Genomic DNA, 72,089 nt, shown 5'->3' with positions numbered 1-72,089 from the left:
CACCAGTCAGTTCAGATTGGCAAAAATATCTCTTCCACAATCTCCATCAGCACAGGTGCACCACAGGGATGTCTGCTTAGCCCCTTGCTCCACTCGCTTTATGTGTGGCTAGGTACAGCTCCAACACCATATTGTCGTGGGTCACATCAGAGGTGATGATGAATCAGTATACAGAAGGGAAATTGGAAATTAGGCTGAGTGCTGTCATAACAATAACCTCTCACTCATTGTCAGTAAGACCAAGGAACTGATTGTAGACTTCAGGAGAGGGAAACCAGAGATCCAAGAGCCAGTCATCTACAGAGGATCAGAAGTGGAGAGAGTCAGTCACTCTAAGTTCCTGAGTGCTACTGTCTCAGAGGACCTGTCCTGGACTCATCATAAAAAGGTACAATAATTGCAAAGAAAGCACGACAGTGCCTTTACTTCCTTAAGAGTCTACAGAGGTTCGGCATGACATCAAAACCTTTCACAGACTTCTATAGATGTGTGGTGGAGAGTATATTGACTGGCTGCATCACAGCCTGGTATGGAAGCACCAATGCCTTTGAATGGTAATGGATTTGGCCCAGTACGTTGCGGTTAAAGCCCTCCAAGCCATTGAGCACATCTACATGAAACACCATCATAGGAAACCAGCATCCATCATCAAGGGTCTTCACCACTCAGGCCATGCTCTTTTCTCACTGCTATTATCAGGTAGAAGGTACAAGTGCCTCAGGACTCACACCACCAGGATCAAGAACAGTTATCACTCCTCAGACATCAGGCTCTTGAACAAAAGAGGGTAGCTACACTCAACTATACATTAAGATGTTTCCACAACAAATTATCTCACTTGGAAGACTCTTAATCTTGTTATTTATTGCTATTTATTTATATTTGTATTTGCTCAGCTTGCTGTCTTCTACGCTCTACTTGTTTTGTCATTGATCCTGTTTTCAATTTGCCCACAGGAAAATAAATCTCAGGGGTGTATGTGATGAAATATATGTCCTCTGATAATAAAATTTACTTTGAACTTTCAACTTGGAACTTTGAATTTTACAACCCTGAGATTTCTTTTCTTGTGGGCAGTTGGAGTAAATACAAGAAGCACAATAAAATCAATGAAAGACCTCACCCATAAGGGCAGACAACAACCAATGCGCAAAAAGAAAGAAAAAAATAACGATAATAATAAATATCGAGAATATGAGACGAGGAGTCCATGAAAGTCAGTCCAGTTCAGTGATGGGATGAGTGAAGTTATCCCCTCTGGTTCAAAAGCCTGATGGTTAAGCTTCCTGAACCTGGTGGTACAGTTCCTGAGGCTCCTGTACCTTCTTCCTGATGACAGTAGAGAGAAGAGAGCATGGCCTGGATAGTGGGGGCCCCTGATGATGGATGCAGATTTTTTGCAACTGCACTCCATGAAAATGTGCTCACTAGTGGGGAGGTCTTTACCATGACGGACTGATCACATCAGCGTCTTTTTGTAGAATTTTCTGTACTAGGGCATTGGTGTTTCCATACCAGGCCCTGATGCAAACAGTCAACATACACTTCATTACACATCTAAATATAAGTTTGTCAAAGTTTTAGATGACATGCCGAATCTTCACAAGCTTATCAAAAAGTAAAGGTGGTGATGTACTTTCTTCATAATGGCACTTAGGTGCTAGACTCAGGACAAATCCTCAGAAATAATAACACAAAGGAATTTAAAGTTCAATGGGAATTAGAGGATAGGTAAAATAGTGATGGCTTTGCCAATGATCTCCCCAGAAAAGAGAGGGAGGAGCTTTTGTGCTGCCTGTCAACATCACCATCCTAGGAAAGGGCTGTATGCTTCACTATGAATTGAAATTCAATCTTACAGCAGGTACTGTAATAGCATTACGCTAACCGTTAGTCTACCATGTTTCCTAGTGTCCACCCTATTTAAGCCCCTCATTATTTTGAATGCTTCTGTTCGGCTCCCCCAGTGAATTTACTCTGCACTTTCTTTGCTGTAATCATTTTTTTTCTTCATTGGGGTGAATGTGCACAGTTCATCTGTGGCTCACCATAATTTATGAAGTTGCACCATGACCTCCTTTCACTTATTCTAAGCCCTGACTCTTGAAGGTTAGTATCTTTCGTGCTTCCTCGCTGGTTTCAGAGGACAGTTTTTATTAACACCGTGGGCGGATATATCGGCACATGTCCATAATGTCACCTTCCTGTTTCACTGATGATTATAGTAGTGTACCAGTGCCCCTGCCTGTCCATTGGCAACTGGTTTTAGCATTCTGATGCAGCAAAGAGGTTTCCATTTGACATTAAGACTTTGTGAGGACACAAGCTGATGGTTTGAACGTATTGTAGTGGATAAGCAAGCCTGCTAGGCCCACGTGGTTGGAAACCACAGGTAGCTGTGCATGCTGGGACACCAGCCGACATGGTTGAAGGAAGCCCCAGAAAATATTCTGACTGGTAGAAACATTGGTCCTTTTCTTCTTTGTCCTCAGGTCTTTTGATTGTGCCAAGATTGCGCTAACATCGGAACATCCATTCAGGAGCAGCAAAGACCTGTCAGAATGTCCACCTAACCTTCCTTTCACAGGACATGAACGGCACCGTTCAGCCATCATTTTCAAGCTAACTCTGAGGGAAAGGTCATCAACTCACCATTTGTATTTATTGATTGAGTGATGCACCCAGTGGCCACTTTATTACACCTGCTTGTTGTCGGCTGGTGGTGCAGTGACATCAGCAGCGGACTCCTGAATGGAGGTTCCCGGGTTCAAATCCAGTCGGGCTGTTCCCGAGCATGCTTTCCATCCTTGCCGGATTGAGTGTTGAATTCACAACTCGACCTCGTAAAATAAGGAAAAATACTGTGAAATGTCTGTGTGAGGAGTGGCGTGCCACACAGTCTTTCGTTCCGCACCTTGTAAGGCATGAAAATGCCCGACGTTAGCCTCTCAGGCCTGAGTTGACATCATCATCATTATTACACTGTACACCCACTCGTTAATCCAAATATCTGACCAGCCAATCATGGGCCAGCAACTCAATGCATAAAAGCATGCAGATGTGGTGGTGGGGTTCAGCTGTTGTTCAGACCAAACATGCAAATGAGGAAGAAGTGTGACGTAAGTGATTTTGACCATGGAATAATTGTTGGTGCCTGATTCGGTTTATGTGTATCTCAGGAACGCTTGATCTCCTGGAGTTTACAGAGAATAGTGTGAAAAACAAAAAAAAAATCCAGTGAGTGGCAGTTCTGTAGGTAAAATCACCTTGTTAATGAGTGAGGTCTGAAGAGAATGGCCAGACTGGTTCACGTTTACAGGAAAGTGGCAGTAACCCAAATAACCACGCTTTACAACAATGATATGCAGAAGAGCAACTCCAAAAATATAACATGCCTTACATCCCTTACAGTGAATGGGCTAGCGCAGCAGAAGTCCACAGCAGGTTCTAGTCCTGGACCTAATAAAGCAGCCACTGTGTGTACAATACGGTAACAGACCAACTAACCCGCACCACTCAATTACACACGATTGACCTACTAAACTGTACATCTTTGGAATGTGGAAGGAAACCTGAGCAGCAGAAGAAAGCCACGGTCACAGGGAATGAGTACAAACTCCTTACAGACAGCAGTGGAAATGAACCTGGGTCGTGGATGATGTAAAAGTGTTACACTAATTGCTATGATAACCAGTGGAAACGTATTTGTGACAATAATAAATCAATTCCAAAATCAATTCTCCAATTAGCTCTTGAAGCAATCTACTCCAAATCATAATATCCCAACCTGCCAAATAATTGCTCCACGTTTCCCTATTTGATCCTGTTCCTATTACTTTATTTCTGTGTGCTCTGGTTACTGATCTTTCTGCCAAGTGGAATTTTCACCTCTGGCAACATCATCATTATATGGCATGTTGTATGACATGGACAATCATCGTCTTCCTCCTTTGCCAGAAGCTTCATTAAAAATGAATGAAAACCTGGCATCCATCACTAGATCTATGGACTCAACTGGACCAATGGTTACCCCTCCATGATCACCCACTACCCCCCAAATTTCCTGTAGACACTGCACCCAAACAATGGAAAAAGCAGTAAGATATACACACCAACCACTTTATCCTGCCTCCCACCAATACAGCCTCAACTAATTCTGAGCAAACTATTCAACTACAGAAAACATTACAAGGACTCCGGGTCTTGGACTCATACAACAGCCAAAACTTCAAGGCAGATTTCAAATTGGCAGCATACATATCATGGTAAGGATTTGGGGTAAAGCTATCACACTCTGGCCCAGGATAACTGCACTCAATTTCTGCCCAACTAATCTCAACTAAATTAGCCCAGGCTGGGATTATAAACATCAATTCAGTATGGCACTTGTTGCTCTGCTTCCTCCCAGCACAGGTAGTGCTGATATCAGTGTTCCAGAGATACAGCCATTCCAACCAACACTCAGATTTGAAGTGTTCCAGTCACAGATTCTAAATGGAACAGTTAAACTGCCAGTTGTCCAGGACTGAACATCAAAACATTGGTAGGTTACCTCAGCTAATATTTGATATTATTGACTATGTTATTGATAGTCATTTGCAACCATTTTCATTTCATCAATAACTCTCTACCACCATTACATCCACATCTGACAGTCCTTTCCACAGCCCCGCAGTACTCTTTACCACCCCTGTGCACTGCCACTTTACACTTACACTCCACACCTCATACCTACGTCGATGTAGTCACTGTTCTACCCTGTTTCCATAAGCTCTGCTGCTACCTAGAAGAGTTTCTCTAGTCAAGAGTCACTTTGCCACTTTGTTATTTCCTAAACACAAAGTACACTGCAGATGCTGTGGTCAAATCAACACGTACAAACAAGCTGGATGAACTCAGCAGGTCGGGCAGCATCCGTTGAAAAGGAGCAGTCAACGTTTCCAGCCGAGACCCTTCGTCAGGACTTTGTTGAGTCCTGACGAAGGGTCTCGGTCCGAAACATTGACTGTTCCTTTCAACGGATGCTGAACGACCTGCTGAGTTCATCCAGCTTGTTTGTACGTGTTGATTATCATTTCCTGTTATGTTCAGATACTCCTGCACTTTGCACCATCAGTCTATGCATATAAGCTTACCATGTAAATATCAGTCACACCCAACAGTTACTTGTACAAGAGTTTTAATATTTAAAGTCGGCCCTCCCTATCCGCGAGTTCCGCATGCGCAAATTCAACCAACCGTGAATCGAGAAAACCCGTTAGTGCTCTTCCAGCACTCGTTGTTCGATCCTTCGATGGAACAAAACCTCCGTGTCATCCGAGGGATAACAACGTGCTTACAACCACTGTGAGATTTGTTTGATGAAGCAAAGAAAAAGAAGAGACAGCTTCCTATAACAATGTTTCTAACTAAGGAAACTGCAATTCTGAAGTCTCGAAGTTCAACGTTCAATTCTTGAAGATCCTCAGCCCTCAACCTCCACAGTTCCTGACTTTAGTATTACTGAGCCTCCTCCAAAGTGTCTTTATTCCCTAAACAAGACAGTGTAACAACTATTTACATAGCACTTCCATTGTATTAGTTGTTCTAAGTTCGGTAATCTAGAGATGATTAAAAGTTTTACATTGTTTGATTATTGTTCGCCTCGCATCTCGTTCATTCGCTGCTTGTGTTGTGAGCGAGAGGAACATGTAGTTTTTTTTTCTTGTCAATATTCCCTAAACATTACAGTATAGCAACATACTGTATAGCATTTACATAGCATTTACATTGTATTAGGCATCATAAGTAATCTAGAGATGATTTAAAGTATGCGAGAGGATGTGCGTAGGTTATATGCGAATACTATGCCATTTTATATAAGGGACTTGAGCATCCGCATTTTTTTGGTATCCGCGGGGGATCCCAGAACCAATCCCTCGTGGATAAGGAAGGCTGACTGTATTGTAGAATATGTACACAACGCTGGAAGAACTCAGCAGGTCAGGCAGCATCCGTGAGAAAAGAATAGCCAACGTTTTGGGCCGAGACCCTTCATCAGGATTGGGGGGGAAGAGAGGGCCGAAGCCCTGTAATAGAGATAGGGGAGGGGGTAGGGCCTAGAGGCGCCAGGTGGAAAACCAATCAGAGGAAAGATAAAGGGGGGAGAGGGAGGGGATAAGCATGAAAGAACTGTAGAGATAAAGAAGCAGAAAGTTGAAAGGGGAGAGAGGCAGAGAGGGACCTGGGATAGGGGAAGGGGGAGGGGGAGGGAATTACCGGAAATTGGAGAATTCAATGTTCATACCACCAGGCTGGAGGCTACCCAGACGGTAGATGAGGTGTTGCTCCTCCAACCTGAGTTTGGCCTCATCATGGCAGTAGAGGAGGCCATGTATGGACATATCTAGATGGGAATGAGAGGCAGAGTTGAAGTGGGTGGCAACCGGGAGGTCCTGTCTATTGTGACGGATGGAGCATAGGTGCTCGACGAAGCGGTCCCCCAATCTGTGTCGGGTCTCACCGATGTAGAGGAGGCCACACTGGGAGCACCGGATGCAATAGACGACTCCAGCAGACTCGCAGGTGAAGTGTTGCCTCACCTGGAAGGACTGTCTGGGGCCCGGAATGGTGGTAAGGGGGGAGGTGTGGGGACAGGTGTAGCATTTGCGCTTGCAGGGATAAGTGCCAGGTGGGAGATCTGTGGGGAGGGACGTGTGGACCAGGTAGTCACGGAGGGAACGATCCCTGCGAAAAGCTGAGAGGGGTAGGGAGGGAAAGGTGTGCTTGGTGGTGGGGTCCTGTTGAAGGTGGCAGAAGTTGCGGAGGATAATACGTTGGATCCGGAGGCTGGTGGGGTGGTAGGTGAGGACAAGGGGAACCCTGTCCCTGTTGTGGTGACGGGAGGATGGGTTAAGGGCTGAAGTGCGGGAAGTGGAGGAGATGCGGGTGAGGGCATCTTTGATGACGCCAGAAGGGAGACCACGATCCTGAAAGAAAGAGGACATTTGAGAAGTCCTGGAACAGAAAGCGTCATCCTGGGAGCGGATGCAGAGGAGACGGAGGAACTGGGAGAGGGCTTTGGCCTTCTCTTCCCCCCCATTCCTGATGAAGGGTCTTGGCCTGAAAAATTGGTTACTCTTTACTCACGGATGCTGCCTGACCTGCTGAGTTCTTCCAGCGTTGTGTACATATCTTTCATCCACAGCATCTGCAGTTGTATTTTTCTTGACTGTATTGTGTTTTTTATGCTGCACTGACTTCAGAGAAACAATCATTTTGTTTTCCTTTACATTTGTGCACTGAAGAATGATAATAAACAATGTTGAAACAACCAGAATCAGTTTTATTATAACTGCGTTATATGACATAAAATTTGTTGTTTTTCTGCAGCCGTGCAGTACAAAATGTTACTATAAATTACAAAATAAACAAATAGTGCACAAACAAGGAATAATGAAGTTCTGTTCATGGGTTCATGGACTGTTTAGAAATACAATGGTGAATGGGAAGAAGCTGTTCCTGAATCATTGAGTGTGGATCTTCAGGCTCCTGCACCTTCTCTCTGTGAGGAGTAATGAGAAGAGCGTGTCCTTCAAGATGAATGCCATCCTCTTGAGTTGCAACAACTTGAAGACATATCAATGATTGAGACAATTCTGCCCATGATGGACCAGGCTGTGTCTACAATCCTCTGTATCCTCTTGCAATCCTGTGCATTGGTGCCTCCATACCAGACTGTAATGTAACTGGTTAGAATGCTCTCCACCGTACATTCCTAGAAACTTGCAATAGTCTTTGGTGGCATGAAAAGGTTTAGCTCAAACACCTAACAAAGTAGAGCTGTTTGCATGCCTTCTTCATGATTGTATCAATGTGTTAGGCCCAAGATAGATTCTCCTAAACATTGACACCCATTAACTTCAAACTGCATACCCTTTCAACAACAGACCCCCTCAATGAGTATTGGTTGTGCTCTTGTCTCCCCTCCCTGAAATCCACATCAATTCTTTGTTCTTGTAGATGTTAAGTTGAAGGCTTTTGTTGCAACTCCACTCAGTCAGCTGGTCTATCTCACCCCTATATGCCCTCTTTTCACTGCCTGAGATTTTAGCAGCAACAGTAGTGCTTAGTACAGAGATGAGGAGGAATTTATTTACCCAGGGATAGTGAAGCTGAGGAGGCCAACTCATTGGGTATATTTAAATCAGAGGTTGATATGTTCATGATTAGACAGAGGATCAAAGGTTACAGGAGAAGGCAGGAGAAAGGGGTTCAAAGGGTTAGAAAACCTACAGCGTAACATAGGCCCTTTGGCCCACAATGCTATGCCGAACATGTACTTACTTTAGAAATAGCCTAGGGTTACACATAGCCCTCTATTTTTCTAAGCTCCATGTACCTATCCAGGAGCTTCATAAAAGACCCTATCATATCTGCCTCCACCACTCTCTGCATAAAAATACTTACCCCTGGTATCTCCCCTGTACCTACTTCCAAGAACCTTAAAGCTGTGCCCTCTTGTGTTCGCCATTTCAGCCCTGGGAAAAAGCCTCTGACTATCCACACAATTAATTTCTCTCATCATGTTATACACCTACCCACACGATCAATGCCTCTCATCACTTTTTACACCTATATCAAGTCACCTCTCATCCTCTGTCGCTCCAGGGAGAAAAGGTGAAGTTCATTCAAACTATTCTCATAAGGCATGCTCCCCAATCCAGGCAACATCATTGAAAATCTCCTCTACACCCTGTCTATGGCTTCCACACCCTTCTTGTCATGAGGTGACCAGGACTGAGCACAGTACTCCGAGTGGGGTCTGACCAGGGTCCTATATAGGCTGCAAAATTACCTCTCGACTCCTACATTCAATTCCACGAATGATAAAGAACAATACACCATACGCCTTCTTAACTATAGAGTCAACCTGCGTAGCTACTTTGAGCGTCCTATGGTCTCAGACCCCAAGATCCCTCTGATCCTCCACACTGCCAAGAGTCTTTACCATTAATACTATATTCTGCCATTATATTTGACCTACCAAAATGAACCATCTCAAACTTATCTGGATTGAATGCCAGCTGCCACTTCTCAGCCCAGTTTTGCATCCTATCAATGTCCCACTCTAACCTCTGACAGCCCTCCACATTATCCACAACACCCCCAACCTTTGTGTCATCAGCAAATTTAATAACTCATCCCTCCACTTCCTCATCCAGGTCATTTATAAAAATCACAAAAAGGGTCCCAGAACAGATCTCTGAGACACTCCACTGGTGACCAACCTCCATGCAGAATATGACCTGTCTACAACCACTCTTTGCCTTCTGTGAGCAAGCCAATTCTGCGTCCACAAAGCAAGGTCCCCTTGGATCCCATGCCTCCTTACTTTCTCAATAAGCTTTGCATGGGGTATCTTATCAAATGGCTTGCTGAAATCCATATACACTACATCTACTGCTCTACTTTCATCAATGTGTTTAGTCACATCCTCAAAAAATTCAATCAGGCTCGTAAGGCACGACCTGCCTTTGATGAAGCAATGTTGACTATTCCTAATCATATTATGCCTCTCCAAATGTTCATAAATCCTGCCTCTCAAGATCTTTTCCATCAACTTACCAACCACTGAAGTAAGACTTACTGGTCTATTATTTCCTGGGCTATATCTACTTCCTTTCTTGAATATGGGAACAACAAATCAGCTGCAATTAAATGTTGGAGCAGACTCGATAGGATGAATGACCTAATTCGATTCCTGTGTCTTATGGTCTTAGTTTGGCTAATCTACCGTAGATTCCGGACTACAGAGCGCACCTGATTAAAAGCCGCTGGCTCTAATTTTAGAAAGAAAATCAATTTTTTACTTGTACAGGCCGCACCGGATTTTAGGCCGCACCGGATTTTTGGCCGCACCGGATTTTCGGCCGCACCGGATTTTCGGCCGCAGGTGTCCCACGTTGTAATATGAGATATTTACACAGAAAGATATTGCACGTGAGGATTTTTTAACTTTTAACTTAATCCATATGGTAACATAAACAAATACATATTGCAAATGCTTTTTTTCGAACCGTGCCTGTAACGCGGCTACTTTTAAATATACGTTGCGTATACTTTTTTACTGAACAACATTCCAATATCTCCTAACGACTGGTAAAAAATATATATACTGCAGCCTACCAGGAAAAGTTATTGATCGCCTTTAACTTAAAAGCAGTGTTCGCTCAGATCCAATGCCGCTCGTGTAATGCCGCTCGCCCCCCACCTTCCCGTTTATCGCAAACTGGCATTTTTCCCACAAGACGCGGCGAAACCGGGTGTGACGTCATAGCATCCCGCGATGTAGTACAGAAAACAAATATAGTTAAAACACTTCTAACTTTAACTAGAAAATGAATTACTAAGCAAAAATATTATAAACTAAATAACTGCCATAAAGGCAGCACAATGCTTTTCTTCGAGTGTTTTCCATGTTGATGAGGGTGAGTACAAATGACTGATTTACAATAATTTAATTGTGAAAGTGCGCTTGATTTATCGTACAATTTCATTGGACCTCTGTGAACTACTCATCAATTTTATTGGTCTACTGTTACGAGGCAAAATGTTTTTGGCGGCATGAAAAAAAATCATGCATTAGCTGCACGGTATTAAAGGCCGCAGTGTTCAAAGCTGTTCAAAATGTGGGAAAAAAGTAGTGGCTTATAATCCGACATCTACGGTAATTAGATATTGAATGGTGGCCATGATTTTGGTTTACCAGGTGAGTTTGTTCACTGAAATAACGATCCAGAGATCCAGACCAAAGCAGGTTAAAAATAAAGTTTTTAATCTCAGGTTAAAATTCTAGAATCTCATAGTGAAGATAGATCTTGGTCTAATTATCCCAAAGATCAAATTGGTTTTTTGTAGCTTTCTGGAGAGGAAGTGAAACATATTTCAAATCACTAAAATGACAGTAAATGTGGCAATTCAGTTGTGGGTAAGTTGCCAACATCACTTTGTTCTTAGAAGTCAGAATCAGGATTTATTATCTGAAATATGTCATGAAGTTCATTTTGTGGCAGCAGTACAGTGCAATACACAAAAAGTTACTTCAAATTGCACGCAAAATTAAATTACTAAATAGTGCAGAAGAGGAATAGCAAGGTGATCTTCATTGGTTCAGGAGCCGTTTAGAAATCTGATGGCAAAGGGGAAGAAGCTGCTCCTGAAACATTGAGCAGTAATGAGAAGAGGGCATATCCATGGTGATGTGGGTCCTTAATGATGAATGTTGCCTTCTTGAAAATGTCCTTGATGGTGAGAGGTTTGTGCCCATGATGGAGCTGACAGAGTCTACAACCCTCTGCAGCCTCTTTTGATCCTGTGCTTTGGAGCCGCCATACCGGTCAATGATGCAACCAGTCAGAATGCTCTCCACAGTACATCCGTAGAAACTTGCTGGAATCGCCTTTCATTGCAAGTACTCTAGACCCGATATTGTTGAACTAAAGTTGGACGCTTTCCTACATGTTGCAGAGCCTGCAAGAGTCACTATGCTGTCCAGGAGCAGATCTGGATCCAGTAGTTGGTTGGGGAAGGGGTGGGGGAGAAGAAGGGCTGTTTCTTAGCAATGCCAGGAGTGGGAAAAAGGGTAGTGGAGGAGGGTGGCAATCAGAAGATCAGGCCAAGAAAGCAAGTATAAAGGGTCTGTGCATCCATTTTGGAAATCTGGAAATGAAAGGATTTGAATGTCAGAGGACGAAGTGATTGGGGATGATAGGGAACTCTTTCTGTAGTCCTGGCTATCAGGGTATCAGGAGATCAGGGCTGAAAGTAGTCGAGGAATGAAGGGTTTGATACTGTGGTGGAAAATTGTCTTCAAGGTAAGTATTTTACCTCATGGTAGCCTCAATACAGAGCTGGGCACAACCTGACTGCCCCAGGAGTCACTAATAGTCGTCTCTCCCAGAAATGTGGAAAGTTGCACAGGAGATTGATAACTTAAAGTGCTTCTGGTGCTAATATTACATGATTCACACATTAATGGCTCATAATTTCCATGGAAGAAAGAAAAAAGGGGGGAGCACCACAGGGAGGTGATGAGCAGGTAAGGAGATAAGTTGGGAGATGGAAATGGGAATCGGGAATGGTGCTCCTCCTCCTTTACATTCTTCCATGGCCTTCTGTCCTCTCCTATGAGATTCTCCCTTCTCCAACCCTGTACCCCTTTCACCAATCAGTTTCCCAGCTCTTTATTTCACCTTTCCCCCTCCCATTTCACTTATTATCTTGTGTTTCTTCCTCCCGTCCTCTCACCTACTTACTCTGACTCCTCAGCTTTTTTTCTCCAGTCCTGAGGAAGGGTCTCGGCCTGAAACACTGACTGCATCCTTTTCTATAAATGCTGCCTGGCCTGCTGAGTTCCTCCAGCATTGTGTGAATGTCACTGATATTTTCTTGTTCACGACGTTAACTGGTCAGATCAACAGAATGACAAAAAAAGGAGTTGGAAATGGTCAATATTCTGTTTCACTCTGACCAAAATGTACCAGATTTTGAATAGTGCTGCAGAGACAAATTTCTAGACCCTTATCCCATCCTGATTTGGCCCCTATATGACTCCAGTCCTTCATGAATGCGACTGATTCTTAAGTACCTTCTGACATGGAGAGCGAGCAATCTAAGCGGGAAATAACTGCAACATTAACATTTAGAAGTGCAGCAGAAGATGATTTCCAGATCAAGGGCACCTACAAAATGGGTCTCTGATCCTGACCATACAAACCCATAGGTTATTGTAAATGGAGACCAAGAAGACTTTACTGCCTGGCCTTCATTCCTATCCTAACACCTATCATGGACATATCAACACTCTAATGAATGTAGGCAACCATCCCTTGCCTTAGTTCAACAGGAAGTTTTGTTATGGGGGAAAAAGCCAATGTCAAATTCATTGTTGCAATTAAAATGCATTTACCTATATGCAACAAGATATTTGCATGAGGAGATCAGTGAGATGATTATCAGCCATGAGACAAAAGGAATTGATGTTGTGGGTTGAAACACTGCATTTCATAATCTCATGTGTTCTTTGCAACTAGTGAAATTCTTTTGATGTGTAGTCATCTGTCATGGTTGCATCACAAAGTGGAAAATTTGGTGCTATTGCTTCACTCAACTATTTTTGCCTTAGGCTAACTTCAGTTTAATTTGAAAACATCAACTGATATACAGTTCACAACGGCTGGCTTACGTGATCAACATTTTCATTCCTTCCCACTGAACACCCTTGACTAATCTATTCACTGACATTGCCCTGTAGCATTTTTCAAAGGTCAAACATTCCAAGACAACTTATTGCTCAACATAAAGGTTTATACTATAAAGTATATAAACCTCATAAACATTTATGTATAGAATTGATGACTTTGTGGCTAAGTTTGTGTTTGATACAAAGATATATGGAGTCTGCAGAAGGATTAGGAGAGTGGACAAAGATGTGCAAATGAAATAGAGTGCTGTGAGGTGTATATTCATGTATTTAATGGAATGAATAAAGGCACAGATTTTTTTTCCAAAAAATCAGAATCTAGGGCCAAAGGGCACAGCCTCAGGATACAAGAACATTCCTTTGAAACAGAGATGAGAAGAAATTTCTTTAGCCAAAGGTGTTAAAATTATCAAATTCATAGCCACAAATGGCTATGAAGGCCAAGTCATTGAGTATACTTAAAGTGGAGATTTATAGGTTCTTAATTAGTAAGAGTGTCAAAGGTTACATGGAGAAGGCAGGAGAATGGTGTTGAGGGGGATAATAAATCAGCCATGATGGAATAGCAGAGCAGACTCAATGGGCAGAATGGCTTAATTCTGCTCCTATGTGGTGGCCTTATGGTCTTACACAGGATGCCAGAAAAGACCAGCTTTTTAATATAGGAAGAGTTTAGAGGATAATGGGGTTAAAAATTTCAATATAACTTATGTTAACACACAAGTTTATAACCTATGGATTCCCTGCTCTGAAGTCCATTGTAATTAGGAGCCATCAGGGATAGCTGTTGCTAGAATATGGCAGGTAAGGCATTCTAATGTAGGAAATCTTGACCATCCCCTTGCCTCCGAAGGTGCTGAGTTCCACCAGCAAAATGAAGACAAGAGAGATTGACGATGTGGAATTGTGATGAAGTACTCAACAGGTGCTGGAGGAACTCAGAGAGTCAGGCAGCATCTCTGGACAGAAATAGACATTCAGCGTTTCAGGTTGAGAATGAAAAGCAAAACAGGAAGATAGTTTGTATAAGAGGGATGGAGCAAGAACTGGCAGAAAATAGAACAGTGTAGCACAGGAACAGACGTCACAACCCACAGTTTTATATCAAACTCTGTGCCTTTCAATATCCTCCACATATCAGATGTGGTCTTGCCCAAAGGTAGCTATTCCCGGTTAACTCTCCCTAGTTCCTGCCTAATACTCTTTTCTGTTAACAACACACACAAAATGCTGGTGGAACACAGCAGACCAGACAGCATCTATAAGGAGAAGCACTGTCGACGTTTTGGGCTGAGACCCTTCATCAGGACTCGCATTAGGGTCAGGGTCCCTAATTAGGACTGATGAAGGGTCTCGGCCCGAAACGTTGTTAGTGCTTCTCCCTATAGATGCTGCCTGGCCTGCTGTGCTCCACCAGCATTTTGTGTGTGTTGTTTGAATTTCCAGCATCTGCAGATTTCCTCATGTTTGCTCTTCTCTGTTACCCTGCTCCAACGTAATACTCTCCTACAAGGTCCATACTTATCCTTATTATAGCCATCTTAAAACTTAAGGAATTGTGGTCACTGTCCTTCTACTGAAGGATCACTCACCTTTACCTTCAGTAAACTCAGCACTAGGTCCAGCATGATCCCTCCTCTTGGAATATCCAGAAGTTGACTTATTGTATTGTTACATGCACTCTTCTGGACGCACGTAACAATACTACCCCATCTAAACTTCTTAACTAAGGAGGTCACTGGGAAGTTGTCATACACTTCAACAATATTTTGTTGTTTTTACACCATTCCTAATCTGCCAGCATATCTGTCGCTCAATTTTTAAATTCATCACACAGCAACACACACAAAATGCTGGAAGAACTAAGCTGGTCAGGCAGTATCTGTGGAAATGAATAAACGATTGATATATCAGGCCCTTGTTCAAGACAGGAAAAGAAGGGGGAAGAATAAAAGGATGGGGGAGGGGGTAAACTAGCTAGAAGGTGATGTGTTAAGCTAGGTGGGTGGGAAAAGTAAAGGTAAAGGGCTGGATGCAAAGGAATATGATAGGAGAGGAGAGTAGACTATGGGAGAAAGGGAAGAAAGAAGGGCAGCATAACCATTAGACTATAAGATATAGGAGCAGAATTAGGCCATTCAGCCCATTCCATCACGGCTGATTCCAGATCCCACTCAACTCCACACACCTGCCTTTTCGCCATATCATTTGATGTCCTGACCAATCAGGAAATGATCAACTTCTGCCTTAAATATACTCAGAGACTTGGCCTTGCCTGCAGTCTGTGGCAAAGCATTCCATAGATTTACTCTACTCTCTGGCTAAAAAAAAAATCCTCCTTACCTCTGTTCTAAAGGGTTGCCCCTCAATTTTGAGGCTGTGCCTCTAGTTCTGGATACCTCCACCATAGAAAACATCCTCTCCACATCCACCCTATATAGTCCTTCCAATATTCGGTAGGTTTCAATGAGATTCCCATGCATTCTTCTAAATTCCAGTGAGTACAGGCCCAAAGCTGCCAAATGCTTCTCATATGTTAACCATTTCATTCCCAGAATCATCCACGTGAACCTCTTCTGGACTCTCTCCAATGACAAACACATCCTTTCTGAGACGTGGAGACCAAAACTATTGACAATACTCCAAGTGCGGCCTGACTAGTGTCTTATAAAACCTCAGCGTTATCTCCTTGCTTTTATATTCTATTCCCCTTGAAATTATTTGAAATAAATGTCAACATTGCATTTTCCTTCTTTACCACAGACTCAACCTGTGTATTAACTTTCTGGGAGCCTTGCATGACGACTCCTACTGCACCTCTTATATTTGAACTTTCTGCCTATTTAGATAATAGTCCACACTATTGTTCCTTTTATCAAAATGTTTTATTAAACATTTCCTAACACTGTATTCCATCTGCCATGTTTTTGCCCATTCTTCTAATTTGTCTAGATCCTGCTGCAATCACATTGCTTCCTCAGCACTACCTACCCCTCCACCTATCTTCATATCATCCACAAACTTTACCACAAAGCCATCAATTCCATTATCCAAATCACGGACAAGCAATGTGAAAAGTAGCAGTCTCGATACTCCCTGAGGAACACCACTAGTCACTAGCAGCCAACTAGAAAAAGCCCCTTTTATTCCCACCCGCTGCTTCCTCTCCATCAGCCATTCCACTATCCACGCCAGTATCTTTCCTATAACGGCATGGGATTTTATCTTGTTAAAAAGCCTCATGTGAGGCACCTTATCAAATGCCTTCGGAAAATCCAAATAAACAACATCCACTGCCTCCTCTTTGTCCACCCTGCTCGTTACTTCTTCGAAGAACTCTTAACAGATTTTTCAGGCAAGATTTCCCTTTACAGAAACAATGTTGACTTAGACTTACTTCAGATTCAGAATCAGAATCAGAATCAGATTTATTATCACTGGCATGTGACGTGAAATTTGTTAACTTAACAAATTTGTTAACTAGCAGCAGCAGTTCAATGCTATACAAAATCTAGCAGAGAAAATAATAAATAAAATAAAAATAATAATAATAAACAAGTAAATCAATTATGTAGATTAAATAGATTACAAAAAACGTGCAAAAACAGAAATACTGTATATTTTTTTAAAAGTGAGGTAGTGTCCAAAGATTCAATGTCCATTTAGGAATTGGATGGCAGAAGGGAAGAAGCTGTTCCTGAATCGCTGAGTGTGTGCCTTCAGGCTTCTGTACCTCCTACCTGATGGTAACATTGAGAAAAGTGTGTGACCTGGGTGCTGGAGCTCCTTAATAATGGATGCTGCCTTTCTGAGACACCGCTCACCGAAGGTGTCTTGGGTACTTTGTAGGCTAGTACCCAAGGTGGAGCTGACTAGATTTATAACCTTCTGCAGCTTCTTTCGGTCCTGTGCAGTAGCCCCCGTTCCCCAATGCCAGACAGTGATGCAGCCTGTCAGAATACTCTCCACGGTGTATCTATAAAAGTTTTTGAGATTATTTGTTGACATACCAAATCTCTTCAAACTCCTAATGAAGTATAGCCGCTGTCTTACCTTCTTTATAACTACATCGATATGTTGGGACCAGGTTAGATCTTTGGAGATCTTGACACTGAGGAACTTGAAAATGCTCACTCTCTCCACTTCTGATCCCTCTATGATCGTCTTACTCTTCCTGAAGTCCACAATCAGCTCTTTTGTCTTACTGACATTGAATGCCAGGTTGTTGCTGCGGCACCACTCCACTAGTTGGCATATCTCATTCCAGTACGCCCTCTCATCACCACCTGAGATTCTACCAACAATGGTTGTGTCGTCAGCAAATTTTATCTTTAGTCTCCAAGTATCTCAAAACCTCATCTTTAACAATAGACTCCAACACTTTCTCAACCACTGAGGTGAGGCTAACTGGACAATAATTTCCTTTCTTTTGCCTTCCTTCCTTCTTAAGGAGTGGTGTAACATTTGCAATCTTCCAGTCCTCCAGGACCATGCCAGAATCAAGTGATCAATGTATCTATTATCTCTTCAGCTACCTCTTTCAGGACTCTGGGATGTAGTCCACCTGGTTCAGGTGACTTATACACATTAAGACCTTTGAGTTTGCCTAGCACCGTTTCCTTTGTAATAGCAATGGCACTCGCTCCTTCTCCCTGACACTCATGGACCTCTATCACACTGCTAGTGTCTTCCACAGTGAAAAAATACCTCTGGAAGGAGAAATCAATGTCCATGCCTTCGCTGGAGGCTACCTAAACAGGATTTGAGGTGTTGCTCCTCCATTCTGAGGGTGACTTTATCCTGGCAAAAGAGGAGGCCATAGTCTGACATGTCAAAATGGGAATGGGAAGAAGTTCATCATTCTTACCCATTCTACTCCTGCCATTAAAATACATGCACTTCAGCCCGCCTGTCCCATTGTGTCTATTACCTTGTTCCTACATGTTCTTACTGGTCATGACACCCCCCTTCATCTCAATCCCTTCACTTTTTGACCTGTTGTTGACTATCTTGCTGCCATACTTGTTTAAACCATCCCATTAGCACTAGACAGGATATTGGTTCCCTTCCAGTTAAAGTGCAAGCCATCCCTCCTGTACAGTCCACCCCTGCCCCAGACAAGGTTCTAATGATCCAAGAACCGGAAACCCTGCCCCTGTACCAGTTCCTGATCCTCATTTATCCATTCTGTCTATCTGTTCCTGCCCTGACTAGCATGAAAAGATAACCACCTTCAAAGACCTGCTTTTTAGCCTCTTCCCTAATTCCCTATACTCACTGTTCAGGACCTCTTCCCCCTTTCTACCTATGTCGTTGGTGCTAATGAGAACTGCAATCTTTGGCTGCTCACCCTCCCCCTTGAGAATGCTCTGCAGCCACTCTGAGTCATCCTTGACCCTGGTACCTGGAAGGCAACACACCCTCCTGGTGCTTCTTTTGCAGCCGCAGAATCTCTTGTCAGTCCTCCCAACTATCAAACCTCCTCATGCTCTTTTGACTTTGACCTGCCCCAGAGTAGGAGACAAGTTGATAGATGGATCCAGGTGAGGGGAGAGAGAGGTGAAAGGCAGATGAGGGAGGGGGAGGGTGTAATGTTGTCAGAGGCTGGGAGATGACCAGTGGAAGTGACTAAAAACTGAGGGAAATGGAATCTGATAGGATTGGATGGTGGATCATGGCAGAAAGGAAATGATGTAAAAAGGGAACCAGTGTGTAGGTGGTGGACAAATGGATAGGCTGGGGTAGGGAAAATATAAGGTAAGAGTTACTGTAACCATTCTCCCTCTTTGCCTTTATCCCTTTTTGTTCTTTACTCTTACTTCCTGATCCAATAGGCATCCAACACCCAACATTAACTTGATGGATTTCCTAAGCTTTCCCACACAATTAATGATACCACTCAGTGACAAATACAGCAGCCACCCTGACACAACTCTCAGTTGATGTGAGTGCTTTGGAGTGCCAATGCACCAATCCTCAACCGTCAATAAGCAGACAGCCACAATCTCTATTGGTCCAGTGTTTATCCAGACATCAAAACTGGGTTTGGAAGCCTTTCCATCCCTCCTCCATCATTGATTCCTGATGGTTCTGGAGACCTATTAACCATGATCAAAACAAATGTTTGAAGTCATATACACCATCTGTTGCCTTTCAAGATGTCAATACCAGAGCTGATTTGTACACAGTAAACTTCCAGAAGCCCAAGTTTGATAATCACCAAGTAATCTGTTTTTTATTACTGATACTAACTGCAGATAAATATTGGCTGTGGCACCCAGGAGATCACAGCTGCTCTTCCTTCAAAATAATCCCAGGGGATCTTTCCAATTCACCTGAGAAAATAACTCAATAAGCAGGCTAGATCTGAGCAATTCACCCATGGCAGCATTCTCTTAAATTTTATCAGCACTTCCTGGTGACGTGGCGGTCACGTGATGTGGAAGATCTGCCTGATGGTGCATCGCATGTTCCCGGGTCCCTCCACATACTGGATGCTTTCTACCCACTGAAATGAGCTCAGTAGTTCAGCGCTCTCTTCTGTACGGGAAGCTCATGGTCCTTATCAGCATCCTGACAACTTGCCAGAACCAGATCGCTCACGTGCCTTTGATCTGATTGGCAGAATGAAGTGGCCTGTGAAATTGAGACATCCCTGGATGAAGATTCCCTTTGGATGGTGGAGTGGAGCATTTGGAGTCATGAATTCTGTCCTGGGATGGTGGAATGGAGCACTTGGAGTCATGAATTCTGTCCTGGGATGGTGGGGTGGAGCACTTGGAGTCATGAATTCTGTCCTGGGATGGTGGGGTGGAGCACTTGGAGTCATGAATTCTGTCCTGGAGCTCCATTTCACACTGGAGCTTATTTACTGACAGCCCATTACACCAGTGGCATTTAGAGCAGTAATGAAGGTCCTCCAACTCTCTCTGTCATTGGCAATTCAGATGTAGAAGGACACTTTATTACTGTTTCCATAACAGCTTTGTCTTACCAGTAAGGGTTGTTAGCCCTGAGCTGAACCTCCAAAACCTGGAGGACCAATGGTCTATTCTTAGTCTGGCCTCCACCCTTTAGCCTGTTTGCCATGGGTGACTAAGCCAAGAGCCAAAGAACAAAGAACATGAGAAAATTTGCAAATGCTGGAGATCCAAAGCAATACCCAAGTCCTGAAGAGGAGTCCTGGTCCAAAACCTCGACTGTTTACTCTTTTCCATAGATGCTATCTGGCCTGCTGAGCTCCCCCCAGCATTTTGTGTGTTGCCAAAAAATAAAGCCTTGATTACAGACAACATAACTCTTTGGGTCATTAATGCATGCAAGCCTCAAAACCATAGCAAGGTTGTGGTCCACTTGGAGGATTTCACACTGAAAACTCGCTACCAATAGCCACTGCTGTAAACCCTAGTCATTAGAACCAAACAGACTCTGCTTCCCCCCTTACCATTCGCTGCCCTCCAAGGATATGAAATCATGGAAACACCACTGCCTTTCAAATCCCATGCAAGTCTCACATCAACGCAGCTTAGGAATTCATCAGAAGAACATAGGAATTAGAAACAGACCCCTCTAACTGGTCCTTCATTCAATAAGATCATGTCCAATCACTTTGTTCAAAGTCACTTTCTCACATTACCATTACAGGCTATCCTCAGATTCAGAACTCACCGCTTACAGATATCCTGCACACTGTACAAACAAGCTCACATAATACTATAAAATTCCAAAGTTCGATGTATCTACATATGTTGCTTCCATTCACTCTCCACTTTGAGTAATTATTCTTTAACAGTTTTATATGTTTTGGTGCTATTCATTATAGTATTGAACATTAAGAACCATAGAACATAACAGCACAGCAACAGGCCTTATGGCCCTTCTTGGCTGGGCCACTTGATATTGCTGTAATATCAAGTGTTTTTTTTTGTGTATTTTTGGAACTTACGGTAAGTACTAATGTCAGTAAAAACAAGACTATCATTAAGACCTTGTATAGTTGGCTTGTTTAACATTTGCCTGTCTTAAGGTCTATCAATCTTTGCCTTGATGACTTGGTTTCCATTGGCCCCCAGCAATGAATTCCAAGAGTTCCTGCTGAATTCCTGCTGGGTGAAGAAATTCCTTCACAACTCCTTCCTGCAAAGTCAATACTGCATTTTGAGAACATGATACCTGATCCTAGGCAGCCAGGTCAGGGGAAAACACCACACCACCATCTACCTTGTCAATCCCCTGGCTGCTTTTTGTATAGCCAAGATCATCTCTCAATCTCCTAAAAACAAGAAACTACGGGGGAAAAAATCTGCTTAATGTCTCCTCATATACAATGGCTACCATCCCAAGAAACAAACTGATAAACCAACCAGGCACTCTGTCTATGGGAAATAGGTAGGGAACCCAAATCTGTGTACATTCTTCCAGATGCAGCTGCACCAGAACTCTGAGTAAATGGAGAAACATATTTTTATTCTTGTATTAAAATTCCCTCAAAATAAAAATCAATTAGGACCTTCCCACCTGCTTGTTCTACTGGCGTATTAACTTAAAATGATTTGTGTATCAGGATATCTAGGTGCCTCTGAAAATCTTTTATTCCTTATTCATTAAAAAAAATGCTCTGCCCTTGGACTACTTTTGATCACATTTCTTTCCAAGGTTCTTGAATTCCTTACTAAACTGTGGCCGTATCTCCCCAACATGTTTTGTAATGGATGGGGTTGTCAACTTATAATATTGATCCTGCAAGTGGTACCCACTTCCAGGGAATATCTAAAGGAATTTGATGTAAAGAGGGTCTCCAGTTAGAACTATTCAAAATGGACTTACTGTATATTCTGTGTTGGCGTGTGGCCAAGTGACTAAGACATTCGTCTAGTTATCTGAAGGTCGCTAGTTCGAGCCTTGGCTGAGGCTGCGTGTGTGTCCTTGAGCAAGGCACTTAACCACACAGTGCTCTGCGACGATACCGGTGCCAAGCTGTATGGGTCCTAATGCCCTTCCCTTGGACAACATCGGTGGCGTGGAGAGGGGAGACTTGCAGCTTGGACAACTGCCGGTCTTCCATAAAAAAAAAACCTTGCCCAGGCTTGCGTGTTGGAAACTTTCCAAGGCGCAAATCCATGGTCTATCAATCCTAACGGAGGCCTACTACTACTACTACTACTACTGTATATTCTCCTCAAATTATCCTAATCAAGTCAGCTGAATCCACCAATCATCTAGAGAACCATCACATGACCAAAATATCCACCAAATCCACGGTCAACAAAGAATTCTTAAAAAGTTGTAGGTATTCATTTTGCTTTGAGTATCGATAACTAATCATTGGCGGCATGAAAGACTGTTCTTAAAAGTATCATGCATAAAATTAATAGTTTTCAGTTGCTGTCACTGAATTATCAACCTGTAACTAAAAGGCAAATGCCCAGTTGCAGTTAAACAGGATCAAAGCAAATGGCATAATGCCTTTGCTGTTTTTATTCATGTACCCACACACAGATGCTGCACACTCCCTGGTGCATTTGTCCGAGGCACTGGGTAAACATGTTTGTTCACAATTAGTCTGAGCCTTGAATGAATTGTATTTTAAGCATTTCTGGGTTTTGCCCAAATTAGAACATAGAACAGTACAGCGCAGTACAGGCCTTTCGGCCCACAATTTTATGCTAATCTTTAACCCTGATAATTCTTGAATTCATTGACTTCTGAGGAGAATAAAGATGGACAGGCTTAGCCTGTTCTGTAAAATTTCCCTTCGCAACACAACATCGTAATCACACACCCACACTGAGCATCCATTTGAGGTTTCAAAATCCATCTGATGTTTGTAGAATAATAGACCACCTGTAAACAACTAAGAAGACATTTGCATTGAATTTGTTCAACAGAGATAAACAAAATTGACCACCCATTTAACATGTGACATGGATGAAGTGGACCAAAGATCCTGTGCTGTGTGACTCTGACTCCATTTCTAGTGGAAGAGGTTGAACCAATGTCCCAATACTCATTATGGCTGGTAGTCTGTATTTAATATATCAGTAATGTTTGAGTAATACTGTAAACGTCTTGTTTGATTAAGCATTCTTTTTTTATTTTCATAAATCATTACAGGTTATATGTTAAAGTACATCAATGGCATACGTGCTTGCCTCACGAAAAGTAAAAATGTACATGAGTTATCCCTGGGCTCCAAGTGTTTTTCTTTTGATTAATTTTGGAGTGACGAAACATAACAGTGATGAAGTTTGAAATGAACACAAAATGACTACCTACCTGTTGAAGTGCAGTGAAGCATTTGAATTTTTAAAAATAGTGCACCACGTGCTTCTTTGGAAGGGACAGAGAGAGTCAAGTAAAAAAAAAGCTGGACACTGAACAAAATTCACAGGTTCATTAACAGTGAGTATGAGGTGATATTAATCATCAATTTAAAAAAAAAGCAGAACTGGCTGGCTACATTTTTGACATGTTTGATTGCTCAGGAGATAAATGGAACAAGTTGAGCAGTACTTTGAACCAAATTAAATAGCTAGTTAAAAGCAAATGCCAATTTTGCTGAGTGCATTGAGTGGAAAGGCCCTCAGTTTACTTAGAAGTTTAACTGCTCCAACCAAACCAGCTGAAGTTAGCTTTGCTGATATCATGGAAGTGATTCAAGAATATTTATAACCAAAACTATTGTTGATTGCAGTATGATTTAGGTTTCATAAGCAGAATCAAAAGGAGGGGCAACCACTTCAACTTGAATGGCTGATTTGGAGAGATTGTTGAGCATTGTCAGTTCAGTAATAGTCTTAATGATGCACTCAGAGATCATTTACTCTGTGGAATCTTACAAGAAAGCGGCTCGAAACTGAAGCACAACTCACATTTAAAAGAGCAGTTGAAGTTGCTGTACCAATAGAAACAGCAGTCAGGAATGAAAGTGAGCTTAAACAAAATTGCGATGTCTAAACAGACACCTGTCTGGCCGAACAAATTGTGTTACTATTCGGGCATGGGTTCACGTACATCAGACTAATGAAGGTTTAAAACGGAAGCTTGCAAAAACAAGGCAGCACACATACAGAAAGCATATCAGGCACACACAAATAAATGCCCTGCACAGGGATGAGCAAAAGATAAAAAGTCAAGTCACAATTTCAAGAATAGCACTAATCAGCATGCTGCTGATGAAAAATTTGGTAATGATAGGAGTGACACAGGACTGGATAGCCTTGAGATTTAATATATGAAAATTAACATGAGACAAGCAATGTGGCTTACACTAGAAATGAATGGCAAATTAATTAGCAGCACACACACAAAAGACTGGAGGAACTAAGCAAGTCAGGCAGCATGTATGGAAATGAATAAACAGTCTGTTTTGGGCTGAGACCCATCTTCAGGACTGAAGATGAAGACACCAGAATAAAAAGGTTGTCAGAGGGGAAGGAAGATAATTAGAAGGTGATAGGTGAAGCCAGGTAGGTGGGAAAAATAAAGGGCTGGAGAGGAAGGAATCTGTTAGGAGAGGAGGATGGACCACAGGAGAAAGAGAAGGAGGAGTGGACCCAGGGGGAGTTGATAGGCAGGTGAAATGTCAGAGAAGAGGAAAGAGGGAAGGAATCCTTTTTTTTAGCAGAATGAGAAATCGATATTCATGCCATCAGGTTGGAGGTTACCGAGACGGAATATAAGGTGTTGCTCCTCCACCCTGGGGGTGACCTCATCTTGGCACAAGAGGAGGCGATGGAATGTGAATCTGAATTAAAATGTTTTGCCACCAGAAAGTTCAACTTTTGGTGGATGGAGCAGAGGTATTTGGTGAAGCGTTATCCCAATTTGCAACAGGTCTCAGGGGAGGCCAAATTGGGAGCAGCGAACACATCAGCCAACCCCAGCAGATTAGCAGGTGAAGCGTTGCCTCACATGGAAGGATTACTTGGGGCCCTAAACAGAGGTGACAGAGGAAGTGAATGGGCAGGTGTAGCACTTAGGCACTTTCAGGGAGAAGTGCCAGGAGGGAGATTAGTGGAAAGGGACAAATGGACAAGGGAATCATGGAGGGGACGATCCCTGTGTAAAGCGGAGAGTTGGGGGAGGTATAAAGTTACATTTAGTGGTAGGATCCCTTTGGAGATGGAGGAAGTTGAATAACGCATTATTTGGGGTGGTAGGTGAGGACTAGAGGAACTCCATCACTGTTAAGGCAGCGGGAAGATAGAGTAAGCGTAGATGTTTGGGAAGTGGAGGAGATGCAGGTGAGGGCAGGGAAATCCTGCTCTTTGAAGGAAGAAAGCTTTGATGTTCTGGAAAGGAAAGGTGCGAACTGGGAACAGATGCTGCAGAGACAAAGGAGCTGAGAAAAGGGAATAACATTTTTATAGGTGTGACAAAACAGGTTGGCAATGCTAATTCTCCCGCTAACCTTGCCTCTTTTCCTGGTTAGTCACTCCTCCTTGTTCTGTCCCTGGTCTAATTTCCCCAGCAGTTAACACACTTTTCCCTTGCATTCTGCAGTTCTTGGGAGTTCACCATTTACCCACCCTAACAATGGCTAGCTTGGCTAATTAAAACAATCTCTCCAGTTAACATGCTCTACTGGTTTATAACTCATAAAAATAAGAATTCTAGACACATGCTTTCCAAGCAGTTTCATTTATTTTCATTTATTTTCACTCACACTGATACTGACTGGGAGATCTCAGTCAGTCCGGATCGGGAGCAGCATCTCCAACATCTCCCCAGGGCTGTGTGCTCAGTCCACTGCTGTTCACTCTGCTGACCCACGACTGTGCTGCAACACACAGCTCGAACCATATCATCAAGTTCGCCGATGACACCACCGTGGTGGGTCTCATCAGCAAGAACGACGAGTCAGCTTACAGAGAGGAGGTGCAGCAGCTAACGGACTGGTGCAGAGGCAACAACCTGTCTCTTAATGTGAACAAAACAAAAGAGATGGTTGTTGACTTCAGGAGGGCACGGAACGACCACTCCCCGCTGAACATCGACGGCTCCTCGGTAGAGATCGTAAATAGCACCAAATTTCTTGGTGTTCACTTGATGGAGAATCTCACCTAGTCCCTCAACACCAGCTCCATAGCAAAGAAAGCACAGCAGCGTCTCTACTTTCTGCAAAGGCTGAGGAAAGTCCATCTCCCAGCCCCCATCCTCACCATATTCTACAGGGGTTGTATTGAGAGCGTCCTGAGCAACTGCATCACTGCCTGGTTCGGAAATTGCACCATCTCGGATCGCAAGACCCTGCAGTGGATAGTGAGGTCAGCTGAGAAGATCATCGGGGTCACGGACATTTACACTACACGCTGCATCCGCAAAGGAAACAGCATTATGAAGGACCCCATGCACCCATCATACAATCTCTTCTCCCTCCTGCCGTCTGGGAAAAGGCTCCGAAGCATTTGGGCTCTTACGACCAGACTACATAACAGTTTCTTCCCCCAAGCTATCAGACTCCTCAATACCCGAAGCCTGGACTGACACCTTGCCCTACTGTCCTGTTTATTATTTATTGTAATGCCGGTACTCTTTTTGTGCACTTTATGCAGTCCAGTGTAGGTCTGTAGTCTAGTGTAGCTTTCTCTGTGTTTTTATTATTACATAGTTCAGTCTAGTTTTTGTACTGTGTCATGTAACACCATGGTCCTGAAAAACGTTGTCTCATTTTTACTATGCACTGTACCAGCAGTTATGGTCGAAATGACAATAAAAGCTGACTTGACTTGACTTGACTTGACTGGACATGGGATTGTAGTCAGCAGAACAGTCCCAAAAGACACAAGGGGCAGTTTGGAGCTTCCTAAAATAATGCCTGGGTTAGTGGGAGCAGGTGCACCACATCTTCCCTAGGCAGATTTAAACACTCAGATTAGTTTAGCTGAGGTGTGTAGAGGTTGGTGATCATATATTGGAAAGTCTTCAACAAAGTGTGTTGTAGAGAAAGCTTCTATATATTTATAAATTTTGTAAACGTTTGTTTTCATTTGTCTGTTTGTAAATACTTCTTTTCTTCACAAATTTTTAGCAGCTTTTGCTCCTTTTTCACCTGGCACTAAATAAAACCACTTGCACTAGTGTGCTGTTGCAGATCACCATCAGTTTATTTTCCAACTGGTGGCCCTCATTGGGCAGGCTTACCCTCACGTGATAGCTAGGTGTGGCAATAAGATATAGGTAAAGGTATAGTCAAGACAACCATGGGAGTCGGTAGGCAAATTACTCACAATGGAATTAGACACTGGCTTGGCTGTTCCAGTCATTCCCCAAAATAGGTTTGAATGGCTTTTCAAAGATGCTGAACTGAAGCCTGCAGATATCCAAATAAGGACTTAAAGTGGAGAAAAGATCGCTCCTGTGGAAATGGCACTTGTAACAGTGAAATACAGCAATCAACAAGCCACATAGGGCTTGCATGTATTAAAAACAGGAGGGACATGATTGGCTAGATAACTGCAACTTGATTAGAGATCCATTCACAATTTGCACGCCATATGCCCTGTAATAGAGTCAACTGAAGTGAATTAAAGAAGATAATGGATGATGATACAGCAGTGCTCAAGGATGGCATTGTAAAACTCAAGCATATCAAGGTTAAAATAGTGTTAAATGGAAATGCCATACCCAAGTTTTACAAAGCTCACCCAGTTCCTTATACCATTCATGATAAAGTAGCCAGTGAGCTAGATCACATGAAGGTTCAAGATATTCTTTCCAAGGTTGATTGGAGTCCATTGGCGTACCAGTGGTGTCAGTAGCCAAGAAGACAGGGTCTAGCAGGATCTGTGGTTATTTTATGGTCACCATCAACTCAGTACTGACATTTTGCCTGGGTTAGAGGATATCTTTGCAAACCTTTCTGGAGGGAAAGACTTCAGCAAAGTAAATGTAGCAGTGGTGGATGCCCCACGGCCAAAGGTCTTGTCATAGTCGTAGTCATTTTTAGGATTTTTCAATTACTATAACAGGTTCCTGCCAATCCTGGCTACAGTGCTCCACACCTTGAACTCATAACTACAGGTCGGAAAGAAATGACAGTAGACAAAGCAGTGTGAGGTGGCTTTCCAAAAGGTAAAGGAAATGGTGATGACAGACTGTCACCAGGTTCAGATATGACCCAAGTGCAGAGTGAGAGACACTGAAGCGGGTCGACAGTTCAGAGGCAAACAGTGTTGAAGGGAAAACAAAACGATAAACACTAGGCCAAACAGGGATGTTAACTAAGCTCACAAATGGGAAATGAACATGGCTGAAAAGAATAACTAAGAATAAGACGAATACCGCTAGTCTTCAGAGTCAGTTGACTCAACGGTCCAATTTCTCAGGCAAGGCCGAGTGCAAACAGGCAGTGAAGTGTTACAGTGCTGTGTCCAAGTCTCGACAGATTCTAAGACAGAACGAATGGGGTTAAGTACTATAACAATAAAGTAATAATTAACTGACACGTGCATATTCACAAGCACAATTGCCGTATCTGCTGCGCTGCTGAATCGTGGTTGTGACGCAGGCATTATACTCACATATGATGATCCTCAACGTCCAGTGAAGCTTGCCTACGGTGCCTCACGTTATGGTTCAGGTGCAGGCACGTCACATGTACGAATGTTGGCCGTGAACTGCTGCTGCTGTTCCCTTACTGCTGCTGAAAGAAATTACACACAGATTGACAGGGAGGACTTAAGTCTTCTTTAGGGTGTAAAACATTTTAATCGGTATTAGAGAGGGAGAGAATTTACCCTCATTACTGATTATCAACATTAGCATCCATTTTCGGTCCACTGAAGGGTCTTCCACAGCAGCAGTATAAATACAGAGATGGGTTCAGTTTCTTAGAGGACACAGTTACATGATCAAATTCAAGAGAATGACTCATCATAGAAATGCTAATGGATTGTCCCATCTACCCTTGGAAAAGGAAATCCCTGAAAAATTTACAAAAGAGGACATCCCTCTTGACATATTCTCCCAATGCAAATTGAAGACTCCCTATTTTGGCGGAGATTATCCAAAAGGAAACCAGAAAAGACTCCACACTGTCTCAGGTCTACATGGGCATCCAAAATGAATGGAATGTGCAGCAGAAACCCCAGTTTCCTCACTTTTACCAGTGCCAGGATGAACTTGCCCTTGACCTTATCTGGGGATTGAGAGTTGTTGTACCATCCAAGCTAAAAGCTAAGGTGTTGGTGGAGCTACGTGCCAGTTGTCTAGACATGGTCAAATTGAAAGCGTTGGCTCAAAGCTTTGTCTGGTGGGCTGGGATAGATCAGAAGATCAAGCTGCTCACCAAGCACTGTTCAGGATGCCAGAAGAAAAATGTCGAGAGCTATTAGAACCACTTCCTCCAGTCCTAGTGCCAACTCCGACAACCAACACAGAGGAAGCCCCACATCTCGTCTGCCAAGCAGAGCGACCTCCCAGGTCAGGAAAGACATTGTCCCACAAGAGTAAGGAATCCTCCACAGCGACTAAATCTTTAGGTATGAATGGGACAATTTAAAATCTACTATATTGTGGATGTCTATATGGTGGCTGCATATAAGCTGTGAGTATGGCAGCAGTGTTGCCTGCATTATGATAAACTCACCATGGCGCACAGATGCATCATCCTGCTCCCTGGCTCTGAAACATCTGGTAGTGACGCTCAATCCTACCTTCCATCGAATTTCTCCACCATCACCCTGACTGCAGCCTGTGCTGGCACTTGCCGAACTAAGTGTCTGATCAACAAGAATGAAAGAGCATGTCCCGACACCTGTCAAATTGTGGCACAAAACTGTAATCCAGTTAGCCTGAAGAAATCTCTGTCTAACTACTAGCACCTGCAATGCTAGAGGATACAACAAGCTCGACTACTGCTACATCACCGTCAAGAAAGCCTACAGTTTCACCTCTCGCCTGCACTTTGGCAAATCTGCCCACCTGTCTGTGCTTCTTCTGCCTATGTACAGGGAGATACTGAAAAGCACGGCCCCAGTGACTACAAAGAGCTGAATGTCAGAAGTGGAGGAGCAAATTCGGGATTGCTTCATGTTGGTGGATTGGAATATGTCCAAGGGTTTGACAGCAGATCTAAATGAATATGCCCCAATTATCACTGACTTCATAAGGACATTCAGGGCCATTTGCACACCCATGAAAATGTTCCTGTCTTTCCCAGTCCAGAATTCCTGGATAAGCCAGAAGATTTGTAATTTGCTGAGGGATGAATCTGCAGCATTTAGGGCTGGTAACACAAAGTTATAGAAGAAATGCAAGTGCTTCCTCTGGAATTAAAGAAGCAAATCCAGACCAGATTGAAGTCACAGATGGATGCTTGATAACTGTGGCAGGGCTTGCACAATATAACTTCCAACAAGCTGATATCAGGTAGCATAAGTGGCCTGGATCAGTTCATTACCTTTTATGCATGCTTTGATAGGGAGAACTATGACATACCCACACAAGCCTCCACATCTCTGAATGACCCTGTAATTTCAGCCTCCGGGCATTCTCCAAGAGGGTGAATTCTTAAGAGATTACTGGTCTAGATGGCATACCTGGCTGAGTACTGAAGATCTGTGAGGATCAATCAGCTGGAGTAGTTACAGACATATTCAACTTCTCAATTCTACAATCTAAAGTTCCCACCTAGAACAAAATGGCATGTATTTGTATCAGCTTAAGAGCATGCTGACCTCAATGACTACAACCTGGTGGCACAGTAATGGACTGTTTCAAGATGCTGGTTATGGTGCAAGTCAGCTCCTGCCTCAGAGATGATCTAATCTACTCCAGTTAGCCTGCTACCACAATAAGTCAGCAGCAGATGTGATTTCTCTGGCTTTTCACTCTGCTCTGGACCATCTGAACAACAGGAACTCAAACAACATTGACTACAGCTCGGCACTCCACATGATCATCCCATCCAAACTCATCATCGAGCTTCAAGACCTGGGCCTCTGCACCTACCCCTGCAACTGGATAGCTGACTCTTCATTCACAGACCACAATCAGTGAGGATGACTAAAATCTCCTCCTTGCTGATCTTCAACGCAGGTGCATCTCAAGGTTGAATGCTTGGGCTCTGTTCTTCGCTCCATATGCACATATGTAGTTAAGCACTGCTGCAGTGCCATTTTCAAATTTATACATTGATGACACCACTGCTGTTGACTGGATCACAGGTGGCAATGAGTCAGCATTTTGGAATAGGTCACGTGCTTGAGTGGTTCTACAACAACAAACTTGTGCTGAACACCAGCAAAACTAAATAGTTGATTGGTGCTTATGTGAGAATGCTGTTATTGGACTACAGTTCAGCATTCAACACCATAATTCCATCCAGGCTCGACAAGAAGCTCAGAGACCTCGGCCTTCACCCTGCCTTGTGCAGCTGGATCCTGGACTTCCTGTCAGATCACCAGCAGGTGATAAGAGTGGTCTCACTCACCTCTCCCCCTCTGACCCTCAACACAAGTGCCCCTCAGGTCTGTGTCCCAAGCCCCCTCCTTTACTCTGTGTACGCCCATGACTGTGTCACCACCCACAGCTCCAATCTGCTAATTAAAGTTGCTGACGATACTACACTGATTGGCCTTATCTCAACTAATAATGAGGCAGCCTACAGAGAAGAAGTCATCATCCTGACACAGTGGTGTCAAGAAAACAACCTCTCCCCAATGTCGCTAAAACAATGGAGCTGGTTCTGGACTACAGGAGCAATGGAGACAGGCTAGCCCCTATTGACATCAATGGATCTGGGGTTGAGAGGATGAACAGCTTTAAGTTCCTCTGCATAAACATCACTGAGGATCTCACATGGTCTGTACATACTGGCTGTGTGGTGAAAAAGGCACAACAGCACCTCTTTCACCTCAGACGGTTGAAGAAGTTTAGTATGGGTCCCCAAATCCTAAGAACTTCCTACAGGGACACAATTGGGAGCATCCTGACAAGCTGCATCACTGTCTGGTATAGGAACTGTAATTCCCTCAATCACAGGACTCTGCAGAGAGTGGTGCGGACAGCCCAGCACATCTGTAGATGTGAAATTCCCACTATACAGGACATTTACAAAGACAGGTGTGTAAAAAGGGCTCAAGAGATCATCGGGGACCCGAGTCACCCCAACCACCAACTGTTCCAGCTGCTACCATCCAGGAAATGATACTGCAGCATAAAAGCCAGGACCAACAGGCACTAGTCCAGCTTTGTCCACAAGGTCATCAGACTGATTAATTCATGCTGACACAACTATATTTCTATGTTATATAGTTGTACATACAATTTATTATACATTACTATAAATTGTACATTGCACATTTAGACAGAGACGTAACATAAAGATTTTTGCTCCTCATGTATATGAAGGATGTAAGCCATAAACTCAATTTGATTGAGTTCAGGAAGGGAATGGGTGCGAACTGGTGCTAGTCTACATTGGGGGATCAGTAGTAGAGAGAGTCAGCAGCTTTTGAATTCCTGGATGTTAATATATTGGATGACCTGCCTTGGGTCCAGCACATAGATGCAATCATAGGGAAAGCACACCAGCATGGTTAAGGAGGTTTGGCTTGTCTTTGAACACTCAGCTGATGTACTGTTGGAAGAATCCTGACTGGTTTCATCATGGTCTGGAGAAGGACGTGACTATGATGTATTGTCTAGATCCAATACTTCCTGCAACTTGACTAAACAGGAATGTAAAAAGCTACAGAAAGTATTGGACTTCATCCAATACATCATTGTCACATCCAGTCCCACCATCCCACCATTGGTTGTATCTACAGGAGACACTGCTCAAAAAGGCAACATCCATCATCAGTAATCCCCACCATCTAGGTCATGCTAGCTTTTCACATCTACCAGCAGGCAAGAGGGACAGAACTACACACACAAAATGCTGGAGGAACTCAACAGGCCAGGAAGCATCTATAGAAAAGAGTAAACGGTCAATGTTTCAGGCATAGGGGCTGGCAGATTTTCTCGTATTTAAGAGATACCAAAGTCTGAAGTCTCACATCACCAAGTTCAAGAACAGTTAGCTCCCTGCAATCATTTGGTTCTTGAAACAACCAGTAGAACCATAACCACCATGGTTTAGCAACACTATAACCACTTTGACCAGCTTGCACTAAAATGAATGTTTCTTTTATTTGTGTTTCCTTGCAAACATTGTCTATAATTATAACTATTTTTAGTTTCTTGTTAATGCTGCTTATATAATGCTATGTGCCTGTGATGTTGTTGTAAGTAGGCTTCTCATCACACCTGTGCGTATTTGTACAGCAGCGGAAAGGGTGAGTAGTTGCAAGTTCCTGGGTATCTGTTGTGGTCCAGTCCGTAACCCGCATTCCGGGTCTTGATCCAGTCCGTGGATTCTGGACTCCAGGTCTTGTAGCCGTCCCTCCTTTTGCCCTTGAGCCCAATTAGTCACACCTGTGGATCATCGTGGCTTGTTGGGGCTCAAGGAAGTGCACCTGATGCCCATCGACTGGCAGTGTCTATAGGGGGCTCTGGGACTGAGAGGAGATGGGGGTTGTCCTGGCTTGGATTTTTCCTTGTTAAAGATTAGTTCTTTGAGTAAGCCTGGCAGTCACCCTGGATCTAGTCCCTTTCCTATCCCTTGCCTCTGTTGGGCAAGCCTGGCTGGACTGCTGTTGCCTAGTGGGGGACTCTGCCCCTTTCCATCCCTTGCTGCTGAGGGGTTGTGACCTGTGACCTGCTCAGGCCCCTGTGTTCCTGCCTGAGAGGTCTGGGCCCTGCCTAGGAGTTATGTGGCCTGCCCAGTGAACTCTGGGATCTGGCCTTGCCTGAACTCTAAGACTCTCCTGGAACCTCAGAATCACCTTGAATATCATGTCCTTCATGCACACCATGGTCACCACATCTTGTCTATTGTTTAGTTGTTCTTGTCCTGCCCCTAGTACTTCAGTGCCTGTGTCTTGCACTTGGGTCCAGCCTCCTGTCCCCTTATGACAGTATCAACATCTCTGAGGATTTATTCTGGGGCCAAAATATTGAAGCAATTACAATGAATGCATAACATTAGGAGTCTGAGGAGATTTGGAACATCATCAAAGACTCTAAGAAATTTCTACAGGTGTACATGAAGAGCATTCTAACTGCTTGCATTACCATCTGGTACAACACAGAATTGGAAATGCTGCAGAAACTTGCAAGCTCAGCCAGTTCCATTATGGTTACTAGCTTTCCTAGCATCAACAACATCTTCAAAAGGTGACATCTCAAAAAGGCATCATCCATCATTAAGGACCCGCATCTCCTAGGACAAGGCCTCTTCACATTGCTACCATCAAGGAAGAGGAGGTACAGGAGCCTGAGGACACACACTCAACATTTTAACTGCAGCTTCTTCCCCTCCCCACCATCAGATTTCTGAATGTACAGTGAATCCATGTACAGTGCCACAGTATTTTATTTTTGCTCTTTTCTGCACTACTTAATTTAAATAAATATATACATATATATATATTGTAATTGATAGTTTTATTATTATGTATTGCAATCTACTTCTGCCACAAGACAACAAATTTCACGACATGTACCAGTGATACTGAACCTGATTCTGATTCTGATGTGTGTATGACAATGAACTTAACTTCAAATTTGACTTTGGAACTCAGACAATCAATTGTTAAAGATGAAAATAGGGTAGGAAGGAAGTAGAGAGAGAAAGCTACAGTGCTTGAAGCTGATACACTCTACAGAAGACATACAGTTAATCTCACCCCACATGCTTAAAGTTATTTTCTTGCGATTTCTATCTCCTAGTGCACAACCACTTTCACAATAAGCATTGCTGAAAAAGTCATGGCCAAGGGCCACTCCACTTTCGCAGGGTTTTCCCAGTGGGAGTGTGGATCACAGGATTTCCTACTCAATCACATGAGAGCCGTTCTTCTCTTAAAAGAGAGAAGAAAACAAGGTCAAGCAAAAGATGAAGGTACAAGTATATAATGTGACCCCCCACTGTTACAGAACCCAGGCAAGATACTGGCATTTTATCATATTGTTATAGCTTTGGTAATTCAGGAGCATTAGTGTATTTAACTGCCGTATTGTTCCTGAACATGTCGTTATCAGTCCAGCTTATGTCCTGTGATAGTTTCTCTGGATTTGGAGACATTTCTGATGTCTGTCTGTGGTAATAACTGAGTTGCAAACATTTAATCACTATAATAATAAATTGTAAATTTTATCATTCAGGGATTCTGAAAAAAACAAGTTCGTCTGGTTTCCTGATCTTCCATCTGAGGATGACTGAATTCCCACTGGATACAGGAAGCTTTCCACCAGGCCTAAAGGATCTCCAGCAGGTTGTATAGGCAATTAAATGATTACTCATTTTAACTTTGCCATTGGCACCAAGAGACAATATCTGATTAGCCTTCCAAAGCACAATGCTCCTGAATTTTCTTCAATAGAAAATAAATTGAGGCAAGTAAATGCTGATTAACCTGAAACAATAATTCTGTTTTGCCTTTTGCCTTTCATGGTGCCTCTTTTGTTTTTGTTCTGCAGCTTTTGCTGATGTTGCTTTTGAATCCCACCACTTATACATTGATTAGGTTGAAAGATGAATTGACTACTGTAAATTGGTGGTACCATGTTGGTGTGTGTTAGGAACTGGGGGGCTTTTATGGGAAGATCAGGATACAGGGAAATTTTAGTGGAGGGGCTGGACTGGTCTGTGAGCTGGCATGGATTCAAAGGACTGAAAGGCCTTCTTCCATGCTGTTAGAAATATCTTTAAAAAAACTTACAATACACAGTGTTACACATCCAAATCAAATGCATAAACTCAGTGTTTTACTATTAAATAGCTTAATTGTTCAGAAGAATGTTGCACAGCCCTTTGTTGAATTCTATCAATCTAGGGTACAGAACACAAATCCCAGATGGAATTAGGACACATCAAAAGGACATAGGCTTAATGAAGACCATATCTTGAGCAAGAAATTAAATCCACAATGGGCAGAAGCTCAGAGGAACCAAATGTACATGGATCAGCAGAAGGCATAAATGGTGTGATTTCTGACAGGTCCATAAGCTACAAATTTAGCACTGAGAAGATGAGATGTATCAATATTACAAACAAATTAGGGGAATTGCAGAGGTAGAAGAGCTAAGTGGGCCAAAGCCTATTGGGGACACTAGCAGGCTTGACGTCAGCAAATCAATAGCTGGAATTTGGAATTTGTTTGTGCAATAGGGGCAATTTGGAAGGCACAGGATAAATGAAGAAGTATTCAAAAGTGAGGATAAGGCAACTGTGGCTGACAAGGGAAGTCAAAGACAGAATAAATGGAACAGAGAGGCCATATAATAGAGCAAAAATTAGTGGAAAATAGAGACTTGGGAAGCTTTTAAATACCAACAGAAGGCAAATAAAATGTCACAGGAAGAAAAAAGATTAAATACGAAGAGAAGCTAGCCAATAATATAAAAGAGGATGCCAGAAGTTTTTTTCAGAAATATAAAGAGTAAAAAAGGTGAGAATGGACATTGGAGAATAGAAAATTACACTGGAGAGGTAATAGTTGGGGACAAAGTAATGGTGGAGAAACTAAATAAGTATTTTGATTCAGTTTTTACTGTGGAAGACTCTAGCTGAATGCCAGAAATTCAAGAGTGTCAGAAGGCAGAATTGAGTGTAGTTGCTATTACTAAGGAGAAAGTGCTTGGGAAGCTGAAGGTATGAAGGTAGATCAGTCACCTGGACCAGCTGGACTACATACATCACAGAGTTTTGAAATCTTAGTACATATTGACACAATGACTTTGGTAGAAAAGGTGAGGAGGTCTGAAAGAGAGATTTTAGGGAACTAGCTAGAAAGCTGAAAAACAGGACCTCCAGGGTAGTAATTTTCTGGATTACTGCCTGTACCACATGCTAGTGAGGGAAAGAATAGAATGATTTTGGCAAGTGAATGAATGGCAAAGGAACTGGTGCATGGGGCATGGGTTCAGATTTCTGGATCACTGGAATCTCTTCTGGGGAAGCTACAACCTGTACAAAAGGGATAGGTTGTACCTGAATCCAAGGGAGAGTAATATCCTTGCAGACAGGTTTGCCAAAGTTGTTGAGGAAGGAGAGCAAGGAAAGGCTCATGGTCAGACAAAATCGCAATCTACACAATGAACTGCAATGTAAAAGGTGGACTAAGTCGAAAATGGTGAATACAGGACTGAAGATGTTATATTTGAATGCATGCAGTATGCGGAATAAGGTAGCTGTACTTATAGTTAGAGATTGGAATATATGATGTTGTAGGCATCTCTGAATCATGGCTGAAAGAAGATAATACTGGGAGCTTAATGTCCAAGGATACACATTGTATCGAGAGGACAGGTAGGAAAGCAGAGGGTGTGGCTTGGCTCTGTTGGTAAAAAATGAAATCAAATCATTATAAAGGGATGTCAGAGGGTCAGAAGGATTGAATCAATGTCAGTAGAGTTAAGTAACTGCAAGGGTAAAAAGACCCTGATGGGAGTTACATATAAACTCCCAAACAGTAGGAAGGATGTGTTCTACAAATTACAACAGGAGATAGAAAATGCATACCAAAAGGGCAATGTTACAAAAGTCATGGGGGATTTCAATTTGTAGGTAGATTGGGAAAATCAGGTTGGTGCTGGATCCCAAGAGGGGAAATTTCTAGAACGTTTATGAGAAGTCTTTTTACAGAAGCTCATGGTTGAGCCCTCTAGGGGATCAACTATTCTGGATTGAATGTCATGCAATGAACTGGAATTGATTAGAGAGCTTATGGTAAAAGAACGCAGAAAGATAAGTGATCATTATATGATCGAGTTCACACTGCAATTTGCGAAAGAGAAGCTAAAGTCAGATGTATCCGTATACAGCAGAGTAAAGAGAATTACAGAAGCACGAGAAAGCATCTGGCCAAAGTTGATTGAAAAAGAACACTGGCAGGGATGATAACACAGCGGCAATGCCTGCAATTTCCGGAAGCAGTTCGGAAGACACAGGATATCGACATCCCAAAGAAGAAAAAGTATTCTAAAGGCAAAATAACGCAACTGTGGCTAACAAGAAAACCGAAAGCCAACGTAAAAGCCAGAGTGGGAAGTTAGAGGATTGGGAACCTTATAAAAAATCAACAAAAGGGCAACTGAAAAGTCATTAAGAAGGAAAAGATAGGGGGATGTCACGTGATGACGTAGGATCCAGACATGGAAATCCAGCTCTCCCGTAAAAAAACAGTAAAGTAATGTTTAAGTGAAGAAAAGTTAGTAAATACTTTTTAAAAATTACTTATAAACTACTCAGGATTGTCTTAAGATATGTCTCCTAAACAGAAGCAGAAGAAAACTACTACTTTGAAGACAACACAAGTTGGAAAAGAATCAAGGCCGGCCGCCATGCAAGAGCCTTGGGCTCAAGTGCATTTTACCTCCGGCGATACAGGACAGGAAACTGCGGCAACATCAACCGTTTCCAAAAAAAAAAGAGCAACAGGAATTGTGCATGCGTGAAGGAAGGGGCATGCACAAACACGAGCAACCCAAACTACAAATCCCAGCTATGATCGGAACTGAAAGTGAGTGAAAGTGAATATGAGGTGGAATCAGATTCTCTGGATAAATCAGACGAAGATGAAGAGACAAACAAAGAAGAGCAACAGGAAGAGGTTGGAGGTGATATTGGAGACATTAAAAAATCTTTGGTGCAAATAATGCATGAATTAAAAGCATTAAAAGTAATAAAAAAATATTTAAAATATGAAGATTATGTTTGATAAAATGATGAAAAGACAGGACAAAATGGACAAGAAAATTAAAAACTTGGAAGAAACAATGGGAGACACCATTGATAGAGTGAATAAAATGGAAGATACTATTTCTGCCTGGACATCAGAAAGAAAACGGTTGTTGGAAAAAGTGGATGTACTTGAAAATTTTAGCAGATGAAATAATATTAAGATTGTTGGACTTAAAGAAAGTATAGAGGGAGAGGATCCAATAATTTTTTTTCAAAAATGGATTCCAGAAATTTTGGAAATGAAAGAAGGAACCCAGTTAATTGAAATTGAAAGGGCTCACAGAGCCTTAAGATCAAGACCTCAAGTTGATCAAAACCCACGATCAATCTTGATAAAATGCTTAAGATATCAAGATAAAGAAAAGATCCTGAAGGCGGCTGCCCAACGTGCCAGAAAGAGAAACGGGCCATTGATGATAGAAAGGAAAACAGTTCTTTTCTATCCTGATATAAGTTATGACCTTTTGAAGAGAAAGAAGGAATTTAACCCAGCGAAAAAAGTTTTATGGGAAAAGGGTTATAAATTTATATTGTGCCACCCGGCAACCCTGATAATTTTTTTGGATGACGGAAAAAGAAGATCTTTTACTGATTATTGGGATGTGGAAGAATTTGCACAAGAACTCCCAAATATTCGCTAACCACAGCCAAAGATTTAAAAGTGAAACGGATTAAAGATGAAGACAGGGACAGTGAATGGAGTTGATGGATGTTTAAGGACAGAAGAATATTTAAATATATTCTTAATTATATGATACAGGGGGAGAAAGGTAAAAATTTGAGAAATATTAATCGAGAGTAGTGATATTATTTTTTCTTCTCTTATATATACTTTTTTATGTTACGGGGGAGCTGGGGGAACTTCGGATCAATTGCTACGGGATTCACGTGTGTAATCATGGCGATTGCCATGACCCGTACAATGGAGGGGGGTAATGTTGTGTTTTTTTTATTCACAACATTAGTAGGGGGGTATTTTGTTATTTTTTTTCTTTATGATCTATTTTTCTTTAACCTTTCTTTCTTTGCCTGGACAATCGGGGTGGAGACACATAGCAACACGGAGAATTTTTAAAAAGATTCCCCAAGGTACTACGAAAGTTGAAAAGTTAGGTATTACTATAGACTGGAGTAACCCTGCTAAAAATAATGACTAATTTACTGAATTTTTTAGGTTTTAATGTTAATGGGCTTAATGGACCGGTGAAAAGAAAAAGAATTTTAACATACATTAAGAAAATGAAAATAGATATAGCTTTTAGCTGCATTCCACTTGAAAAAAATACTTATAATTTAGAAAATAAATATGAAATATTTCTGAAAATTTGGCGCCCTTATTTCCAAAAGATAGGATTAAATATATAGGTGCTCCGAAGATAAAATTATTGGTTATTTGAGGAAAGAAATAAATATATATACTAAAGCTAATATGAACTCCATGGAGCATGTGAGGATCTTCCGATATCCAAGCCTTCTTTCTTTCTTTCTTTCTTTCTTTTTCTCTTTTTTTCTCTTTCTACAGGGATATATTGGGGGGGGGAGGGGTTAAGGGGAGGGGGAAGGGTTGATAATTTTTTTTCCCTTCTGTAACCATTTGAAAATTCAATTAAAAAAATTTATTAAAAAAAAGAAGGAAAAGATAGAATAAGAAAGTAAGTTAGCCAATAATATTAAAGAGGGTACAATATGGCCTAATTCTACTTCTATGTCTTATGGCTAAACTAACTCTGTTAACTGGACATCAGGGTCATCATTAGCACCAAAATCCTTATGCCTCTTTACTCCATTATTATCAGCTCTTTATTCAGACAAGACTGACATAGATTGGACAAGTGTTTCTGAAAGCCATTTCAGGTTACTTCACTAAAACTCATAGGCAGACGGATTATAATTTTGAATACATTGAATTTTGCACATTTGTAAATATGTAATTAATCTGTGTGAGTGGTGGGAGGTTGTCCTCAATGGATCGAAAGCCAGAGGCTGCCGAGCTGCTGCACTTGAACCAGCAGTTCCTCCAGAGCTGCCCCACAAGAGAGGCAGCAGATCAGAACCTGAACCAGGATAGGAGGAAAATGGAAAGGAAAGGACAAGTATGATTACTGGTGAATTGCCGATAGCCTTCAAGCTGATTGGGAGTACCTTTGATTCAAGATGAAGTCGATGATACTTACACCTTTTACCAGTAGGGATCGTTTGGTTGATTAGCAGGAACACTATGAATTCACCTTTTTGTATGGACCAGTGCTCAATAGAAACATTAGCCAAGAAGTAAATGTTGTATTTTGTGACTGGATGAACATTTAGAACATTATATGTAGAACAGTAGAGGAGAGGAATAGACCTTTCAACACATACTCTCTAGGCCAATCATAATGCTTAATTCAAACTGATCCCATCTTCCTGCATTAAGTCTCCATCCCTCCATTCCTTTCTGCTCAGGTGCCTGTCTAACAGCCCCTAAATATTGTAATACTGACTTCCATTACTTTCCCCGACATCATAAACCAGGTACCTACCAATCTTTATGTAAAAACTTTGCCTCATAAATCTGTAAGACTATAAGAGATAGGAGCAGAATTAGGCCATTTGGTCCATTGAGTCTACTCCACCATTTCATCATGGCTGATCCATTTTCCCCCTCAGCCTCAGTCTCCTGCCTTCACCCCATATCCCTTCATATCCTGACTAATCAAGAAGTTATCAACCTCTCCTTAAAATATGTCCAAAGACCTGGCCTCCACAGCAGCCTCTGACAATGAATTCCACAGATTCACCACTCTCTGGCTAAACTTATTTCTTCATCTCCATTCTAAAAGGACATCCCTCTATTCTGAGGCTGTGTCCCCTGGACTTAGACTCCCCAACCGTAGGAAACATCCTCCTCATATCCACTCTGTCGAGGTCTTTCAACATTCAAGAGGTTTCAATTAGATCACCCCTCATTCTTCTGAATTCTAATGAATAGAGGCCCAGAGCCATCCAACACTCCTCACATGACAAACCTTTCAACATTGGAATCATTTTCCTGAACCTCTTTTGAACCCTTTCTAATGTTAGCACATCCTTTTTCAGATCTTCTTTAAACTACACCCCCCCACCCCACCACCACATATTGGACTGAACTTGTGTGTAGATAGACTTTCAATGGATGAGAATTCATCTTAAGAGAATCATTTGATAAACTGGCCAAACAGTATGATTTTGTCACAAAATATTGCTTGGAGTCAATATGATGCAGCCAGCTACGTTATTCATCGACCATTGAGGCTTTGTGAAAGCGAACTCCAGATGCAGAAATGAGAGACATAAAGCACTATGGACTGGAAAGTTTATTTAAAAAAAACACTGAGAGTAAAGTTTTAAATTGTTAAGATCCTATCCCACAAAAGTAAGAATCATGTTAATTTTGTGTACCATATGAAAAAAATGAAAACTAATTACTGTTGTTTTACAGGTGGATAAGCTACTGATATTTCAGAAGTTTGATGCAACAGAAGGTGAGTGACTCTGGGGCAGAAGCTGTTTCATAGTCTTGTAATCATGACCCATGGAGAGAGGTGTAAACCATTCCCTTTCTCAGATCCTTTCCGTGCTCTTTTTGGCACCATTTCTGATCGCATTCCATCTGTACAATAGGATGGATTTGCATGTTTAGTTACTGTTATCTACTTATTTTTTGCTGTAAAAAATAGCACTATCACACCAAATCCTTGTCCTCCCCCACACCTGGGCCAGTGATAGAGTCCATGAACATAAATACCGAGAGCATTTCAAGTAATTGCCTTGGTCAGACAAACAATGATAACCCAAATGATTAATGAGCTAACCACTGCTCTTCAAATGTTGAGCATTGATTGGCATTTCTGAACTATAATAGGACAAAAATGCCACAGAGTTTAATCATGCACCACCTCCTCAATCATCTGACTCTGGTATATCTATGATAGATTTCCACAGCTTCCATTTAGAAGTGGTTGAGGTAATAACTGACTGGGAACTTAGGAAGCTACAGCATTACTTTTTCATGCATGCAATCTTAGATATTTCCAGCAATGTCGGGAGCAAGCTGGGCATTTGAGAAGAACTGAAAAGGACATGGTGATGCATTGATGGAAGAACAGGAATGAATATTTTTAGTCTCAGTAAGGGAATAGATGACCAATGTTTTCACTGAAACATTTACCTTCAAGGTTCACCCTGTTGGATGGGGGAGGGGGTTGAACTTCTGAATCAAGGGCTAGCAACCCATTAAAAAGGGTCAAGGATCAAGGGATCAAATTTATTTGCAATTTACATATACATGTATTAAGAAATGAATGTAGTGTGTTGCTATCACATGTAACAAAAATAAGACAACATTCCAAATTTATACAGAATAAAGAATTATATAAAAATAAGGCTGTAAGTATAGATATGGAATAAAATGTCCATAAATACTTAAATACCAGAATGTATTTGCAACGTACAAAAACTATTTTAAAGTATTCACAGTGCAGTTGTAGTTTTATGCAAATAAAACAAAGTGAGGCATTTTAAGCTTAACTAAACCTGTAACACATTTTGTTGAACTCCAAAACCTACACCACAAAAATGCACTCAAAACCTTTAACATAATAACATCATCACATCAGATCAGTCTCTTAAAGCAAAACCCCAACTCAATGTCAGTGGTAGTGAATTATGTACATTTCTCCCAATTACGTTACCCTACACAGCCGCCCCCCCAGCGTTTACTAAAACTAGCTTTGTGAACCTGTCTGGAGTTTGGTCAAGCTACCCGCTCAGGTCCTGTTTTCAGTGGGTGGAGGAACCGCAGGGGGCTCTGGCTCATCCAGAGCTGTGTTGACAAGCTCATGGTCATGTTGTGATTCCAGGGGAAGGAATACTCCAAATCATGGTGGACCGGTTTAAGGAAATCTACCAAAATACGTTCAGGTTTACCCCTCTTAGCTATCATAAAAGTCTTTTCTCTCTATTCCAAATAAGGGGGCCTAATGGGATGTTAGTATGCGTCATGGCGGACGAAAATGAATGAGGCAGGATGTTGGTCAACAGGAACCCAGGAGCGCTGTGCGCCATGATGAGAGGTAGGAATAGGTGCGAAGGAATTGAATTGACTGAGGAGCGTGGAACGCTGTTGAGAGGCCAACAAGGAATTAACTTACCTGGAACTTGTAATGGCTGTTCATATACCAACTCAGCCATGGACAACTGTATGTCCTCCTTTGCAGCAGTTCTGAGCCCCAGCAGGACCCATGGGAGGCAATCGTGCCAACACTCATCAGTCAGGGAAGCCCTCAGAGGAGCAGGGAAACCAATCACATAGACCATTGGACTGCGGGGCACACACCGTGGCCTTCGCAGCTCAGAGCTCTGAAAAGAATTGAGGACAGCGGTCAGAGGAAATATCAGAGAAGGTGAGAAACCCAGGTGCTGATGGACACCCAAGCCACATCTGCGGCTGTTGTCAATGCTAGAGGGATGACTAGTGGCCGCCTGGTGATACAGTCCACTATGGTTAGAAGATGTGTGAAACTGTGGAAGAGGGGAAGAGGGCCAACAAGGTCCACATTGAAATGGTCAAACCATCGCTAGGGAACCTCAAAGGGTGCCAATGGTGCCTGAACATGACAATTAATTTTTGCCTTCCGGCACTCCACACAAGCTGCAATCCAATCACGCATGTCCTTTCTGAGGCTGTGCCAAACAAACTTTAGTGGAAGTGGTTCCTGTGAGGCCTTCCAGACCGGATGCGAAAGGCCACGTATGGAATTGAAAGCAGTCCGTCTCCAGTTTGGGGGCATGTTGGGGTGAGGGCAACTGGTTGAGACATCACACAAGAGAGAAACCCCAGCTTCTCCCAATTTAATGCCGGCCAACTGCAGGCCCATGACTGCTGTTCAGTAACACTGGACCTCAGGCACACCGGCATAATGAACCCCTATGTGTATGGCCTCAACGGATAGCCATAAGGGGCAGTTGGGCACAGCATTATTTCTCCTCTTGATATGCTGTACATCCTTTGTGAACTCGGATACGTAGGCCAGGTGGCATTGCTGACTTGCAGACCAAGCGATATCGCATGCACAGGGGGTTTGTGGCCAACTAATGCTGTGAAGTGGTGACCCTCCAGAAGAAAACAAAAATGGCAGCCATCTAGATAGAGGCCAAGAAACTCACAGTCAAATATATGCACTTCCTTTCATGGGGATGAGTTGCTAATTGAAGAAGACGATCGGCTGCCACATTCCTCCGACCAACTGTTTGTGTACAGCACCCACAGCATAGTCTGAGGCATCAGTTGTAATGGCTATGGGTGCATCGGGGAGCGAGTGCGCCAGGAGGGTCGTGTTAGAAAGAGCTCGTTTGGTATCATCAAAAGCCCTGGTCACGTCTGCTGACCAGTCAAGCCCTTGATGACGGACGGGTATTGCCTTTAAGCTCACTATACAGGGGAAGCACAAGTTCAGCAGCTCACAGAATGAAGCAGTTATAGATATTCACATTACCTAAAAACTCCTGTAGGTCTTCAGTAGTGCATGGTGATGGGAAATCCTTAATAGCGGCTACCTTTGGTGGGAGGGGTTTTGCACCTTCTGTGGAGATGCCATGGCTGCGAAAGTCAATTTTCGGCAACACATTTAGCAGGGTTAATAATCAACCCATGTTGGCTTAAGTGCTCAAAAAGCGTGCAGAGTTGAGAAACGTGTTCAGATTTGGATGCACTGGTGGCAAGTATGTCGTCAAGATAAAAGGGAAATCTAAGTCTTCTAATGCAGAGTCTATCAGCCATTGGAAAGTCTGTGCTCCATTTTTCAGCCCAAGTGGCAAGGGCAGAAATTCAAGAAGGACAAACAGGGTTATCACAGCTGTTTTGGGAATATCCTTCAAGAACACAGGCAGCTGATGGTAGCCCCCAACTAGATTGACTTTGGAAAAAATTAACTTTCTGGCTAAACTTGACGAAAAGTCTTGAATGTGTGGGGTCGGGTAATGCTTGGGGCTGGTGTCCTCGTTAAGACATCAGTAATCCCCAGATGGGCTGCAACCAACATCGGAGTTGGGGACCATACGAAAGGATGAAGCCCAGGGGCTATTCGAACAGCATACAATGCCGAGTCTTTCCATGTTGGGAAACAACTTGTTTGGGTCTAGTCTACATGCTCAGACATGGATTTGCAGGCCAGTTGTGAGAATGTGGTGCTCAAACTCATGGGTTTGCAACTGTAGTGGAGAATATGGGTTTGGTGAGGTTTGGGAATTTACCCAGCAGACAAGTAAGCTCACATGCAGTGGTGCATGCACTTGACAGAGTTGTTGTGCAGAACTTACTGGGGGAGCAGGGTAATGACCCAAAGTCCTTGACATCCACAAGCCGGCAGTTCTTAAGATCGACCAACAGCCCTTGGGCACACAGGGAGTCTGCACTGAGCAGAGGTCTAGTCACTTTAGCCAGGACGAAGTCTCACGTGCAACGTCGCCCACTGAAGTAAGTCTGGATCCTGCTACCGATGGTGCCCTCCAGTGAGGTTTTGTCATTTGTTGTCTTCTCATCAATATGCAACGCTGCTAGCAAACTCACTTGAGCACTCATGTCACACAGGAACTGTCTCCCAGAAAGAGCGTCCGTAATGAACACCAGATGACGCTGGCAGCTGGAACCCACGGTGTCCATGGACCTCTGATGTCCCGAGGCGCTGGCACTGTCGAAGCTACAAGGTGGTTGGCACTTTCTAGCGTTCGTACCAAAACGAGCGTGATAAAAGCACAGACCCCAGTATCATCTGTTTCACAGCTGCAGATGTCCTTTTATCGGGGGCCTTACTGACCGGGCTTATTGAGGTAAAGAAAAGAGGAGGAACAGTGGACAGCTTCCTGGCTAAGTGTAGACTATTTTAGCAAGCTCCCTATAGTCCACCACAGGTGTATTAGCAAAGGCTATGTGGACTTGATCAGGCATTTGCTGCATGAAGAGTTCTTTAAAAATAAAACAAGGCCGGTGATTTCTAGGAGAGACAGCTTCTGGTCCGTTAGCTCTGGAGGCTTAGCATCGCCGAAGCTGGGCAAGGAGAGCAATTGTTGGCGAGCTCAGACTCCAATAGTCCAAAAGTCTGTAAATGGTGTATTTTCAGCGACTGGTATTTATCACATTCAGGCGTGTGTTTGAACCGATTTGACACTCTTGCCGCCATGGAACTGCTGAGTGATGCTGTCACGATGTGAAGATTTTTCCCAGACTGAATTGGCCTCAGATTGTACGAACCAAGCATTGGGATTTTACTCCCAAAACTCCAGCAGTTTCAAAACAACTGCATTGGCTGATATGTTTACCAACTCTGGAATCGTCAAAACTGTAGCTTTATGCAAATAAAACAAAGTGAGGTGTTTTATGTTTAAATAAACCCGTAACACATTTTATTGAACTCCAAAACCTGCACCACAAAAGCACACTCAAAACCTTTTGTGTAATAACTTCATCACATCAGACCAGCCTCTTAAAATGAAACCCCAACCCAATGTCAGTGGTTGTGAATTACATACATTTTCCCCAATAATGTGGCTGAGGTAATAGAGTGTAGAGGGGAGGGGAGGGTGTCTAATTAAAGTGGTTAATAAGATTGTTGGGGAAGAAACTTTTAAGATGGCGTGAGGTTTTGATTTAATAGCCCCATCTCGCTTCCCTGAAGGGATCTTTTGGAGAAGGGCAGTTTGCTGAGTCGGTAACCCATGAGATAATTAAGTTATCTCTGGAAAAGAGGAATGTAAAGGAAGCAATTGAAAAGCATATGTATGCTTTTTACTGCTTGAGCGAAGGCCTCAGAGAGCAAAACCAGAAAACCCACCTCTTATAAAATAATCAAAATACTGTTTTGCTGTCATTCGTGAATGCATCCCTCATGACTTGGAGACCATCCAACTCATAGAAGGATTCCAAATGCCACAAAACTGTTTTAATAGTCTTATGTTTCATCTGCAACTGATAATGGTGGGCTTTGTATCCATCTTCACATACTTCAGCCAGGTTTGGGATGCAGATCGTCAACAAGTATGAAGTGAAAAACAGCATTGGCCAGCAGATCTACACTGCCGTTGCAAAGAGTAGCAAATGCTACCGAATCATCTGTGGGAAACAGCGTCCGTTCAAAGTTTGTGTTCAGGACACTATGGGCACTGACGCTATGTACTTCAAGCGGCCTTTCCGATGTTCCTGGTTCTGCTCTCCATGCTGCCTAGAGAAGGTTAGTGACTAATTGAAATGATTATGGACGTTTGCCTATTTTTCTTGCATGTTTACAGTATACCTTTGCTTCCCTTCTCCCATCAATCCCCTGAAGCCCCTTCCTACCCAGCACCCAGACAGATCCCTTTGTCTGGTGCTCAGCTGTATCTCACTCCTAGCTAGCGGTGGTTCAAACCCAGCTTTAGCGATACGGATTGGCTGGCCACTGGACTGGTGATGGCGTCTTACATTACTAAGACTCCAGGAGCATGGCTGGAACCGTAGCGGAGTGCCAGCGCCAGCGACCCAGGTTCGATCTCGCCACTGTCTGCATGGTATGACTCAGTTCTTCCCAAAGAACGTCCGGGTGCTCTGGTTCCCTTCCACATTCCAAAGCTGTACAGGTTAGGTTCAAAGGTCCAATTTAATGTCAGAGAAATGTATACAATATACATCCTGAAATGTTTTTTCTTCGCAACCATCCACGAAAACAGAAGTGTGCCCCAAAGAATGAACAACAGCTAAGCATTAGAACTCCAAATCCCCCCAGCTCCCCTCCCTCCTGCGCGTAAGGGGAAGCAAGCAACATCCCCCCCCCTCTCGCCACAACAAAACAAAAGGATCAGCACCTGCCACTGAGCACTCAAGCATGAGGAAAGCATAGCAAAGACACAGACTTGCAGTTACCCCAAAGACTTTGCATTTCACCAGGTATACAACATACCACAGGCTCTTTCTCTCCCTAATAAGGGAGAAAGAGGTGTCTCCATTTTCCCAGCAAGACGGGAGACATAACAAACAACTCGCTGGTTTACAATGTTAAAAGTCCACTTCGTCACTATTTTTGAGCTCTGTGCCTGAAGATCACAAACATCTCAGATCTCCTGGCACACAGCTGTAGATATTTCAACTCCCCCAGCAACACATGGATCTCCTGCTGTGACACCGACCCTCGATCCGGCCATCTCCAGAGACCCAAGATCCTAGGCTTCCAAATCCAAGCTGGACTCTTAGGCCGAGCCTTTGACATGCCAAACAATGGCCAGTTATGAAGCCCCAAAAGCGGGTCCCATTCCCTCAAATAACTGAAGTCAGCGTGTAACTCCAGGTCAGGGCCTTCAAAAGAACCTTGAAAGGGAAAAATAAAGATATTAAAGGTGGAAATAGAGCTGTTTCCGAAGATGCAAGCAAAGGAGTCACTGTTTAGGACCATCGTTACTCTGCTCCAACTCCAGGTTTAGTAAGCTGTGGGCATGCTATGTTGGTGCTGGAAGCACGGTGGTACTTGCGTGCTGCCCTAGCGTGTTCTCAGACTGCGTTGGTCATTGATACGAATTATGCCTTTTACTGTGTTTCAGCGTTTCAATATACATGTAACAAATCAAGCTGATCTTTAATCTTTATCTCTGTGGAGATGCAATATTTCAGATAAAGACTCTGCTTGTTCTGTCAGAAATCCCATGCCATGGACTTCCTGAGCCAGTATTCCTTCGCAACCAGCATCTGAGTGGCAGGACACTGATTACCAGAGTTCAATCCTGTTGTCCAGTGCCACTCATGTAGGAATTCTCACATTCCCTGTGTGATCACGTGGGCTTAAACTGGGCGCTCATGTTTCCTCCCACATCCCAAAGTTGTGTAGTTTGATAGGTTAATTGACTGCAGTGAGGTGGGTGGTGAGACAATCTGGGACAGGGGTAGTTAATGGACATCCTGCAGAGAAACTGAAACAAGATATAGAATAGGATTGTTAGGGTTGCTCCAAGGGCTGGCAGAGGCTTAATTAGTTGAATGACCCCAGCTATATTGCAAGAAAATATTTAAAAAGCACACTGTAATCACCTTGTAGTTTTTATGAGAGATACCTGTGGACAATGTAGCTGCTGTGGTGCATTTTTGACATTATTCTATCGGTAACATTTCAGAGTTATTTCACATTTGCTGTGAAATGTTTTAAGATAAACTGAAGCTTTTAAATCTGAGAATCTTCTTTCAGACTTTACCTCCCCAACACAATTCATCCACATTGAGTTCTCTCTCATTTCCTTTACAAACTACCCCATTTACCTCCATAATATGTGATGCTCCAATCCTTCTCAGACAAAGATATTTATAGCAAATAGAATTGGACAGTGGGATCTTAGCATAGTGGTTAGAACAACACCTTACAGTACCAGTGACCTGGGCTCATTTCCCACCGGTGGCTGTTAAGGAGATCATATGTTCTCCCTGTGATTGTGTAGATTTCCTCCAGGTGCTCCAGTTTCCTCCCACAGGCCAAAATGTACCAATTGGTAGGTAAGTTATCCCATGATTAGGCTAGGATTAGGATTATATCAGGGGATTGCTGGGCGACACAGCTCAAATGGCCACAAGGGCCTATTCCACGCTGTAAGTCAATAATAAAAAAAGTTTAATCTTTCAATCTACATACATCTTAATGTCAATTATCTTATACAGTGGATGATACCTCCCTCTATTTCTTGTTGTCAGGGCATCTCTACATGTGCCTGTGGTACTCTACAATGTTATTTTCCATTATTCAGTGATCTAAAGAAAGAAATCCTTATTGTGTCAAGCAAATAACCCCAAATTATACCAAAACTAAATGGAATATTCACATTATCTGTCTTATCCTTCCACAGAAAATTGTTAAACTTTCTGATTCCATTCACAAGTCATCATGGCCTAAATTCCCTGTACAATTGTGCTTAGTTCTGAACTGGTGGTGTTCTCCCTAGGCTGTGCAGCTGTTAACCATGACCACTCCCAGACCATTTCCAATGTTATGTGAGGTAGAAGACAATGGAAGGTGAAGGGGTTTACATTCCCAAACCTGCTCACAATACTCCAAGGGTGGCCTTACCAGTGCTTTATAAAGTTTCAACATTACATCCTTGCTTTTATATTGTAGTCCTCATGAAATGAATGCTAACATCACATTTGCCTTCCTCACCACAGAATTAACCTTAAAGCAATCCTGCACAGACTCTCGTCCCTTTGCATCTCAGTTTTTTTGTATTTTCTCTCCATTTAGAACATAGTCAACCCTTTCACCTCTTCTCCCAAAGTACATGAATGTACATTTACTAACAGTATTCCATCTGCCATTTCTTTGCCCATTCTCCTAATCTGTCTAAGTCCTTCTCAAGCATCTTTACTTCCTCAAAACTACCTACCCATATCTTCATATTGTCTGCAAACTTTGCAACAAAGCCATCAATTCCATCATCCAAGTCATTGACATATAACGTAAAAAGAATCAATCCCAACACAGACCCCTGTGGAACTCCACTAGTCACCAGCAGCCAGTAAGAAAGGCTCTCTTTATTCCCACTCTTGGCCTCCTGCCAATCATCCACAGCTTTATCCATGCTAGAATCCTTCCTTGAAAGTAATTGAAAATCAGGATGACTATATTAGTTAGTAGCCTACGTTGTTTCAAAAGATATGTTGAACATGGATATGCTTCAAAGAGATCCAGGCAGATAACAAGAGCAAATAACTTCATACATCTTTCACAACAAGCTAGTGGTAAAAAACTCTAGAATTAAAACATACGTAGGAACCCTTACCAGTGTTAAGTGAGTCATGACCTATGTTATAATGTCAGGCTACCATGTAGCATGCAATGAATAATTTTGATAATTAAGATCTAAATCTGTCCTTACGCTTCCAAATCTCTTCAATACCAGAAGTTATGTGTGCTGAAAAGAACTCAATTTCATGCAAAGTGTAAGATTCAAAATTAAGATGTGCGTTTCTGAAAGAGGTCTGGGTTAAAGTCAAAGGACAAATGTGATTTAATTATGTCCGGGGACAAATGTGATTTAATTATGTCTGGGTTAAAGTCTGTAAACAAATGTGATTTAATTATGAACGCAGAAGCCCTGACAAGATTAACTGTTTGTGGAATCATTGAAGTCCTGAGATATGGACTATTGTTTTACAGAAATGTGTAAAAAAACAACTCCAAATATGGAATGGGAAAACACTGTGTACCTCCCGAGTCAGGGAGGGGGGTGGTAAGGAAGAAGGATAAAACCTGCTGCCCTGTAAGGTTCAGGGTTCCCTTCTCTGAGGGGGCCCAGCTCTGCAGAACTGTTAATAAACTTTGTTTCCTTGAATTTGTCTTGAAGCCATTATTCGGGAGCGTGGCTCGTTTCTGACACAAAGGCAGTATAGATTAATCAGCGTTTGATGATGTTTTAATTGTACATAAACTTTGATGCTCCGATATGCCAGAACACCAAATGGGTTCTGATCTGCTCCTTTAGATTTAAGTGGGGAGAGAAGGGTGCTATATTAAGAGAAATGAATGGGCATGTGATTGTTGCTATTTACTGGGTGAAAGGTGGGTGGGGTCTAATTGCAGTTGCAGAGTTTTAGAAAGTCATTGCTTGAAGTGGTAATCTGGTTAAAGAACGGCCAGAGGCTAATAAACTAAGAGTTATACATTTCAGAGGACCTGATTGGGAATGATCTTTTGCATTTAGACTGTGTAAAGAAAGCAAAATATGTGAAATTTTAAAAAAAAGAAATGGATGGAATTGATAGAATAGCAAGACAGGCAGCATCATTAGTTTATCTCATCTTCAGCCACTCAAATTGAAAGTGCTGATGTTTGGGCAACGTTCAATTCTATTCATAACCTTTCAGCAACAAAACAATGGATGCCTTCATACTGTAAGGACTACAGAATATTCAATCATATACCAACAACTGGAAAGTAGCATTCCTTCTACAAACATTCCAGTCATTAGCTACCCTCCAGCGAGCAAGTTTAAAAGCTTATTTTAATATTTATTGTATTAGCGTTAGTGAGGCTCCCACCATCAATGTCCTTGGCGTCACCACAGGGCAGCCATATTCATGCCGTGGGTGAGAGGCTGGCTAGCCTGTGGCATACAATTCACCTGCCAAGTTTCCAAAGCCTTTCCGCCATCAACAACACTTAAGTCCAGAGGGCAAAGGATTCCATCTTCTTGAATGAGTGTAACTCTAACAATCAAGAAGATCAATACTATTTATTTAAAAATAAACAGGCCTCTTGGCTGACCTTACATTCACCACCATAAGCATTCCATTATAGCGCGCGGGAGTTGCAGTAATCACCTCCTGCAAAATGCTGCTTACAAATGCTAGTCTAATAGTTCTTTCCAACCCCCATTAAATCTGTTAGGAAGACTAGCATGCCATTAAAAAAAAACACTTGTGCTTCATACAAGAAAGTTGAATGTTTTCAGTGTATTCTGCAAATACCAGTAACTTTCAAAAGTAATTTTGCAGATTATTCAGGATAAAGCTGCTGTTATTGATTAATTGCACAATTGCACAGTGTTTTTCTCTGTTGCTCTGTAAATATGCACATTCCTGTAGTGGTTGACAGATTAGAGGCTTAGAGACACGGTTACATAGCAGGGAAACAGGCCCCTTTAACCTACCGTAGATTCCGGACTACAGAGCGCACCTGATTAAAAGCCGCTGGCTCTAATTTTAGAAATAAAATCAATTTTTTAATTGTAAAGGCCGCACCGGATTTTCGGCCGCAGGTGTCCCACGTTGTAATATGAGATATTTACACAGAAAGATATTACACGTGAGGATTTTTTAACTTTTAATTAAATCCATATGGTAACAAAAACAAATACATATTGCAAATGCTTTTTTTCGAACCGTGCCCGTAACGCGGCTACTTTTAAATATACGTTGCGTATACTTCTTTACTGAACAACATTCCAATATCTCCTAACGACTGGTAAAAAATATATATACTACAGCCTACCAGGAAAAGTTATTGATCACCTTTAACTTAAAAGCAGCGTTCGCTCAGATCCAAAGCCGCTCGCGTAATGCGCTCCCTCCCTCCGTCCCGTTTCATCGCAAACCGGCATTTTCCCACAAGACACCGCGAAACCGGGTGTGACGTCATAGCATCCCGCGATGTAGTACAGAAAACAAATATAGTTAAAACTCTTCTAACTTTAACTAGAAAATGAATTACTAAGCGAAAATATTATAAACTAAGTAACTGCCATAAGGCAGCACAATGCTTCGAGTGTTTTCCATGTTGATGAGGGTGAGTACAAATGACTGATTTACAATAATTTAATTGTGAAAGTGCGCTTGATTTATCGTACAATTTCATTGGACCTCTGTGAACTACTCATCAATTTTATTGGTCTACTGTTATGAGGCAAAATGTTTACGAGGCGGCATGAAAAAAATCATGTATTAGCCGCTCCGTATTAAAGGCCGCAAAGTTCAAAGCTGTTCAAAATGTGGGAAAAAAGTAGCGGCTTAAAATCCAGAATCTACGGTAATTCTTCTTGCTGATCAAAATGTGTATCCAACCTAATTCCATTTACCCATATCACTCTAAACCTCTTCTACTCAGGTATCTGTTACATGTCTTTTAGAGATTGTAACTGTATCCACTTCTACAGCATCCTCTGGATGATTCATGCAATAAATGCACTGATAGTTTTATCTTCTGTTGTCTCTAAACTATTTTTGAAGGACAAATGTGACTGTCTATTTATGACCAGGTCTCAGTCATACAGTTTTGCTCTGAAAATAGAATTACGTACTCAAGAAGCTGCAGTACCCATTTCAATTGTCTTCCTATTCCATAATTTTGATGTATTTCTTTTACAGTTAGAAGTTCAAGCTCCAACTGGTGAACCAATAGGATATGTTATCCAAAAATGGCATGCATGTTTGCCGAAGTTTAATATTCAAAATAAAAACAGAGACACTGTTCTAAGGATCCGTGGCCCATTTTCACTTTATGGCTGCTGCAATTCTTTCAACTTCAAGGTACGTATTTTTCTATAAATTCTAAGTAGAACAAATGACGCAATGCACCATTTAAGATTAAAATATTCCCAGTGCCTTCATTTCATAGAGGGATGCTTAATCGGCATTACACTTCAGTCTTTCAGAATTAGGTTTAACGTCACTGGCGTATGCTGTGTAATTGGTTGTTATGCAGCAGCAGTGCATTGAAATATATATTAATAAAATCAGTGAATTACAGTAAAAAGTATAAAAGTTAAATTAAATAAGTAGTTCACAAAAAAAAGTACTGAGGGACTTTTCATGGGTTCAATGCCCATTCAGAAATCTTATAGCGAAAGGGAAGAACCCATTCCTGAACATTGAGTGTGTGTCTTTAAGCTCCACTGCCTCGTCCTTGATGGTAGTAATGAGAAGAGGGCACGTCCTGGGTGATGGGGAGTCCTTAATGATGGATGCCACTTCTTTGAGGCATCGCTCTTTGAAGATGCCCTGGATGCTGGGGAGACTAGAGCCCATGATAGAGCTGATTGAGTTTACAACTTTTTGCAGCTTGTATTGATCCTGTGCAGTGACCGCCCCCATACCAGACAGTGATGCAGCCAGTTAGAATGCTCCCCACAGTACATCTGTACAACGTTGCGAGTGTCTTTGGTGACATACCAAATCTCGTCAAACTCCGAATGAAATTTTGAATCAGAGGCAATAATCAAGAATGGCAGGACGGATTTTCTCCATTTACCTCATTTCTGATGGCGTTTGCTTAATATGGGAGAAAAATGCAGTCCTTTGTGCCTCTGTTATTATTAGGCTAATCACATTTCAGTTTCACACTGAAAGAAAGGATCCATTTAGATTTGGGCATGAGAGAGACAACAGGTTGCAGGAATATAAGTGTTGAAAAGGGATTGCTCTGAGAGCTAGTTTAGAATTGATGGGTCTTGGGGCAAGTCTTTATGTCAAAATAAAATGAGAGAATGCAGGAAAATATTACATTGAACCTCAGACCACCTCAGCACATCCGGAACCACCTTAGAGCCTGCGCTATTATTTAGAGTGTCATCAGTGTCATGAGGCTGGGAAACACAGCAGCAAAGTTACGCACAGTACTGATCCACAAACACATTTGAGGTAAATGGGCAAACATCAGCTCATCTGCATAATTAGCCTTAGTTAAATCATAAAATTCCAAGCCAAATTCAGTTTGAGCAGAAAAAAATTGCACAATCAGAATGGCTCCTGTTTACCATAGACAATTGGATAGATCAAATAACACACACTAAAAGCTGGAGGAACTTAGCAGGCCAGGCAGCACCTATGGAAAAAGATTAGTCAACATTTTGGGCCAAGACCCTTCAGCAGGACTGAAAAAAGAAGAGAAGTCAAGTAAGGGGGTGGGGGAGGGGAGGAAGAAGTACAGTAGGTAGGTGATAGATGAGACCACTTGCCAAGTTATAGCACATCTACCTCTTTTCAACAATTCAGATCTTGAACAAACTGTCAAAACCCCAATTATTACTACATTGTGACCAGTCTAATCACTTTTCACCAAATTAGACATTGTTTTTTTTAAATTATAATTGTCTTTCTGTAAAAGGTTGTGTATAATTTATGTTTTTCTCATGAACACTGCTTATATGATGAAATGTGCCTGTGCTGCTGTTACAAGTAAGTTTTGCCATTGCAACTTACGTTGTGTACACATAGGTATAAGAACATGCATACATGTACTTATACATATGACAGGGTACATATATCCAAAGCTGTCCATGCCAAAGTAATTTAAGTGCTCATCTAGATGCTTCTAAAATGCTGCCACTGACCTAGCTTCAACCATTCTCTCAGAGAGTGCATTCTACATGATTAACCACTTTCTGGGTGAAGAAGGACCTCTAAATTTCTTCCCCTCCCCGTCTTACCCAAAGATTATGTCCTTGAGCTTTTTCTACCTCTGTTAAAGGGGCAAGTTTCCTGCAAACTTCTCCTCATAATTTTAAATGTCATGTCCTTCCTAACCAACTCTGTGAAGAAAGAATAGATTTAGTTCCACCGAAGCAACATCCTGATAAGTCTCCTGTGCACCCTCTGCAGCACTGCCTCATCTTTCCTGTAGCATGGTATATAAATTGCACATTGTACTCTTGATGAGGTCTGACCAAGGTTTTGTAAAGAGTGTAACCTCACTAATTATACATTTAATGTCCGGGGTAATGAAGCTCAGCATGCCATATGCCTCTCTAACCAATTTATCTACCTCAAGGGTTATATGGAGATGTATTCTGCAGTCCCTCTGGAAATCAGTATGTCCTTCCAGTCCGGTCCTTTATGTCCTAGATGAGTTTGCACTCACAAAGTGTCAGGAAATGTACAGGAGGCTTGACCCAAATGCAGAGCAGCAGCAGAGACAATTTAACAGTCTGAATAACTTTGATAACAAACTGCAAAATAACAAGGTACAAGTGGCCACAAAACAAGGGAGAACAGGTACTTAACACAACAAGGTAGCTGAAGGCTAGGAGGAATTGGTTGACGCCTGCTGGTTCATTGAGAGAACAAGGACTGTGGATGAGAGCTAGGTTTAAACAGGCTGCACGTGAGTGGCAGGTGACTCCTGTTAGTTGGGTGGAGATTGCGAGGTGCTTGTCTGTACAGGCCTGATAGAACACCAAACCACCCCCCCAACCTGACGGACTGGATGGTCCGGATGGTTCCGGTGGATCTCCTAAATGAGTGATGGATCTCGATTGCACCTAAAACCTCTCCTCAGGCTGTACCCTTCCCAGTTGACCAGGTACTGCACACCCCATCTTGAATACTACATGAATCCATCAACCGGTGAACTGTGTACACCAAACCACCTTCCACCATCTTAGGATCCATGAGCTGGTCCATGGACAATGGGCTTGAGGCAGAACATGTGGAAGATAGGTGTGATCCTGAGGGACGGTGGTAGCTGGAGATGGTAAAGTGACTGGATTGATGTGATGGGTAATCTTGAAGGGACCAATGAACTTTTTTTAGCGCGTTGCACCAGACAGTCAGCCATTCTCGTCTGGTGCAAGGTGTCGGGATTGGTCCCCTTTCAGATTAACTGGGTCACGATATGAATGTTCCTGACTCGACCCTTTTATTTTCACGAGGCCGAGTGGCTAGCTCGACGCTCAACCCGGCACGGATGGAAAGCGTGCTCAGGGGTGGCCCGACTTGGATTCAAACTCGGGAGCCTTCGCCCTGGAGTCCGGCACTGATGCCATTGTGTCACCAGCCTGCCAACCAATGAATCAGGGTGAGAGATTGCAGAAATGGAGACTTACCCTCAGCCCATTTTTCCATTCTCCAGCATCCTTAATCCAATCGTCTGGGCCTGTGTCTGGCTGTTCACCCACACACAGAACACCAATGAATCAGGCTGAGAGATTGCAGTATTCTGTGTGCAGGTGAACAGCCAGACACAGGCCCAGACGACTGGATCAAGGATGTTGGAGAATGGAATGATGGGCTGGGGGGTAAATTGCCATTTCAGCTGGGTTGAACTGTCATGACAGGGCATCCACCTTAGTGTTCTTGGAGCCAGGGTGGTAGGAGATAGTGAAGTTGAGTTACTCAAAGAAGACCCAGTAAGCCTGACATGAGTTGGGTTGGTGGGTCTGTTGCATGAACGTGAGGCACTGGAGGCCAGTCCAGATCAGGAAGGGCTCAGTGTTTCCCATCAGCTAATGTCTTCATTCCTCCAAGGCCCAGTTCATGGCAAGTGTCCCCCTACCTCCTACTCCATAATGCACTGTGTAGAGTTGAACTTGTGTGAGAAGAAGGCACAGTGGCATGTCGTCTCATCCAGTCCTCGCAGGGAGAGGATGTCCCAGCACCCACATCAGATGCATCCACCTCTCTCAAGAAAGGACCAGAAGGGTTCAGATGATGGAGAATTCCAGAGGTGGTGAAGTGTCTCCTGAGCTCCTTGAAAGTGTGGTCCATGGCAGCAGGCCAGGTTATCCATGAGGTAGGTGACTTGGTGAGAGAGGCGAGAGGAGCAGTGATTTGTCTGTAGTTTCTGACGAACCAGCAGTAAAAGTTGGAGATCCCCAACAAGCGTTGTAGCTACCTCCTGTACCAAATAAAGTGGCCACATATTGCACGTTCATGGTCTTCTGCTGCCCTAGCCCATCCACTTTAAGGTATGATGTGTTCTGTGTCCAGGGATGCATTTTTGCCCACCACTGATGTAACACATTTTTATTTGAGTTACTGTTTGAACCGGTCTGGCCATTCTCCTCCAACTCTGTCATTAATAAGGCATTTTCACCCGCAGAAATGCTGTTCAATGGATGGTTTTTTTTTCGCACCATTCTCTGTAAATTCTAAAGGCATGAACATCCCAGAAGATTAGCAGTTTCTGAAATATTTAAACCACACCTTCCAGCACCAGCAATCATTCCACGGTCAAAGTCACCTAGATCACACTTCTTCCCCATTCTTCTTTTATGCATTGTGTTGCTGCCACACGATTGGTTGATTAGATATTTGCATTAATGAGCAGGTCTACAGCTGTATCTAATAAAGTGGCCTCTGAGGGTAGATCACAAATAACTAGTTGCTGTTTTTTTTCCATGTATTTCACGAGTGAACTCACTTGAAAAGTGATTAATTCACTGTAAATTCCATTCAAACACCCTAAATCTGTGAAAGATAACTATTTTTATTCTAAGAAAATGTTCAGATGACCAGCAGAATAAGGAACCTGCTCAAAATATAAAATAAAAACCTTAAGAAGGTTACAATGATAATAGGCGATAAATGCCTGCTCCTTAAATAAATATCTAATAATTCTTTCAATTTTTTCCACTCTAATGACCTCTGGGCAGACTTTTTTCTGTTTTCATCTCCCTCTATCTAAAATAATTCATTTTAGAATGTGCACCTCCCTTGTCTGATCGAAGACATTTGGTATAAACACATGACTAATGTGAGGTCATGTCTACTCTGCCTTAGCAACATGAAGTAACTCGAGCAGAAAACGCTCTTCAGGCATTTGCATATAAATATAGTTGGCAAGTGAAATCCGGTTAGTAAGCAAGGACGAGAAATACATGAAACCAAAGTCCATTCACATATCCACCACTTGGTCTCACTAATTTTCCCAACAGCAAAGTTAAAGTATACCTGAATAAACTAGGTGCATATGTGTAATGAACCCATATGCTTGAAATGGTGTCTAATACTCACCTTTTAATTCAAAAAATCTGTTCCCCCAATAAAACTAATTGAAACTTGCAGATTTCAAATAAGGGGCCTCTCTTTAAAACTGAGATGAGGAGGAATTTCATCCGTGGAATTCATTGCCTCACAAGGCTGTGGAGGCCAAGTCACTGGTTTTTAAGACAAGACTGATAGGTTGTTGACTGGTTAAAGGGGTTAAAGGCTATGGAGAGGCAGGTGAATGAGATTGGAAAAAAAAACAAAGCATCCATGACTCAATGGCAGAACAGCCTTGATGGGCTGAACGGCTTTATAATGCGGTTTTATGGTCTTATATATCGAATTTTCATTCAAGAGTTGGTTTTGAATCTGCATTCAACACCCATTCAAGATCATGGCAATTCTCTTTTATGACCAGAACTTTTCTTCACTTTCCATTTTTTTCTCAATTATCTTAAATCTCCCTGCACTCGCATTGAACCAAATTAAAGTCACGAGATTCTTGTCCATGTGCAAGGAAAGAATTGAGATGGTTTCCATCGCTTTCCTTGCCATTTTATCTTCAGGGTACTTCCTGCTTTGGGGCTGCATGACAGCCCTACAATGGGATAGGAAAGGAAGTTGCTTCACACTGTCTTTTTCCTGGATTTGGTCCATAATTTAAGAGGAATGTTTTCATCTCAGTTAACTAGGCCTACTTTATGAAAAATCTTAACCCAGCTTTTCAAAGTCAGATGTAAGTACTCCTGTTAAGCCTCTCATTACTCCATTTTCATAGATACTTCTCAATACACTGATCTTTATCACTTTTTTCACTCTCCACTCCCATAATCAATTATTTATACCTGCTGGCTCAGAGGCATAATGCGACCTCTAAACCAAAGCCTCATTCTCCTCAGTCTGATGAACTAGTTATATATCACAATATTTTTGGGGGCTTGTTATGGTCTGATTCACCTTCATATTGACTATATGGAAATGGCTATAAAGCATTTTGATACATTGAGAATATCTTATAAGTCACAGTTCCTTCCTTCTTCCATTTACTCCTCCCCATTCCTACTTCCCTCCTCCTTTCCTTTCTCCATCCTACCCCAACTGCCTCCTTTGATCCCTTCCACCTCCACCTCCTTCTTACCACCTTCCTTTCTTTCTGCTCTCTCTCCATGAAATGGTATTGCCTGCTATCACTGGTATCAAGACCATTTCTGAAATAAAAATAAAGCTTTATCTGACCCTTGCAGTAAATAATGTAATCTCAAGCATTCCATTCGTCAAAATGAGGATTAAACACCAGCTAAGTACATCTGGAGCTCTCAAATGTCTCAAATTTACTTCTTTACTTTCTGAAGCAAATCTTGTTTACCTGGATAAAAAATAAGCTGGGCTTGATCTGACCTAAACTCAAATGCTTTATTAGAAAAAAACCTGACCCTACCCGAAACCCAAATGCCGTGGGGCCCACGTCTGGTAACTGGGCACTGCTATTTTCCATTGTTATCTTCTCTTCCACTTTTTAACAGATAAAAACTCTTCATTCAAATGAAGAAATAGGAAGAATCGCAAAGATCTGGGGTGGACTCACGACTGAAGTTCTCACAGAAGCTGACAAATTTGAGATCAGCTTTCCAATGACTTTGGATGTTAATATTAAAGCAGTTCTGTTGGGGGCCTGTATTTTAATTGTAAGTATAGAAGTATTCACACAACAGGCTAGTGTAATTACACAACAAGGGAGAGTCTAAGGTACAAAGAAAGATCAAAGTAATCCTCTCAAACTAACAAGATTGAGAGAAGATTTCTTATGTGATTAAATTGTTTCTTTAGAGAAAATAAACATATTGATATTCACAGTACGATACTACACATTCCAGTTGTGCAATGGGTTTATACAAAGAGAGTAAAATAAATGATCGGTTATCAGTATGTCTAGCAAGGATACAGCACAGTAAAACTTTGAATTATATTCCAGTAGGAGTCAGTAACCTTAAGAACTGTGAAAACCTAGGAATTATATCCCAGTGGGAGTCATAACCACACAACATATAAAACCCCAAGTAAGCACAACAAAATAGAAATCAGTAAGGTCGGGAGCTGGGAAACCACAGGGATAACATCCAAGCATGAGTCAGTAAGCTCAGTGCTGTGAATAAAGAGAATTGTATTCTAGAACCAATCATTAACATCAGGTTCAAAATTCAAAGTAAATTTATTATCAAAGTATATGTCATCATATACTGAGATTCATTTTCTTGCAGGCATTCACAGTGTATGGAAAGTAAATAATTGCTTTGATGAATTGAAGTTACAATGTGGAGTATCTATCCATAAATTATTCTGTTTATTATTTTCATATGAGGCTTCAAATGGTATATTTTAATTGATTTTGGCAAGGTAATAACTCCACAGTATACTCTAGTGGGCAGTATTTTTAAAACTGGAAATTGCTCATCTGTGACAGAAATTCAGATGAGGCAATAGGATAAAATATGTATCATTAGAGCTGAACTCAGCAAACTGAGTTTGGCTCTGTTATGAACAATGAACTGAATACTGAAAACACAGGTTGCAAGGGCTGTTGATCTGATGACAGCCAAGAGGTTTCCTACCTCACAATCTAATGCAATGATAACAATCCCCTCTGTTGTTTTAAAATCCTACTGCTCACTCCAAATGTGATTAATTATTCTCTTATCACTAAATAATGCTCTTTTATCTGTTCTGATCCCCATCCACTTCTACTAAGATTTAAATGGCCCACTTTGAATCAAATTTGAAACTAAACTTTTTCAGTCACTTGACATTGGTTTGCCCCACGGATGAACTTGATGCACCATCAATAACTCACTCTGAGACGTAGGAAACGAGGTATCGGCTTTTATTGACTGGAAGAATGAACAACACTACATCCTGGGGAATGAGGCTGGGCAACAGGCCTCAGTTGCCTTTATACAGGGGTCTGTGGAAGGAGCCACAGGAGCAGTTAGCAGGGGTCTGTGGGAGGAGCCACAGGAGCAGTCCAGACAGGTATATGTAGTTCACCACAGAACTTCTGACCCAATTCTCTTGATCACAACCGCCTAAGAATCCCCCATTTTTGAGGGTCATTATTTAGCCCATCTGCCACTGAAATCTTCATCAGAACTTCTGTCACATCTAAAGCTGGCTACTGGAACCCCCTCAGTCTCAGTCACCCAGTGAATCCATGTCCGAAGTCACCCAGTGTCTGAGAATCAAAACCTTCACTGTAATTTGCAAATCCCTTCACTGCCTGACAATCTCTTCCTATATTTGGCCTTCTTCTGACCTTGCCTTTGGATCCTGTGCTTCAGTAAAATTCTGGCCTCGTGCACACTTCAATGTCCCTCTTCTCTGCCAATGGTAACTGTGCCTTCATTCACCAAATATTCCCTCCTTTGCCTTCTTTGAGCCCAAACCTGCACCTATTTAAGAATACTATTTAATACCTGACTGTTTAACCAGCATTTTAGTCAATCTTCCTGCTTATGTGGTAGATTGTTAAAGTTTCTGTGTAATTGTGTCATATAACTGCTTTTTGTTTAGTCAACAGTGATTACACTTCTAAAGTAGCCATTAGCTGTACTTTTCTGGTTCACCATAGGGTAGTGCATTTACTTTAAATATGGAAATCTTCCTTTTAAATAAATGTAGTTTCTTTGATTTTGCAGGATTGTATGTATTTTGAGCAACAGACTTTTTGAAAGGAAACAATAATGACTAAAAAAGTAAGTATATTAACATAACACACAATATGATCGGTATTAAGCCTCAGTACCTGCGGTATAATTGCTAATAAAAACCCTGTTGATATTCTGTTTCAACGTGCAGGCGTTTACACTTCAGAGATACTTCCACACTTTTTCCCACTATTTTGAGAGCCTGCCTTTCCTGGAGGATGTTATTGATCGAAAAATAATTAATTTGGCTTCAATATTGATTCAGGTTAAGTGCAACTACTTTTAAATACTGTGCATGGGCAGGAAGAAAGGATAGAGGGAGTGAAGAGCAGGGTATTGGAAGAAGTGTGCAAGCAATGAACAGGCAATGCTGCATTACGGAAAGTCTTGCCTTTTTTGAAGATGGTCCCTATAGCAATTTTCTGTAAAATGAAGACAATTTATCTCCACATGCATCAAGAACATGAGTTGTAGTGATCATAAATTTCATGTTTATTTGTTTACTTTTCCAAGTAAATTCCATGAGTGCAAACTTTTTCCATATCCCAAATATTTTGGTCATGATTCATGAATTCTATATGTGTGAATTTTCCTTATCTGAACGGTCATAATGGAGGGGTCAATTGTATATCATTCAAAGTTCACAGACAAAAGTCGTTAATATGACATCAATTAATATTTTAACTCCAATTTTAAATAAAATCAGAAAATTCTGTGCATGCTTACTATACCAGTCAAGGGAGAGAGAAACAGAGATAATGTTCTAGGAAAGTAAACTTTCAGTCAAACTGGTTAGATGACTACTTTTGAAGATTTGTTTAGAGCAGCAGGGAAAGGATACAAGTCCAAAGGTTCAGTAATGGGACAAGTAGAGACTCAAAAGTTAAGTCTTGAGGAATTGAAAACGGAAAAAGTGTTGTCATCGTCAACGGCAGTCTGAAAAAAAATGGAAGCAGGAGTATACATGTGTTTTCTTTTGCTTGCTATTTTCAATGTGCTGTGTATGTTTTGCACCATGGCCCGAGAGAAATGCTGTTTCATCTGGCTGTATTCATGTACGGTTAAATGATAATTAAACTTGAATTTGATTAGATTTGATTTAATTTAAGTTCTGATCCAAACTTGGTTTACTCAGTGGAGCCACAGGAGTCTGAAGATACAGGAATCTGGAGCAACAAAAAAATCTGCTGGAGGAACTCAATGGGTCAGGTAGCATCCATGGGAAGAAAAGAATTGTTGACATTTCATGTCAAGACCTGGCATCATGTCCTGATGCAGGGATCTGATGCAATGTCTGGATTTGAAACATCAACAATTCCTTTCCTCACACAGATGGTACTCCACCCATTGAGTTCCTCCAGGAGATTGTTTGCTCTTTGTTAAACTCAGTAATGAGCTTGATGAATGTATTCTAAATAAATCCTGTTAAATTTTTCGCTCTCCTATTTTAAATGTTGTTTTATCTTTTAGAAATTCTGGAAGAGGAAATTCCATATCCAGGAACCAAGAGCTTTGATATTTTTGTTCTGTTCCATCGCCAAACTGTTAAAAACTAGAAGTTGCATAGCTACTGATCAATGTTGAATTTTGAAGATTGGAACAGATTCAATGTTGAATTTTGAAAATTGGAACAGATTCTTGTTTTGGGATGATTGCAGAGCTGCAGGAAGAATTGTGTCTTTATTGGCAGACTTCCTTGTGTTATGTTCCAAGCAAGCAGACGGTAGAGTGTGATAGAGCACTGGCCTTTAGCACCTTGGCTTGAATTCTAGTTTAGAAAGTCATCCGTCTGTGACGCACTTTAATGGAGTACCTCCAGATAGGTCAATGCCTGCAACACAGAGGCTCAGTAATAATCGGAGCTTTAAGTTTGACTTCAGTCAAAAAGGTTATTGGATTTGCTTGCTGAAGAAGAAATCTCTGTTGGTTTCACTTCTGATTGAAGTATATTGATACAGGTCTGTTGTCGGGCTGTTTCCTGCTTGGCTGGAGCTGCCTGTTTGACCCGCTGGGGGTAAGAAATTCAATTTGCTACTCTCCAACTTATTCCTACCTTACCCCTCAACATGTGTCAAAGTTCAGGCCAGTAATTTATCAGCCCAAGTGTTCAAAGACAGGCCAATAATTAGAGGGGAAAAAAACTTACAACAAAGAAAAGAATGTTTTATTATAGTTCAAAAGTAATAGTTTAAACAATTATATAACAAGTTTATTTAAGATCTGATGAGGTGCGCTATTACATGGACATCTGAACTGCCAGTGCTGGATGGACAAGTCATCCACATTTCCAGAAGCAAGAGATACGCTGGGAGGGAAGGATAGTGAGACCAGCAACACAATGTCACCTTATTACCACCAATATTTACCTGAGGCTAAAAGCATCATGTGATACTTTCATGATTGAATCTAATGGAACGGTTTAAGATTCTTGTTTGTTCTAACACCTCAAAATAACTTCGCTAGTGATGATTCTGATGTAAACATATTGCCAATTTTGCATAACAGTCAATGCTAAACTTTCAATTACTGCTGGGCTTGTTCCATTCTAAAGCTAATACTGTAACTTAATTACACTAGGTTGGGATGCTTTTCTTCGTTAATAATTGGAGTTCTAAATAATCTGGATGGTCCAACCTGTACTTTTACAAACAGCTTATTGTCCTAAAAAAAGAAGTGCTGAGCTTAGTAACTAAGTTCACAGAGCAAAAAATAAATGAACCTGGATTCTACCTGTCTGTGTAAATTATTGTTGATTTCTTTTTTAAGTAAATGACAAAAGCTCCAGGAGAATTTTATATTTGTGGACACCCAGTTTTAATAGTTTCTCTCCAGTGAGTCCTGATAAAGGGTCTCAGCCCAAAATATTCACTCTTTATTCCTGTCCATAGATGCTGCCTGACCTGCTGTGTTTCTCCAGCATTTTCAGTCTTTTGCTTTGGATTTCCAGCATCTGCAGATTCTCTTGTGCCCACGTTTCTCTCTGCTGGTTGTATGGGAGCATCTGCCGACTTCTGCAGGATTCTGCTGGAATGGGCACAAAGCATGCTGGGAGCTGGATGGGAGCTGGGTTTCCCATGATCTTGTTTGTGGGTAAACCGTTCCAGCACCACAGATCCAGATCCTGTCCTCGTGGGGCAGCTGGACTTTGCTGCTCACTATTGTGCCACCAGCCGTTTGGTGGGATTCAGACGGGAAGCTCTGCATCACGATGTCTGTCCTGGGGTGCCAGGGAGAAACATCAAAGGGTGGGGTGGGGGACTTTCAGAACATAGAGCATTGTGCCAGGTTTGATGGCTTGATCTTTAAATCTTCTTTTTGTCTGATGTTCAGGGGCACTGTACATTGAACATAAAACTGTACAGGCACTGCAGCCCACAATGTTGAATCAACCTTTTAACCTACTCTCAGATCAATCTAACCATTCCCTCCCACATTACCCTCCATTTTCTTCAATCCATGTGTCTAAGAGTCTCTTAAATGTCCCTAATGTGTCTGTCTCTACAAGCAGCCCTGACATTGTGTTACACACACCTACCACCTTCAGTGTAAAAAAAATCTCAGTTATCAAGTCTACTCAGACTATGACATACCTACAGTTCCTATACTTTCTTCCAATCACTTAAAAATTATACCACATTGTACTAGCCATTCCCACCTTGAACTTGGTTCCCAACAATGATTTGAGGGTTGTTATGCAGTACTTTGCCATGTGCGGGCATTTGGAATAAGCATGAAGCAACACAGGTGCCAGAGTGCTCAATTTATATTTGGTGTTCCCTTGCTAGATCCAATCCCTCCGTTATTGGAAGTGACCATCATGCTCAGCTTTCATATACATCATACCAAAGGAGCCTTTGGAGTTACAGCACTGACCTCTCATAGATTCAGCTGGAAGGAACTAGTCAAAAGGACCTGTTCATTTCTTCGATGGCTTAGGCGGGGCATCCCCTTGAGGTAGTTATTCACATTAACAGTGCCAATGTGGGTCTGCCAATTGATCTCAACACCCTGGTTACAGATGGGAATACTAATCTCTACTGCTTCTCACCAAACCAGCATTCCACAAAAATGACAGTGCATATTCTGCATGTTCAAATAACCTGTTCCAACAGAATCAGGAGCCACTCTAGAATGGACATTGAATATGGAATGATAATTTCCATCAAGAAAGTCTAACCACCTCGCAATATTTATATTTCATTTGGAAATACAGCATGATAATGGCCCTTCCACTCCAACAAGCCTGCTTCATCCATTTACATCCATGTGCCCAATTAGCCGATTATTCAACAATAATACTAACACTGAATCGCTCACCGTCAACATCCTGGGAATCACCACTGACAAGAGAATTTACAGGAGCAGTTACATAACTATCACGGGAGGGCCAGGACAGCTCAGGGCTTAGTTGTCCTGTGATGCGTAACCCTCACAGCCCTCCACCTCACCCCACCATAAGCATTAGAAAACCATAGCTTATTATGAAAGAGCACCACTCATGACAAATCAGCCCAGATGAATGGTAGTTCGTCCACCCTTCTAAACATTCATTCCTTCCACCATGGGCCCACAGTGACTGCAGGATGTATCAGTTGCAATGGCTACAGAGATACTTGCCTGAAAAGCATATGCCAAGTCAATATTTTCCACCAACGATGAGAGGCAGAGTAAGTCATACAAAATACTGGAGGAACTCGGCTCAGGCAGCATCTGTGGAAAGGAATAAACAGTCGACATTTCAGACCGAGACCCTTCATCGGGACTGGAAAGGAAGGGAGAAGAAGCCAGAATAAGATGTGAAGGGGTGGGGGGGGGGGGGGGGAAGGAAGGAGGACAAGCTAGAAGGAGATAGGTGAACACAAAGTACACTGCAAATGCTGTGGTCAAATCAGGATGTACAAACAAGCTGGATAACTCAGCAGGTCGGGCAGCATCCATTGAAAGGAGCAGTCAACGTTTCGGGCCGAGACCCTTCATCAGGACTAAAGAAGGAGGGGGCAGGGGCCCTATAAAGAAGGTGGGGGAGGGTGGAAAACCAATCAGAGGAAAGATCAAGGGGTGGGGGAGGGGAAGCAGGGAGGGGATAGGCAGGAGAGGTCAAAAAGGAATCTAAGGGGAAAGCACTATGGATAGTAGAAGGCAGAGTCATGAGAGGTGATAGGCAGCTAGAAGAGGAGACAGAGTGATGGTGAGATGGGGGAAGGGAGAGGGAGGGAATTACCGGAAGTTGCAGAATTTGATGTTCATACCAAGGGGCTGGAGACTACCCAGACGGTATATGAGATGTTGTTCCTCCAACCAAAGTTTGGCCTCATCATAGCAGTAGAGGAGGCCATGTATGGACATATCCGAATGGGAATGTGAAGGAGAGTTGAAGTGGGTGGCAACCGAGAGATCCTGTCTATTGTGGCGGACGGAGCTTAGGTGCTCAATGAAGCAGTCCCCCTGCCCCCTCCTTCTTTAGTCCTGACGAAGGGTCTTGACTCGAAACGTTGACTGCTTCTCTCAAACGATGCTGCCCGACCTGCTGAGTGCATTCAGCTTTTTTGTAAATCTTGAGGAGATAGGTGAAGCCAGGTGTGTGGAGGAGGGGGGATGAAGTGAGAGGTTGGGAGGTGATAAGTGAAAGAGGAGAGTGAACCATGAGAGAAAGGGAAGGAGGAAGGGCATAGGGGGGAGGTGATAGGCAAGTGAGGAAAAGAGAAGAGGTAAGATGGGAGCCAGAGTGGGGAATGGAAGAAGAGGAAAGGGGGAGGGAAAAATTACCAGAATGGAATTCTTCAATTCCCTGCTTTGGCTCCTCTGCCTTCCCGCCTTTTCCATTCCCCACTCTTGCCTCTTCTCTTCTCCTCAGCTTCCTACCACCTCCCTCCTTCCCTTTCTCCCAAAATTCACTCTCCTCTTCTACCTGATTCTTTCTTCTCCCACCTTCACCTTTTCCAACTATCACCTCCCAGCTTCTCACGTCATTCCCCTTCTCTCACCCACCAAGTTTCACCTTTCCCCTCCTAGCTTGTACTCCTTCTGCTCCCCCCACCTTCTTATTCTGGCTTCTTCCCACTTTCCTTACCGTCCTGCTGAAACTTGGACTGTTTATTCCTTTCCATAGATGCTGCCTGACCAGCTGAGTTCATCCAGCATTTTCTATGTATTACTCTGGATTTCCAACACCTGCAGACTCTGTTGTGATAGCAATGAGAGGCACATGTGAATACAGGTACCTGCATGTTCTTTCATCATTATTGGCTTGACACCCCAGACCTCCGAGCACTGTGTTCAACAGATCAGAATGGTGTTTTTGCGAGGACAATCAAGGATGCTCAATAAAGGCTGGCCTTGTTAATGATGAATGAGAGAGAGAGAGCACTCTCAGATGATGCATATTCAACTGATACATGGGATGGTGCCTGGTTCTGAACACATCTTACCCAACTTCCTTCGCAATGGGGAGGAGGTCAAGAGAGTTAGAGGGTGGTGATCATTAAGCATATTAACAGAAAACAGTAACTTAAGGCTGGAAAAAATGGGGTCAGCCAATTTAAACATTCCCACACAGTTGCACAAGCGTCAGTTGTTCGAGCTCATTTAGGTAACCAAGTAACGCAAGCTCTTGAGCTCCAGGCTCGCACAGACTGTTAACTGTGCTTGCGCCCTTTCAGCTTGTGATTTCACAAACTTCTTTTGGGGAGGAAGTTAATTATTTGAGGTGTGTCGTGACATTCTTCAGGGATGAAATTCTTCAGTAGGTGGGGTCACTAGGAGGTGATATTCCAATTTACATAATGTCCAAAGAATCAAGCACACAATGTGTGCCTCAGCTGTGATATTAGCTCATTCTGGTCTTTTTAAGTCCCCTATATCTTTCTTTTGTTTTTATTCTAAGAGCTGCTAGTCTTATCCTCCTGCTCTCCATTTTACAGCACCCACATTCTTCGGTATTTTGACTATTAGATTGAGGAAAAGAATTAGGCCATTCGCCAAAAGTCTGCTCCACCCTTCAAACATGACTGGTCTATTGATCTATTTTCCCTCTCAACCCCATTTATTCTTTTCCCTTTCTATCCCCAGGGTCACACTATCAAAGATATCTTCTCACCAACACTCCCTGTAGCAGAACAAGCTTCTTTCATCTCCATTCCCAACTTGACAAAATGTCTCTGGCCTGAACTAACACGTGAACTCTTTTTCTCCTCCCACAAATGCAGTCCGATCTGCTGAATATTTCCAGAATTTCCTATTCAGAATCAGGTTCAATATCTCTGGCAAACAGTTCGGGCATGGTATGAATGGTAGGGCATGAAGGTGTGTGATGGAACAAAGACACTTAAAACTATAAGTGTACAGTTCATTGAAAGCAGTGTCACGGAAAACAGAATGGTGAAAAAACCTGTTTAACCAGCTGGCCTTCATCTGCCTCCGATCGTCACTGAGTATAAGAAGAGGGACATTTTGTTGTAATTGTATAATTTGTTGTATAAGGAGCTGCACTTTGAGTACTGTGTACAGTTTTGGACACCTTGTTATACGAAAACAATGATTAAACTGGAAAGAACGTAGAAACAGTGAAAACCTACAGCACAATCCAGGCCCTTCACCCACAATGCTGTGCCAAACAGGTACTTACTTTAGAAATTACCTAGGGTACCCATAGCCCTCTATTTTTCTAAGCTCCATGTACCTATCCAGGAGTCTTTTAAAAGACCCTATCGATTCTGCCTCCACCACCATCGTCAGCAGCCCATGCCACACACTCACCACTCTCTGCGTAAAAATGTACCCCTAACATCTCCTCTGTACCTACTTCCAAGCACCTTAAAACTGTACCCTCTCAAGTTAGCCAGTTCAGCCCTGGGAAAAAGCCTCTGACTATCCACATGATCTATGCCTCTCATCATCTTATACACTTCTATCAAGTCACCTCTCATCCTCTGCCGCTCCAAGAAGAAAAGGCCAAGTTCGCTCAACCTATTCTCAAGGCAACATCCTTGAAAATCTCTTCTGCACCCTTTCTATAGTTTCTACATCCTTCCTGTAGTGAGGTGACCAGAACTGAGCACAGTACTCCAAGTGGAGTCTGACCAGGGACCTAAACAGCTGTAACATTACCTCTTAGCTCTTAAACTCAATCCCATGGTT

At 42.3% G+C, this 72,089-nt stretch overlaps 1 protein-coding gene across 1 annotated transcript; it reads left to right on the top strand.

Annotated features, from left to right (window-relative positions):
* Window positions 1-42,489: 42,489 nt before the first annotated feature.
* On the top strand, window positions 42,490-70,206 carry LOC140724603 (phospholipid scramblase 2-like; the record flags this gene model as incomplete). Its single annotated transcript, XM_073039027.1, has 6 exons — window positions 42,490-42,538; window positions 48,060-48,280; window positions 54,919-55,080; window positions 63,945-64,001; window positions 65,424-65,967; window positions 70,063-70,206. Coding segments are annotated over 4 exons (465 nt in total), but the record flags the coding sequence as incomplete, so codon positions are not given.
* Between the last annotated feature and the right edge of the window lie 1,883 nt (window positions 70,207-72,089).

This window comes from Hemitrygon akajei, chromosome 3 (assembly GCF_048418815.1).
Source record: "Hemitrygon akajei chromosome 3, sHemAka1.3, whole genome shotgun sequence".
In the NCBI taxonomy this organism is placed as follows: domain Eukaryota; kingdom Metazoa; phylum Chordata; class Chondrichthyes; order Myliobatiformes; family Dasyatidae; genus Hemitrygon; species Hemitrygon akajei.
Note: the sequence above shows the minus strand (reverse complement) of the source record. Positions and strands in the feature narration are given on the sequence as shown.